This window comes from Scyliorhinus torazame, chromosome 8 (genome assembly GCF_047496885.1).
Source record: "Scyliorhinus torazame isolate Kashiwa2021f chromosome 8, sScyTor2.1, whole genome shotgun sequence".
NCBI classification, from domain to species: Eukaryota; Metazoa; Chordata; class Chondrichthyes; order Carcharhiniformes; family Scyliorhinidae; genus Scyliorhinus; species Scyliorhinus torazame.
Window position 1 is genome coordinate 50526312 of NC_092714.1, and position 71483 is coordinate 50597794.

Genomic DNA, 71483 nt, shown 5'->3' on the forward strand with positions numbered 1-71483 from the left:
ACCAACTGTCCTGGCTTGATACAATTCACACCTCTTTAACCTGGGGTTACCCCATCTCTGGATCTGTAAAGATTTAATCACCTGCTAATGGTCGCATTCCAAGCATTGTTTGGCATCTTTGAATCTGTCGATATATGTGTTTCTGGAACATACCCCTTCATTCACCTGAGGAAGGAGCAGCACTCCGAAAGCTAGTGACATCGAAACAAACCTGTTGGACTTTAACCTGGTGTTGTAAGACTTCTTACTGTGCTCACCCCAGTCCAACGCCGCCATCTCCACATCAAACATAATTAGGATTAAGGAAGGCGACCAGATTGACCGCATATTCAGAGCCAACCAGAGAGCAACAAACTTCATCTGGAATACTGTTTGCAGTTTTGGTCTCTTTGTTTCAGAAAATATATAAATACGTCAGCAGCCCAGAGAAGATTCACTTGACTGAAGATTCACTTGACTGAAGATTCACTTGATACCTGTGATGAGGTGGTTATCTGCAGCGATTCAAGAAGGCAGCTCACCACCACCATCCAATGGATAACGGGCGATGGGCAATAAATGCTAGCCTAGCCAGTGATGCCCACCTCCCATGAATAAATATATATTGTTTAAATCTTATGAGAAATGATTGGCTAAGCTGGGACTGTATCCGCTGGAGTTTAGAAGATAATCTGATTGAAACCTAAGATCCTGAGGGGACTGGACAGGATGGATGCTGAAAGAATGTCTCCACTTGTGGGAGGGACTAGAACTAGGGGATGCAGCTTAAAAATAAGGAGTCCCCCATTCAAGAAGATGAGAAGAAACATTTTCTCTGAGGGTCATGAGTCTTTGGAACCCTTCCCAAGACAGTGGCAGAAGCAGGGTTCTTGAATATTTTTAAGGCAGAGGAAGATGCATTCTTGATTAACAGGGGAGTTGAAGATTATCGGGGGTAGGGCAGCATGTGGAGTTGAGGCCTCAATCAGATCAGCCATGATCTTGAAAGGCTCGAGGGGCTGAATGGCCCACTCCTGCTCCTAATTCATCTGTTCATATGCATGATGGATAACTTGGACTTGACTGTGCTGCTCCACTCCCCCACAACGTACCAGAGCTGCAGTGTATACTGCCTAAAGGAGGCATCAACTCATAATGCTTCTTCAGAAAACCTGCCACCTCTACCACATTGAAGGACAAGGGTATCAGGTACATGGGAATACCACCTGCCTTGGCCATATATTGTCAGACCTTCATTGTTACTCCATCAAAATTACAATACATCCTGTGTAACGCATTGTGTCACCGCACTGGCTATGGCAGTTGATGAAGACTCACCAGCACATTCTGAAGGGGAAATTGGTGCTGGAAATTACTGATAAATGTCTGCCTTGTCAGCAATGCCCACATCCTGAGAATGAATCATAATTAAAAATGTGTTTCCCCTCATGTCTTGCCTTGCTAAGATTGGGCACTATGAAATGAAAATCGCTTATTGTCACAAGTAGGCTTCAAATGAAGTTACTGTGAAAAGCCCCTAGTCGCCACATTCCGGCGCCTGTTCGCTGGTACGGGAATTGAACCGTGCTGCTGGCCTGCCTTGGTCTGCTTTCAAAGCCAGCGATTTAGCCCTGTGCTAAACCAGGCCCTTGCACTAAGTTTTGTTCATTCAGTCAGTAAATACAGCATTTAAGTGAACAGTAGACAGTTCCATGTTCAGTTCCTGATCTGCACAAAGATAATTGCCTTGGATGGAGCAGCATGAATAATGCTTAAAGTGGAAAATCACACAACTGAAAGGTCTATTCACTTAGGTGAACATCATTTTCGAAACAACACAACAGCAGCTTTTATATCCAGCTCATACTTTTCCTGAACTGAAACTGTTTTATGCAAAGAATCTATCCTAGTCGCCCACAGATGAACAATAAATGGAAATAGTATGGTATGATTCTGACTGAAGGGGGAAAAAATACATGGATTGACTATTGCTTCCGTTTATAATTCTTAATTTAGGTTAAGAAAGATTAAAGAGATGCAAACAAAGTCATCTGATTCAAAACAATAAAAGTCCTAAAATTGTAGCTATTCCCTTCTGTACCTTGTACCATGGGTGTTGATGAGGTTTTAGTGAGAAAGAGTGCACTGTTGACAAAGTAGCAAAACACAGAAACAAGGGGGAGGGAGTCTGCTGCTCCAATTTTCGGGGGGCAGGATTGAAGGCGAGGGGGAGATACGTGGTGGGGGTACTCCGCGGGGGCAGCGGTTTATTTTTCCTCCCCGCTGTATCACTTTGCAAAAAGAAAGAGAAGATTCCCCCGAAAGAATATTTGGTTACATGTCTCACTTTCCTTCGACATTCAAGTTGAAATGAAAGATTTGGTTTGCATACATTCACAATTAAATAGTCAACAGTTATTAAAAGGCACAAGTACACATCCTCAGAGTCCAAACTAAAACTATTTGTTTGTTGTTGAGACCAAGCAAAACAATCACAATAGGAGCATTTTGGCTTGTAAGACTTCCTGTGACTGATGATTCTCCACTTTCCTCCCCCCGCCCCCCCCCCCCCCCAAAAAAAAACAAATGCCGAAGCACATCTCTGCTCGACAGTGCTGATATGCTAAAAATTAAAGTTACGATGATTGGAAATTGTGTGGATCTGCTGGGCTAATAAAATAGTCAAATAAAGTAAAGTGGCCCGACCATTGATGATGATGCCTGAAGTTGTCCAGCCCTTGAGCTCTAAAATTCCTTCTCTCAATCTCTCTACTCTTTAAAATCCACCTCTGACCAACGTTACGAACCCAGTTAATGTTGTAACTGAACAGGAAGAATAGAACCCTGGCTCAAAAGATTGCAACTTGTAAAAAATAAAATGTGGAGGAACAGTCGCCTGGAAGGGTAAAACCTATAGTTAGATCCTTGCTGAACAAAGGTGTTTGTATGTATGGGGATTGGTTAAGTTTGAACTGTGCTTAGAGGGGGCTGCGGCATGAAAAATAAATAAACCAGTGTCCTTGCTTAGCAAATGGAGCCTTGTAAAGTAGAGAAGCTTTTAAGTTCTAGTTTAGCTCATTTGTGAGCAGTTGAAAATAGGCAGCTCTCACAGTTCTGCTAGAAGTAGTTGGCTTAGAAGGCTAGAGTGGGTACATCTCTCTCAGCTTTGCGAGAAGAACCATGGAGTAATGGTTAATAAACAAGTGCAGAGATCTGAAGAGCAGGTAGTTAAGGAAACTAGAGAAATGAAGAGAAGTTTCCAAGACATCTGAGGTTAAAGTGCTAGAACAGAGCACTGTTCAGTAAAGACAGAGCTGAGAAGGCTGAGACAACAGAAAAATATCTGAAGTGATTTTCCAGTTTGTGAGTTTTTACTACAACCGGTAGAACATGAGTTGAAATAACTATGGAAATCGGTGGCTTGATCTTGGGAGTTTGTGCACAAGCAGTTGGAGCAAAGAAATACTCAAGGAGTTGGGGCAAAATCTTGGGCTGGATGTGCTAAAAGTGATGCTTTGTTTAAAAGTGTTAATTTGGAAAACCTGGTCTCGATTTCGGACTACAAACCACTAAGGGAAAGCATAATTATGAGAGAAGATTTTAAAGCATGATTTTGGGAGAGGAGTGTGGAAACTCTCACATAACAATCATCAGGCGGATTCTGAGGAGACATCCACAAATATTCACTTGGGGTCAGAGTGGAGTGTATTTAAAAAAAAAAATTCAGAGTACCCAATTATTTTTTTCCAATTAAGGGGCAATTTAGCGTGGCCAATCCACCTAACCTACACATCTTTGGGTTATGGGGGTGAAACCCACACAGTCATGGGAGAATGTGCAAACTCCACACGGACAGTGACCCAGGGTCAGGATTCAAACCCGGGTCTTCAGCGCCATAAGTTGCAGTGCTAACCAGTGCCATGTGCCACCCTTGAGTGGAGTGTATTTGACCACAGTCATCTTGTGCGTTTAAAAGAGACCATTTTAAATTAAGTTTAAATTTTAAATCCTTGTTAATCTTAAAACCTGTGTGTAATTGTTAAGATAAGGGAGGGGGGAATAAAGGTGCATTGTATTATAATCCAATTTTTAAAAGTTTAATAAAATGTCTTGCTGTTAAAACTATCCATGATGTGGAGATGCCGGCGTTGGACTGGGGTGAGCACAGTAAGAAATCTTACAACACCAGGTTAAAGTCCAACAGGTTTGTTTCAAATCACTAGCTTTCAGAGCACTGCTCCTTCCTCAGGTGAATTGACCTCATTTCCTCCTTCACCTGAGGAAGGAGCAGTGCTCCGAAAGCTAGTGATTTGAAACAAACCTGTTGGACTTTAACCTTGTGTTAAAACTATTTTTTTTAAAATATTTTTATTAGGGTATTTGCAAATTTTTATAATAACAGCAACATGGTACAATAAGCATTTCCACCCCCATCCCAATCTTCACCCCCCCCCCCCAACAATAAGAAAAAAAAAGTCTGCCTCCCCGCCGCCCCCCCCACTTTTGGAATTCTGCTTCAGCTGACATTTTTCCCCGAGAAAGTCGACGAACGGCTGCCACCTCCGGGTGAACCCTACCATTGATCCTTAAGGCGAACTTTACTTTCTCGAGATTGAGAAACCCAGCCATGTCACTAACCCAGGTCTATACACTCATGGGCTTCGAGTCCCTCCACATTAATAAGATCCGTCTCCGACTACCAGAGAGGCAAAGGCCAAGACGTCGGCTTCTTTCGCCCGCTGAACTCCCGGCTCTTCTGACACTCCAAAGACCGACACCTCCAGACTCGGCACCACCCGTGTTTTGAGTACCGTGGACATTGCCTTAGCGAAATCCTGCCAAAACTCTTTAAGCTTCGGGTATGCCCAAAACATGTGGACACGATTTGCTGGGCTTCCCGCGCACCTCACACACCTGTCCTCTACGCCATAAAACTTGCTAATCCGGGCCACTGTCACGTGTGCCCAGTGGACTACCTTGAATTTTATCAGGCTAAGCCTGGCACATGATGAGGATGTGTTAATCCTGCTTAGGGCATCCGCCCACAGACCCGCCTCTATCTCTCCCCCCAACTCATCTTCCCACTTGCCCTTGAGCTCCTCCACCGGAGTTTCCTCCAATTCCAAAAGTTCCTGGTAAATATCTGATACCTTCCCCTCCATCACCCAGGTACTGGCGACTACTCTGTCCTGTATCGCCCGTGGCGGCAGCAGTGGGAAGGCCGGAACCTGCCTTCTCAAGAAGTCTCGCATCTGCAGATACCTAAACCCATTCCCTGCTGCCAATTCAAATTTATCCTCCAAGGCTTTCAAGCTGGGGAAGCTCCCGTCTATACATAGATGCCCATCCTCCTAATTCCTGCCCTTTGCCATCTCCGGAACCCACCATCCAGCCTACCAGGTACAAAGCGATAATTATTATAAATCGGGGTCCAAACCGATGCTCCCTCCACTCTCTTATATCTCCTCCACTGCCCCCAGATTCTCAGAGCCGCCACCACCACCAGACTTGTGGAGTATCGGGCCGGCAAGAACGGAAGAGGTGCCGTTATCAGTGCTCCCAAACCTGTGTCTTTGCATGACGCCGCCTCCATCCGCTCCTACACTGACCCCCTCCCCCACTACCTAATCATGGCTATATTAGCTGCCCAGTAGTAATTGCAAATGATCAGCAGCCCCAACCCACTCTCCCCCCCCCCCCCCCCCCCCGACTGTGCTCCAGCAACACTTTCTTCACTCGCGGGGCTTTACCCGCACATACAAAGACCAAAATAACCTTATTCACCCGCTTGAAAAAGGCCCTTGGGATGAAGATGGGGAGCACTGAAAGATAAACAGAAATCTGGGGCGGACCGCCATTTTCACAATCTGTACCCTCCCCGCCAGTGATAGTGGGAGCATGTCCCATCTCTTAAAGTCCTCTTTCATTTGTTCTACGAGCCAGGATAGGTTTAACTTGTGCAGTGCCTCCCATTCCCGGCCCACCTGGTTTCCCAGAAATCGAAAGCTCCTTCCTACTATTCTAAACGGCAGCTCTCCCAGTCTCTTCTCCTGCCCTCCTGTCTGGATCACGAACATCTCGCTTTTCCCCCTGTTCAATTTTACCCCGAAAAGTTCCCCAATTCCCTGAGGATCTGTATAACTTCCCCCATCCCTTCCAATGGGTCTGAAATATACTAGAGCAGGTCATCTGCGTAAAGCGAGACCCGGTGCTCCACCGCCCCCCCCTCCCCCCGCCCGAACCAGCCCTTTCCAGTTCCTAAAGGCTCTTAATGTCATGGCCAATAGCTCTATGACCAGAGCAAACAGTAGCGGGGAGAGGGAGCACCCTTGCCTCGTCGTTCGGTGTAGTTTAAAATACCCCGACCTTCATCCACACACATGCTACTGGTGCCTGATAGGGCAACCACACCCAGTCAATAAAGCCCTCACCAAACCCAAACCTTCCCAGCGCTTCCCACAGGTAATTCCACTCCACCCGATCAAAAGCCTTATCCGCATCCATCGCTATCACCACCTCCACCTCCTCTCCTTCTGAGGGCATCATAATAACATTGAGCAGCCTTCGAACATTGGCCTTGAGTTGCCTGCCCTGAACAAATCCCATCTGGTCTTCCCCTATCACCCCCGAGACATAGTCCTCTATCCTTGTGGCCAGTATCTCAGCCAGCAGTTTGGCATCCACATTCAGTAGAGAAATTGGTCTGTATGACCCACATTGCTCCGAATCCGTCTCCCGTTTCAGGATCAATGAAATCGAGGCCCGTGATATTGTTGGGGGAGGACTCCCTTCTCTCGTTTCATTAAATGTCCTCACCAGCAGTGGGTTCAATATCTCTGAAAACTGCTGAGAGAATTCTACTGGGTAACCGTCTGGCCCCGGGGCCTTGCCCGACTGCATGCCCTCCAGCCCCTCAATTATTTCCTCAATTTCAATTGGGGTTCCCAGCCCTTCCACCAGATCCTCATCCACCCTCAAAACCTCAATTTACCCAAACACTGCCTCATCCCCTCCACTCCAGCCGGGGGTTCCGACTCATATAATTTGCTGTAAAAGTCTGTCAACACCTCATTCACCCCCACTGGGTCCAGAACCATAATCCCCACTCTACTCTTTACTCTCCCTATTTCCTGGCCACCTCCCTTTTTCTGAGCTGGTGCACTAACATTCTGCTTGCCTTTTCCCCATACTCATAAATCACCTCCTTGCCTTCCTCAGCTGTTCCACCGCTTTCCCTGTAGTCAACAGCCCAAACTCCACCTGTAACCTCCGCCGTTCCCTCAGGAGCCCCGCGTCCGGGGCCTCCGGGTATCTCCTGTCCACCTGGAGTATCTCCTCAACTAACCTATCCCTCAGCCCATTCCGCCTTCAATTAAATACAGATTGAAACTGCATTAATATTTTGTCAGTGGGGCAATGTTTTAAGAAATTATGCACCTACAAAATAACTTGTGGGTGCAAATGTTTGAATCCTTTATCAACACCCATTGGAAGCAGTCGGTTATTCAATCCTCCCACAAGTCTGCCTGACATGCGGGTAACGTTAGAAATATCAAAGCTTTATACAATGCTGCTTATAATTTTAAGTATCATTTTTGTACACGTCATTTAATAAAACTAGTACCCAGAAGAAACATAGTAGAAATTCCATCTTGCTCTACTTCTCGCATTATATCAATATGGAGCACCCACAAGTTAGCTGATTTTGACTTTTAAGTTCATTATCATTAAAATACAATGTTGCAGGGTAAAGTAAAATGCTCCACCAGCTACTAAACACTGACATTATAAGTTCTTACAGAGGTGTGGAGGCAAAATCACCAAACCTTGATACCTACTCCACTATTCTGTTAATACAACTCTGAGGAAAGGAAACATACTGTGGCGGAAAGTAAAATTGAGCATCTTTTATTGAAGTATTTGGGCACCGTGAGGTGATTATCAAGGTAGGATTCTGGTTATACTCTGAAGTACTTAATTTCCACAGGGTGGTTGACACTTTGAAAGCTCATCTGCGATACATCTTATTGTATCGAGCACTATTTTGGATATACAGGCAGCAATGGTCCCATTCAAAATAATTAGTGACTGACAGTGCAGGTTTAAAAAAGTTTATTGGACAAATAAAAACTTTAGATGACTTAGCTGCTGGGTAATGTCCAGCAAGCTGGCATCAACCTTCAAGATCCTCAATTGATTTCATTGCTGAAATGCTGCCCAAACCTCACAAAGCCTTATATATTTCAGAGCCAAAGTCAGCACATTAGCATTATAGACCCACTCACCAAAAACAATGAACTGCAGGGTAAATCATTTGAATGCATTGTTTTTATTTGTAAAACCCAATACGGAAGGGTTTTCATCAGCCAGGTGAAACGTGGAACATTGTAAATACTTCCCATCCCATTAAGCTACATCCCAGTCTTTACTAACGGGCTGTTTACATTGAAAATCCCAAATATGACATGTTATTTTAAATGTCTTGGTCAGAAAATTTATTTTGACTAAATACAAGTAACTTTATGTTGAATATTTGGTCTCTGCAGTGTGATCACTTTCCCGAACACATCCACTCTGCTCCAAAGTGCAACTCCGAGCTTTATGCTGTATGGCAATTAATTGGGACTCCATTCCACTCTGACCATTCATGCTCTTCCAAAGGAGTTCAACATGTTCTTGAGGAACAGCACCTCGTCTTTCAACTTGGCACTCTGGCCTCAATTTGACTTTTTACAATTCAAAGCTGAAATAAATTACTCTCTCGTGCTCTCAGTGTTTGCAATGTTGGACAGGCACACATGTGTTTTGGGGAATGAGAGGGGAATACTGTGCTGGTGGGATCGTCTGCACACTTGATGTTGACTTACCTTTTTGTTCCACCAGACTCCCTAATTGCTGAAGCCAGTTCACTTTGTCAGTTATAGTTATACAGAATAGATGTTTTTTAATCCAAATACAAAACCACAAAGACCTGGTTGCTATTATTGCAGGCCTGACAAACAGGAAGTCTCAGATCTGTGACAAGGTAAAGAATACCAGCCAGCACGGCGGTAACTGTATCTAGCATGAAGAAATCACTGACTTGCTGCTCACGATTCATGGGCAGTGAGCGGTACTTGAAAATCTGCACGTAAGTCGTACCAGACAGGAGTGGCCCTGTTTTCAATATGTTGCAATGCTACTGGCACCCCTTGAACCATACATCAGTCTGAGCTATGTTCTTAGGGACAGAAACATAGGTAGAAATCTACATTCAGCTGGGGCATCTGATGAGACATTGCATCTGTACACTTGAATTGTGCACGAATTACTCGGAGGTGGGTTCAAGCTCATGTCCACATGCAGGAAGTGAACAATTCCACTTTCAAAGCAAAACTTTAAGAGGTGGAAAAGGAAAATCACCTGCTGATGAGCTCAAAGGAGCATGAATTTGGAAGCAGGTTAGCTGCCGAATATCGTGGTAGGGCAATGTAGAAACAGCGTTTATTTCCAATTTTTAAGTCACCATTTCCAATGCTCTAACTTTCTAATACCCTTTTCATGCATAGAGCTTATAGGTTATAGCACAGTTATTTTAAAAGAAAGAACACAACCAGAAAGAGCTTCTGCAGGTGCCAGAATTCTCATAGAGTTCTACTCAGGAAAACACAATTGTCAATCAAATTAATAACTCCTCCAAAGTTAACCTTTAAGGCAAGCTTGTGGCAGCAGACTTGCCAAAGAGTTGAGGTGTGGAGTTTCAGGATACAGAAATCCTAAGCAATGGAGGATCTGAACTCTCCATATTGAATCTTTGATCATGATTCTTGAAAATCTCAAGTCAAGAAATTTCTCGTCTATTCACATTGTGGACTAAAGAACATTCAATCAAATCTCAATATTCTTCAACAGATGGACGAGTTCAAATTGCCTTGAGGTGATTGCAAACAACCAGTACATTTAGATGCCATGGTAGAGGAGGTCATACTTTGGGATATTTCTCGGATCAATGGGGCTGTGTACTATCAGCTTTCCACGCATTGCTCCACGGAATATTACTTCAATTAAATCTATGAAGTCTTGCTTTGTTTTGAAACACCCAATAAACTTTGTATGATCTGGAGACCTAAAAAAAAGAGAACATAAGCACTTAATTTTGCCAGTGTTCAAAATTTTACTTTCAAGAAATCCAATGTAGTTGAACAATTACATTTATATACAGTGACTTTATCTTAGAAAGCGTCCCAAAGCACTTCATAGTGGGATAATCAGGTAAAAATGAGCAAGAGATATTAAAACAAGTGATAAAAAAAATCAAAGAGCTAGGTTTTAAGAAGAGCAGGTGAAAAGATGGAGTGGTTTAGGGAGAGAATTCCTGGATAACTGAAGGCACGGCTGCCAACGTGTCTCAATGGTGAATGCATTAAGGCTATGGACAGAGAAATGAAAAATTGGGGGAAAAGGGGTTAGAGAGATAAGGAGCAGGAAGTTCATGAATTAATTTAAACACAAGAATGAGAAATTTAAATTTGCAGCATGAGTATGAATGATGGGGAGTAGAGTTTTGGATCAGCAAAAGTTTAAGGAGACTGGAGGGTGCAAAGCTATCCTACAGAGCATTAGAACAATCAAGGCTGGGATGGATGAAGGCTTCAACAATAGATGGGGTAAGGAAAGCAAACAATGTAACAAACATGCAATGCACAAACAATCTTAGTGTGGGGTAAGTTGGTGATGTTTATTGAAAAATAAATATTGACCAGGACACTAGGGATAACTCCCCTGCTCTTCTTCAAAATAGTGTCATGAGTTCTTTTACATTCCACCTGAGCAGGCAGATAGGGTCCCGGTTTAACTTTTCAACGGAAAGACAGCACCCCTTCAGTGCTGCATTAGAGCGCCAGCCTAGATTTTTGTGCTCGTGTATCTGGGGCAGAACTTCAACCACAACCTTTGGAGTCAGAGCCAAGAGTCACTGAGACCTGGCATTTTTCAAACATAGAGCTGCAGGAAATGTGGAATTGGATTCCAGAGAGGTAATACTTTCAAGAACTTGGAGGAGAAAATAAATTTGGAGATAGGATAGTTTACAAGATAGTGATATCATGAGAGCATTTTATTGGAAAGGCAAGTTTTGAAAAGAGCAGTACCTCAGGAGAAGAAACTATTTACAATGTCAGTTCACATGAGCACCAAGAAGAAGGTTGAGGGCTGAGCAGTGTAGTGGGCCTGGGGTCAAGATAGGAACTGGGTCAGTAGTAAGATGAGCTTATACAGGTGGTAGAGGAAATGGAAGAAAAACTTAAGAAAAGCATGGGATCAGGGTAGGGGTTCGAAGAGGTCTGACTTGGTGGGCAGCTAACATAAAGGGGAATTCCAAAGTCTTCTAGAGACACATAAATAGGAGTGGGATTGGGGCAGATTAGTGATTCGAAAGGGGATTTATACATGGAGACAGGGGAATAACTGAGGCATTAAATGAATATTTTGGATCTGTCTCTACCAAGAAAGATGCTGCACTGATCACAGTGAAAGATGAAGTAATCCAGATACTTGAAGGGTTTAAAATCGATTATTGAATAGGTTATCTGCACTTAAAGTTGATAAGGCACCAGGACCAAATCAGTTTCATCCAAGAGATACAGAGGAAGTGAGAGTGGAAATTGTGGAGGCACTGGACATAATTTTCCAAGCTCCTTTAGATTCAGGGGACTAGAGAATGTCACAGCATTGGTTTTAAAAAAGTGTAAAGAAAAGCCCAGCAACTAAAGGCCAGGCATATTAACTTTGGTGATGTGGAAGCTTCTAGAAGCAATAACATGGGACCAGATTATTAATAATAATAATAATCGCTTATTGTCACAAGTAGGCTTCAATGAAGTTACTGTAAAAGCCCCTAGTCGCCACATTACGGCGCCTGTTCAGGGAGGCCGGTACGGGAATTGAACCCGCGCTGCTGGCATTGTTCTGCATTACAAGCCAGCTGTTTAGCCCGCTGTGCTAAACCAGCCAAATTAATAATCACTGGGGCAAATGTGAGTTAAAAATGAAAGTCAGCATGGATTTGGTAGCTGGAAATCATATTTATCCAATATTCTGAAAATCTTTGATGAGGTGACAATGAGGGTTGATGAGGTTAATACTGTTGATGTGTACATGAGACTTCCAAAAGGCATTTGCTACAGTGCCGCACAACAGATTTGTGAGCAAATTTATAGCTCTTGGAACAAAACGGGCAGTAGCAACATTGCTACAAAATTGACTTTACTGACAGGAAAGTAGTGGTTAATGTGGGTTTCTTGGACTGGAGAAAGGTTTGTAGTAGAGGTCACCAGGGGTTGGTGTTGGGAACTTTGCTGTTCCTGATATATATTAATGACCGAGATGTTTTAGCATTGTTACCTGTGCTGCTGAGGACCCGGGTTCGCTCCCGGCCCCGGGTCACTGTCCATGTGGAGTTTGCATATTCTTCCCGTGTCTGCATGGGTTTCACCCCCACAATCCAAAGATGTGCAGGTTAGGTGGATTGGCCACGCTAAATTGCCTCTTAATTGTAAATAAATAAATAATTAAATACTCTAATTTTTTGTTTTAATTACCTAGATAATGCAGCATGGTGGTGCAGTGGTTAGCACCGCTGCCTCATGGCGCCGAGGTCCCAGGTTCGATCCCAGCCCTGGGTCACTGTCCGTGTGGAGTCTGTACATTCTCCACGTGTTTGCGTGGGTTTCATCCCCACAACCCAAAAGATGTGCAGGATAGGTGGATTGATTTGATTTGATTTGATTTATTATTGTCACATGTATTAGTATACAGCGAAAAGTATTGTTTCTTGCATGCTATACAAACAATGCATACCGTACATAGGGAAGGAAGGAGAATATAATGTTACAATTATAGCAAGGTGTAGAGAAAAGATCAACTTAATACGAGGTAGGTCCATTCAAAAGTCTGATAGTAGTAGAGAAGAAGCTGTTCTTGAGTCGGTTGGTACATGACCTCAAACTTTGGTATCTTTTTCCTGACAGAAGAAGGTGAAAGAGAGCATGTCCGGGGTGCATGGGGTCCTTAATTATGCTGGCTGCCTTTCTGAGACAGTGGGAATTATAGATAGAGTCAATGGATGGGAGGCTGGTTTGCGTGATGGACTGGGCGACATTCACAACCTTTTGTAGTTTCCTGCAGTCTTGGGCAGAGCAGGCTCCATACCAAGCTGTGATACAACCAGAAAGAATGCTTTCTATGGTGCATCTGTAGAAGTTGGTGAGGGTCGTAGCTGACATGCCAAATTTTCTTAGTCTTCTGAGAAAGTAGTCGTTGGTGGGCTTTCTTAACTATAGTGTTGGCATGGAGGGGGGGGGGGGGGGGGGGGGGGACACCAGGACAGGCTGTTAGTGATCTGTACACCTAAAAACTTGAAGCTCTTGACCCTTTCTACTTTGTTCCCATTGATGTAGACAAGACAGGGGCACGTTCTCCACTACGCTTCCTGAAGTTGGTGACAATCTCCTTCGTTTTGTTGACATTGAGGGAGAGATTATTGTCGTCGCACCAGTTCACCAGATTCTCTATCTCATTCCTATACTCTGTCTCGTCGTTTGAAATCCGACCCACTACTGTGGTGTCATCAGCAAATTTGAAAATCGAGTTGGAGGGGAATTTGGCCACAGTCATAGGTGTATAAGGAGTATAGTAGGGGGCTGAGGACACAGCCTTGTGGGGCACCGGTGTTGAGGCTGATCGTGGAGGTGTTGTTGCCTATCTTTACTGATTATGGCCTGTGGGTTAGAAAGCTCAGGATCCAGTCGCAGAGGGAGGAGCCGAGGCCAAGGCCACGGAGTTCGGAGATGAGTTTCGTAGGAATTATGGTGTTGAAGGCTGAGCTGTAATCGATAAATGAGTCTGAAATAGGTGTCTTTGTTATCTAGATGTTCCAGGGTAGAATGCAGGGCCGTGGAGATGGCGTCTGCTGTGGACCTGTTGCAGCGGTAGGTGAACTGTCGTGGATCAAGGCAATCCGGGAAGCTGGAGTTGATTTGTGCCATGACTAACCTTTCGAAGCACTTCATGACGATGGATGTCAGAGCCACTGGACGATAGTCATTAAGGCACGCTGCTTGACTTTTTTTTGTACAGGATGATGGTCGTCTTCTTGAAGCAGATAGGGACCTCAGATTGTTGTAAAGAGAGGTTGAAGATGGCGGCGAATACCCCCGCCAGCTGATCTGCGCAAGACCCGAGTGCTCGTCTGGGTACACCATCTGGGCCAGTGGCTTTCCGTGGGTTGACCTTCAAGAAGTGTGCTCTAAAGTCTGCAGTGGTGATCTTAGATACAAGTTCATCCGCGGCTTCTGGGGTGGAGGGCTCGCTCTCGCTGACCTCTTGCTCAAAGCGGGCATAGAATGTGTTGAGCTCATCAGGGAGTGGTGCGTGGAAGCGACGATTTTACATGCCTTCATCTTGTAGCCCGTTATGTCTTGCAGACCTTGCCATAGACGGCGGGGATTGGTGTGGCTAGCCTGGGACTCGAGCTTGGTCCGGTACTGTCTTTTGGCATCTTTGATGGATTTCTTTAAATCATATCTGGCTTTCTTGTATAGGGCAGGGTCGCCTGACTTGAACGCCTCAGACCTAGACTTCATCAAGCAGTGGATATCCCTGTTCATCCAGGGTTTCCGGTTGGGGAACACGCAAATTTGCTTCTTTGGCACACAGTCTTCTACACACTTATTAATGAAGTCAGTTACTGTAGTGGCGTACTCGTTCAGGCTGGTCGCAGAGTTTTAAAATACTGACCAGTCCACTGACTCTCAGCAGTCCCGTAGGAGATCATCCGATGGGATTGGCCATGCTAAATTGCCCCTTAATTGAAAAAAATGAATTGGGTACTCTAAATTTTAAAAAAAGAAAATGACCTAGATATTGGTGTGCAAGGCAGCAAGGTTAGTTGTCGATAAAAAGCTTGGAAGCAGTGTGAAATGAGGGGAGGATAGTGCAGGACCTCAAAAGGACAAGCTCAGGTTTGTGGAATGGGAAGACAAGTGGCAAATTAAATTAAATTTAGAGAAGTGTGAAGTGGTTAATTTTTGTTGGAAAAACACGAAGAGAAAATATAAAGGGTACAACGCTAAAGAGAGAGAGAGAGAAGGGGTAAAGGTTTTCCTGGGGACCACAACATCAAAGATGGAAGTGAAGAAGTGGTCAAAAGCTGCAGAAGTAGTGTGCCGATTTGAGGTGTAATTTAACAGATAATAAGCACAATTATGGATGGGAGAGCAACTAACAATGGAAAAAAGTAAAAGATTATAAGCCATCAGTTCAGTTGAAAAAACTATGCTTTGTTCGGTAATTTCAATTGATAAACTTGCATCCATCTGTTAGGGCTAGCAAAGATAAAAATGACTCCTTAATATTTTGCTTCTTCCACTTGTGATTAATGTAGGAAATTTTGAGAGTGTTATTAAAACTCTGGGTGGGGCAGCACGGTGGTGCAGTGGTTAGCACTGCTGCCTCACAGCACTGAGGTCCCAGGTTCGATCCTGGCCCTGGGTCACTGACCGTGTGGAGTTTGCACATTCTCCCCGTGTTTGTGTGGGTTTCATTCCCACAACCCAAAGATGTGCAAGATAGGTAGATTGGCCACAATAAATTGTCCCTTAATAGGAAAAAAATGAATTGGGTACTCTAAATTTATAATTTATAAAAAGTAAAAGTCTGGGTTATGGTATATATATATCTGTTGCAGTAATGTGTTAAAGTCCTGGTTTAACATAGACAGGTGGTGTGTATGCAAAAGGTTCAATTAAGATGTAAAAATGAGAATCATTCATTCCAACCATGTACTTGTTTACAAAGAGATGCCAATTGGAACTTTATCGTTGGTGGAGATTCCCTGGAGAGTAGATAATTTGAGACATAGTGTTTAGACTTAGGTAAGCAGGTCATGGGATCCGAGTGGGATAAAGGTGATGTAATTAATGGGAGGAGCCAGGTCTGTCAGTAGTTTTGCAATTTGATTTTTGGTTTGGCAGTCTACTGGGAGCTTTTGAGTTGAGCAGCAGTTTTGCTGAATGCTGTCAGGTTGAGCAGGAGTCTGACAAAGACAGAAGGATCTGCAGGCTGTCCCTGAAAGGCCCTCTCTCTCTCTCCAAGCAATCTTTCCAAGACATTTCCAGACAAGTGTACAAGTAGCCCTGTGTTTGCTAACTTTATTTAGAAGTGGATTTTGATCTGTAATGGGCCTTGCTTAATTGGAAATAGAGAAGGTATAAGGTAGAGGTTAATGTGTTTCTCTGTTTTTATTTAGAACTGTTTAACTGTTCATTGGAGAGCTATTTTTCTGTGACGTTAATGTGGTTGATATTGTGTTCATAATAAAGTTTGTTTTAATACAGAAGGTCCTTATTTGTCAGTGGAATCACCCCTGGACTGAAGTATCCTTTCCAGTTTCACAAATTGAAAAATTGCTAGGTTTTGTCTGGTTTCCTAACAGAAATTTAGATCTGGTCCTGTACCATAACACATTACGTATCAAACAAGATATTCAATACAAGGAATGAAATGAAATGAAATGAAAATCACTTATTGTCACAAGTAGGCTTCAAATGAAGTTACTGTGAAAAGCCCCTAGTCACCACTTTCCGGTGCCTGTTCGGGGAGGCTGGTTGGGGGAGGCTGGTATGGGAATTGAACCGTGCTGCTGGCCTGCCTTGGTCTGCTTTAAAAGCCAGCTCTTTAGTCCTGTGCTAAACCAGCCCCTAAATAACACAAAGATCAGTGTTTACCGGAACCCTCCACACATATCAGATGCAACTGTATTGCACCGCCGCATTTTAACTGAAGCAAAACATCTTACCCATAATCCACCTTCATATGTTGACCATTGAAGAAAAATACAGTGGAAGGAATGTAGCTGATGTCAAAGTAGCGAGTATATATAGGCACACTGTCAACATCCACAAGGTAAATAGCTGCCATTTTACTCAGGTCATGAGCTGTTTTTGAAAGCTAGTGAAACAAAGATGAAAAAAAAACTTGCCATTGAGACCTTACTTGACATGGATTGTTTTAGTTCAGAAGGAAAACTATTGTAAACAATTCACCTGAGGAAGGAGCAGCGCTCCGAAAGCTAGTGACATCGAAACAAACCTGTTGGACTTTAACCTGGTGTTGTAAGACTTCGTACTGTGCTCACCCCAGTCCAACGCCGGCATCTCCACATCATTGTAAACAAGTTTACAAAGGTTTAAATATTAGGAGAATACATCAGGTTGGGACAAATAATCTGTAGAAAAGCTCAAAGCATACCTTACCAGAAAAAAATCTTTTTTACAATAACAATAAACTTAAATATGGATGTTAGATCATGTTGAAATATTTAACCTGCAAAATGATCTAAATCTGGCCTGAAATCCAAATTTGAGGTGATAGTCACTTTGTACATTTTCTTGTCAGCAATTTACAGATCGCAGCCAAATCGCTTCAGCTTTTGAGTTAAGGTGACTTGCCGACTTAACAACAAGCAATAATAGGCATAACTCTTAGGTTGTATTTTATTTCAACAATTCTTTGTCGTATTGGCAAAGATCAAGAAGGTATCTGGAGCCAGGAATGCAAAGGACTGAAGTACAAAGTAGCTTCAAACGTTTTCAGAATTTTTCATTGAAAATTGCTTCAGAGAACATGGAGAATTGCCCAGAAAATGGAAGACACTTTTTTGAGAACATGCAATTCAAGAATTTCTGCAGATTGTACCTCGAGTGAATAATTTGACTTCTAGCCAAATGATATAGAAAGTATGATTTATAAATACGGACAAAATATTTATAAATATAGATTGAGGTTGTTGTACCTTGATATATAATTTGCCTAACGGAACCCCAGGACAGACTTACCGAGGAGTTTAGGAATTACAAGAACAAATCTTAAAAAGGTCAGTTACCCAATCAATTTTCAAATATTTTACACCATGTATAATGCTGTTCTCATGACATCAGCTTTATTTCTTATTCAGTATATTTTTATTTGTGTATGGTGGATATCTCAGCTGACAACAATAAACGATAACATGAACATTAATGTTTCTATCCCAAAAAGATTTTGGCTGCTCACTGAAGCACAGTTCCATCAGCATCCTTTGTGAAATGAAAATCGCTTATTGTCACAAGGAGGCTTCAAATGAAGTTACTGTGAAAAACCCCTAGTCGCCAGATTCCGGCGCCTGTTCGGGGAGGCTGGTACGGGAATTGAACCCGCGCTGCTGTCCTGCTCTGGTCTGCTTTCAAAGCCAGCGATTTAGCCCTGTGCTTTTGTGGGCATTTATGTGTCTTTACAAAAGATTTACAAAACCTAAATCTGGTGTAGTGTGTGCAGTTTTGGTCTCCTCACCCAAGAGGGAACATACTTGCCATAAAGGAAGTGCATCAAATGTTCTTCAGACTGATTCCTGGGACTGCGGAATTGTCATATGAGGAGCAATTGGGTTGACAAGGCCTCTATTCGCCGGAGTTTAGGAGAGTGGATGTCGCTGAAGTGTACAGAATTCGGACAGGGCTGGACAGACTGAATGCAGGGAGGTTGTTTCCTCTGGATGAAGAGGGTCTAGAACAAGGGGTCACAGTCTCAGCATATGGGATAGGCCATTTAGGACTGAGATGAACCTGTGGAATTCTCAACCACAGAAGGCTGTGAAGGTCAAGTCGCTGAATACATTTAAGGAAGAAATAGATTTCTAGACTCGAAAGGTGCCAAGGCGTGTGGGGAGAGTGCAGACGTATGGCATTGAGATGGGAGGATCAGCAGCAGCACAGTGGCACAGTGGCTAGCACTGCTGTCTCACGGCGCTGAGGAAATGGGTTCGATCCTGACGCCGGGTCACTGTCCGTGTGGAGTTTGCATATTCTCCCCATGTCTGCATGGATCTCACCCCCACAACCCAAAGATATGGAGGGTAGGTGGATTGGCCACGCTAAAATTGCCACTTAATTGGACAAAAAGAGATAGAGAATCAGATGAAATGGTGGAGAAGGGCCGAATGAACTACTCCTGATCATATTTCCTATGTTAAAAGTGCAAGTCAAAATACCATTAGGTGGCCTTTTGCAGCAAATTATGGCTCAATGTTTGTATTAACAACTTGCATTTATAAGCATTTTTATGTAGTGAAATACCCAAGGCTCTTCATTGAGTATTGTCAAACAAAATTTGAAATCAAGTAATTTGGGCGATATTAGGGAGATGGCCCAAAGTTTGGTCAAAGAGGTAGGTTTTAAGAAGCATCTTACAGGAGGGCAGAGGGGTTTAGGGTGAGAATGCTAGCACATAGGATTTAGGCAACTGAAGACACACAGTTGCTAATGGTGAAGAGATTAAAGTCATGGATGCATAAAAGTGGCAGAAGTGGAGGACCACATGGACCTCAAGGAATTGTAGAACTGGAAGAGGTCTCAGAAATTGGGAGTTGCAAAGTCATGGAAGGACTTGAAATTAAAAGTAAGAATTTAAATTTGAGGCTTTGCTGTACTGGGAACCAATACAGGTCAGGAAGCACCAGGGTGATAGGTGAACATGGCATTTTGGGCAAGTTTGTGTCACAAGTAGGCTTTCATTAACACTGCAATGAAGTTACTCTGAAAATCCCCTAGTCGTCACAGTCCGATGCCTGTCCGGGTACACTGATTTGAGAATTCAGAATGTCCAATTCACCTAACAAGCACGTCTTTTGGACTTGTGGGTGGAAACCGCAGCACCCAGAGCAAACCCACACAGACACGGGGAGAACGTGCAGACTCCGCACAGTGACCCAAGCCGGGGATCGAACTCGGGTCCCTGGCGCTGTGAAGCAACAGTGCTAACCACTGTTAGGGTACAGGTGGCAGAGTTCCGGATGAGTTCGCACATTTAATCACACCAAAACACCCCAAAGCTTCACAAATAACAAGTTTGAGATGCAGTGTCAGCTGTAAATAAACACTAACCGCCTACAAAAAGCAGCACAATACAAAATGACCACAAGATAGTGTTATCCTGCTTTCCCCGTTTTCAGGAATGGGGTCAATTTTCGTCAAACCGATCTCACTCGACAAGGTCTGCAGCACTCTCCCAGCCAGAACATCACGGAATCATCATCCACCGGTACATTCACCACGCCCGATTCTATGGCCAGGCAGCGAGATGCTGGCGTTAGACTGGGTTGGGCACAGCAAGAAGTCTTACAACACCAAGTTAAAGTCCAACAGGTTTGTTTCGAATCACTGGCTTTCAGAGCGCTGCTCCTTCCTCAGGTGAGTGAAGGGGCTGCGCTCCTGATTCTAGGGCCGGCAGCGAGCCTCCAACCTTTTGCTAGGGAATCCCGCGGACAGTGAAACCTGGTTGTTTTCAGAAGAATAACCCCCCCCCCCCCCCCCCCCCGGGATGCCGGGCTGTGAAGGGTGGTCCAGTGACAGTGCTTACAATTTCATCCAGCTGCAAACACACGGCGTCCTGGTCCCGCCCAAAGCGCAGGACCAGCACCCGCTCCGCCACCGTCTTGATAACCTGGTCAACCTCCCTCTTGGTTTGCAGCTTGGGCAGGAAGAAGCTCATTTTCTCCACTCCAGGCGAGCTCAACGGGAGATGGAGGGAGGCGAGGCAGCGCGGAACCGGATGTGAACCGTCCCTATTCCGACCTCCAAACAATTCCCCACAAACACGGGGCAAAACAAATAGAAATAAATGTTCCACGGAAATCCTCCTGTTTTAATTCAGGATGAAATGATCCCTCGACGGTTGCCAGGTCAAAGGGGGGGACTAATGGGCGTTAAACGCCGCGTTTATTGCCCGCGTCTAAAACATTGAGGGGGCGGGATTGGGTCACTTGGCCAAACCCCATCACTCGGACTGGGAGGTTCAGGCCGGACACAGGCCGGCGCTGGTGGGAATTGGCGCGCGGGGCTGAGCGGTTATTCCGGGACACTGGCTGAGGGCACGGATTTATATCTGTCCAATTCTGCCCGGCTTGATGTGGGTGCGTGTTGGCAATTGCTGCCGGTGAGGAGGGGAAGCGGTGAGCGGCGGACAGGCGCCGCGCTGACCTCGTCTCCCCCCCCCCCCCCGGGGAATGAGAGTGAGATCCGGCTCCGAGCTTGGGCCACCTGCCGACACACTCCAATCCTTCTCCCCACCCAGGACTTCACTCATCTCTTTCACAGGTTCGCCCCGTTCTTTTTGTTCCTAATGGGGGAGGTTGAAACGTATAAACCTCTGGGGGAAGGGGGAGGGGGGAGAGGGGAAAGGGGGGGGAGGGGGGGGAGGGAGACAGTAAAATGGATAAATAAGTACTCCTCCGAAATGTGCCCCTTCTGGGTAGGGATGGACAGACTGGATTTGGGATGGACAGACTGGATTTGGGATAGACTGGATTTGGGATGCTGTTTCCTCTGACTGGTGGTTTCTACACCAACTGGCTCACAGTCTCAAGATTTGGGGTAGGCCATTTCGGACTGTGATGGAGGAAGAGGCTTCTTCGCTCAGAGGGTGCTGTGGACTTGTGGAGTTCTCTACCACAGGAGGCTGTGGAAGCCAAGTCACTGAATGCATTTGAGAAGAAAACGGATAGGGTGGCACCGTGGTTAGCCCTGCTGCCTACCGCACTGAGGACCCGGGTTCGATCCCGGTCCTGGGTCACTGTCCATGTGGAGTTTGCACATTCTCACCGTGTCTGTGGGTTTCACCCCCACAACCCAAAGATGTGCAGGTTAGGTGGATTGACCTTGCTAAATTGCCCCTTAATTGGGAAAAAGCAATTGGGTACTCTTCAATGTTTTTAAAAATAAGCCATGATGTGGAGATGCTGGCGTTGGACTGGGATGAACACAGTAAGAGGTCTTACAACACCAGGTTAAAGTCCAACAGGTTTGTTTCGAATCATTAGCTTTCGGAGCACTGCTCCTGAAGGAGTATTGGGAGAGCATGTTCAAGAACGATGGCACAGATTTAAAGTGAGTTGCAAAAAGAAGCAAATGCGAGGTGAGGAAAACTTTTTCACACAGAGTGGTTGAAGTTTGGAATGCATTGTCTGAAACTGGTGGAAGCAGGTTCGATCGAGGCATTCGAGAGGGTATAAGATAATTACTTAATGTGCAGGGGTATGGGGAAAAGGCAGGGGAATGGCAGTAAGCCATGATGCTCGTTTGGAGAGCTGTTGCAGATGTGATGGGCCAAATGATGACCTTCTGTGCCAATACAATTCTGTGATATGGCATTGAGATCGAGGATCAGCCACAATTATACTGAATGGCAGAGCAGGATCAAAGGGTCAAATGACCTACTCCTATTTTCTATGTTTCTACAGTTTTCTTAATTTTTTTTGTGTTAATTTAATTAAAATTCAAATGCCATGAGTAATGAGATAAACCATGTGCAGAGCATTTCACGGCAATATTAAGAATATGCAAAAATTCTTCCAAGCATTTTTCTGGACACATCATCACTGCCAGAATCCAGTTGCTCGCTGTGTTCTCATCTCAGCAGGGCCTGAGCGAAGCTTCAGTCTTGTGACCGCCCCACCTCCCATTAACTTTCAAAAATGAATATTGTACCTTGGTATGAATAAAAATTCTGTGCTTATAATTCCAGATTTATTTTACAGGAGATAAGGGGAATATTGTGGTACTGATTTTACATTCTCATTGTTCTGCACTTTTCACAGGATATGTACTAGAAGAAATGCACATTAGTACGTGTCATATGGCTCACAATGTAATACTATGATTTGCTGGATGATTTACAGGATAAATAATCATACATTAGAGTTTTGGAATGATCATGCAAATGTATAAGTTTGTAAACAGAATGAGGAACATAATGTGAAAGACGGTAATGTGAATAGATGTAAATCTCTCTCTCTCTCTCTCTCTCTCTATATAATATATATATATATATATTTATATGTCAGGAAATGTGGGTGTATATCAAGTAAATCCAGACCTTTCATTCTCAAACCACTTCAAACCACTCAGTGTCTAGTTTATTCATACATAGCCTTGACCACAGGCAAAAGTAAGCCAATACGGTGGAGCAGTTAGAAAGTGATGAAGAACCATTAACTTGAGAAAGAATTAGGTAACATTAATCCAAATTAGACTGCAATATAAATAAATTGTGATTCTCGCTGAAGGCTTATTAAGTGTTTTCAAATTATTCAGAAAACCTTTCAGGTTAACAGAAATCTCAGTGGGCAGGGGCTGCAGGAAATGGAAATTTCTATTTGATTTGTAACCATTCGGACTAAAATCTGCCTCAATTATAAACAACAAAACCCAGGAGTAGGAAGACCCTGTTGTGTCTGCGGGCACACCGCCAGTTAATCATTTGTCACTCTTCAGGGTTTTGATTAAGCAGCTTTGTAACAAGCCTGCAAATCGGCAGCGAACCAATTGGGTATAAAATTGTAGCAAAGTATAGCAAACTACCTCGCTTGCAGATTTGGTGAGATCCTCCACAGTCTCCCGTCCCCAGAAGGTGGTGTTAATTGTTTTTCTATAAATAGGTCTATATCGAATAGCTGCTCACGCAAGCTGTATTTTCCAGGAAGCAAGAGATAAATTTATATTTTCCTCTCCTACTAACAATCCGCACTCCTCACTGAGATGCAATTCCATAAAAAAATTAACACCTCAGTTAAACTAGCAGGTAAGACAAGTTTTAGATCACAACTTTTTACGTTAATATTTCAATCCCTTGGTCTGCGGAGAAAAAAAATCAATCAAAGGTTCTTGAAGCTCACTGAAGTCCAGTGACTCCCATTGGAAAGTATCTGGTTTGACATTGGGTGAAAAAATGATCAGGCACAGTGATGTATCTTCAGTGAAAAATGTCCATTTCCATGAGTTATCATGCAGCACCCTTTAAACAATATTCCAGCATAAATTAGGGTCTCCCAGCGAGGAGTGGAGAAAATTGGGAGGGTGAAAAAGTGTGCTAGGTAGAAATGATTCCTGTGTTCAACCATTTAACACATCTATGGTTTTGAGAAAATGGAGGATTCTGTGTTTTAATCCAAATAGATTTAGCAAGGACATTTAATTTGGAAACATCCTTTCAGAATTTTTTAATACTTTCTTAAAAATCTAATTACAGGTTCTAATATTACCTTGGATTTATTGGACCATTGTTGGAGATTATTTGAATTTCATCAATTTTTTATTTGAGTATAATATGTGGCTCCGCGTTACCCATCTTTTGCAAAGTACTGGTCGGCAGTACATACGACAGTTGAAGACTCGGGTGAAGAATAAAGTGCCTTTGACCAGCTGCCAATTGATGCCACACCACAGAAGACTAGTTTTGACACCATGTGTAAAGAATGAAGAGAAAAAAGTCAACCCTGAACAACTAGATTTGGATATTTGGAAGACTATCATGAGAAAAAATGCAGCCGAAGCTCCCAAACCAGTCCCCTCTGAAGATCTTGAGGACTCATTCCTTGCTGCTACTAGAGAAATGGTTCAAATGTGGCGATTAGCTGGGAAAACTGTGCCAGAGGACATAACTGAGGAACAACTGAGCACAGTTCAAGAACTACCTTCCAAATCAGCAAAGAAAAAATATCTTAAGTACCTGGCAATCAAAGAAGGCAAAAAGAAAGCTACAAAGGAAAAACAAAAATTAAAACAAGAAGGAGCAAAGGATCTTCAAAAGGAAAAGGAAAATGAGGAAGGAATTGCATTAAAGAACACTTATCTTTTACAATTCTGGCAACGGTCTTTTGACTCATTGTACAATTGGAGAACTGTACAATCTATGATGTTTGGTCAGCCACTGGTATTTGATATGAGCTATGAAAGCTACATGGCCCGTCGAGAGATGGAGAACACTGTCTCTCAGCTGCTGGAGTGCGAAGGGTACAACAGAAGATCTTTGGATCCATTCCACTTACATTTCTGTAACCTCAACCCAGAGGGATCATACCAGAAGGAACTTTTGAAACGTTACGGTGATGCCTGGAATAGACTCTTGATAACCATAACAGAAAAGTCATATGTTGACATTTTTCCCAAAGACAAGCTTGTGTATTTAACTGCAGATTCACCTTATGTATTAAAGACTTTTCAGCATGATAAAATCTACATCATTGGATCAATAGTTGATAAATCAATTCAGACCGGATTGTCCCATGCAAATGCAAAGCGTTTAAAGTTGGCAACTGCACGCCTTCCTTTGGATGAGTATTTGAGATGGGATAGCGGAGCAAAAAACCTTACATTAAACCAAATGATCAGCATTTTGTTGACTGTGAAAGAAACCGGTAGCTGGCTAGAAGCTCTCAAGTTTGTTCCAAAAAGGAAACATGAAGGATTTTTCCCTCTTCCAGTGGAGCAGAGATACTACAGTCGAACCAGAAATGACCAGAACAAGAAGACAATTATCAATAAACCAGAAACTAAAGCCAGATGGCAAAAATCATCCTTACGTTTAAATCAACCTTCAAGATCTTCAGATAGTCATAAAAAAAGATGGTGGATGGAGGAACATTGAAGTCGCTTCAACTATTTTAAGCACTGATTTGGCTAGAAGAAATTTCTTTATTAGTACACTGATTTACATTTTGCATTGATTATGTCAAAAGATGTATGTCCGACTACTCTGTACATCCCCCCCTCCCCGGTCCAATGACTGCCATTATTGTGTGAAAACCATAACAAAGTAATAAAAAATCCACATTTACATTCCGAGTGGATCAGCATGTTATTCATTGAATAACTAAACTATTAATACACAAAAGGTTCCAGGTTTGATCCCTAGCCAGTCCGAGGGGCCAGGGCTGTGCCTTAGATACTGCAATGGGCATTGCTACTTCAGGACTTTGAGAAAATCATCCAGCATCTAGCTAATTGGTGACCATTAACTCATGCTGACCTTGAGAATATGATAACTGTGATTTTCCACACACCCACTCCTCCAGAAGAACCCTGGTAAGAATATCACTTGAATAATAATGAGACATAACTTCTAGGCTCCCCTGTGTCGGAGTTTGGGGGGTACCCCAAAGATGTGCTAAGGAATCCCTCTTAGAGATTCCCAGGTACGTGTTTGCACTGCAATTGCCCAGCAGTGCTAACTCCCTCTGGGCAATTGCACTGCGCTGGGAACCAATTGATACTTCATGTGAATAGTTATTCTGAAAGCGTAAGAAATAAAACCACTTCTGTGTAACTAACTTTTTTAAGTACTCAATTCATTTTTTCTTCCAATTAAGGGGCAATTTAGTGTGGCCTATCCACCTACCCTGCACATCTTTGGGTTGTGGGAGTGAGACCCACGCAGACACTGGGAAAATGTGCAAATTCCACATGGCAGTGACCCGGGGCCGGGATCAAACCCAGGTCATCGGCGCCTTGAGGCAGCAGTGCTAACCACTGTGCCACCGTGCCGCCCCTGTGTAACTAACTTAAACGACCCAGACCGATCCCCACACAGGACTCCCAACCTCCCAGGGGATTCCCCAAAGCACCACCTGCACAGAGCAATGCTTCCCCACCCTGACAATATGCAGGCCTGACTCTCATCTCTGATCTGATTCCCAGTCCCCCTCCTGCTGTTCGACCACTCCAACAACCTCTGTCCCCCACCTGACCACCCAAATCCTATCCATTTACCTTGGCTACTTACCTTCTTCCTGGATTGTCAATTTCAGCAGGTCCTTTAAACCTTTACAGCAACTAGTGCAGTAAAAAATGAAGCATATCCTTGAATCTGATGGTGCTGGATTGCACTGGGGCCTGTGGGGACTCTTTTGATGCAGGCTCCAAGCAGCTCTGGCGATTGGAAGTTGCAGTAGAATTTTAAAAAACAGGTAAGTGTGCTTCAAAGTCTTGTATTTCCAGTGGGCCATCACTTTCTGACGCTGGTCAGAAGTTATGGCTCAATTTTGTTCAGAGACTTGCCTGTGCTTGGACAAGGAACACAGAAGTTTAGCAGGCAGGTGTAGCAAGCAATTAGGAAGGCAAATGGCATGTTGACCTTTATTGGAATACAAGAATAAACAAGTCTTTTTTATTATTTTATTTTTAAAATAAATTTAGAGTACCCAATTTTTTTTTTTTCAAATTAAGGGCCAATTTTAGAGTGGCCAATCGACCTACCTTGCACTTATTTAGGTTGTGGGGGTGAGTCCTATGCAGACACGGGAGAATGTGCAAAGTCCACACACACACTGACTCGAGGCCAGGATCGAACTGGGGCCTTCAGCGCTGTGAGGCAGCAGTGCTAACCAGCCGCCTATAGGAATAAAGAAGCCTTTGCAATTGTACAGATATATGGTGAGACCTCATCTGGCATACTATGTGCAGTTTTGGTAAGGAAGGATATGCTTCCATTTGTTGCTCTCTTTGGTTGGCTCTCAATATGGTCGCCTTCTGTAATTCTAATTACGTTTGCTCTAGAGTCGCCAGGTATCTTTCGATACCGCCACAGAAGGGGCTGGTTTAGCACAGGGCTAAATCACTGGCTTTGATAGTAGACCAAGGCAGGCCAGCAGTACGGTTCAATTCCCGTACCACCCTCCCCGAATAGGTGCCGGAATGTGGCGACTAGGGGCTTTTCACAGTAACTTCATTTGAAGCTTACTTGTGACAATAAGCGATTTTCTTATTCTATGAACACAGGCGGCAGATGTGGTGACTAGGGGCTTATCAGAGTAACTTCATTCCAGTGTTGGGGCTGGTTTAGCACAGTGAGCTAAACATCTGGCTTGTAATGCAGAACAACGCTAGCAGCGCGGGTTCAATTTTTAAAAAGAAAAAAATGGGCAGCACGGTAGCATTGTGGATAGCACAATTGCTTCACAGCTCCAGGGTCCCAGGTTCGATTCCGGCTTCGGTCACTGTCTGTGCGGAGTCTGCACATCCTCCCCGTGTGTGCGTGGGTTTCCTCCGGGTGCTCCGGTTTCCTCCCACAGTCCAAAGATGTGCAGGTTAGGTGGATTGGCCATGAAAAATTGCCCTTCGTATCCAAATTTGCCCTTAGTGTTGGGTGGGGTTACTGGGTTATGGGGATAAGGTGGAGGTGTTGACCTTGGGTAGGGTGCTCTTTCCAAGAGCTGGTGCAGACTCGATGGGCCGAATGGCCTCCTTCTGCACTGTAAATCCTATGAACAAGGTTCAAACCGAATACTGATCAAAGACTCGATACATCAGTTAGTTCAAAGTCAATGCTTATTTATTTACACTCACAGTTAAATATACTCATGCACGAAACTCTACAGACTAAACTATCACTACTGCTAAAGCCTATACTTTGCTTCGGGTGCCCACTCAGTCAGAGGAACAATGGGCGATGTTTGGTTCTGAGGCTGCTGGGGCCGAACAGGTAACGGGGGACAGCTAAGGTCGTCTGTCTGTTAGCGTGCGTTGACCTTGGACTTACTTGCTTCTGGTGCAGCTGGTGGACATGTCTCTCCTTGGTGAGAGCTGGGTCCAAGAGAACAATTCTCTCTTGGGGGCTCCTTCTTATACCTAAAGGGGCTTCACGCTCTTTTGGGTGTTCCTTGAACTTGGCTCCAGTTAATTGGGCAGTTTCTTGATCATTCATATTGATCTCGTCCAATAAAGGGGTGGGTGCCCTGATGGCTGGGCGTGTCCCAGGTGGCTGTTGGCCTGCTTTGTTTCGGTCTCCTCTGGCACCAGGGTGTCTGCCTTAGTATCGGTTACTCAAATGTTACTCTTTTGTTCCCGGAGATGGGCCATTAGTGTGCTAATGGGCCTACAGTTTTGGTCTTGTCTGGGAGCTGCGGCTCCAATATGCAGACAAACTCTGAACCTGCTTGTTTTCTCAGTATTGTCCATTTTCCCTGCAATCTTTGCAAAGTGTCCATTTTATAATCGGGACGTGGCCATTCCAGGTGGCAACACGCCCTCCTTCTGATCCTCAACGCGAAGCGTGAAGGATCACATTAACGCGCTGTCTTCGTTCTCTGACCAAGCGGGGCATCCATAAGTACTTCATGGGCTCAACACTGCCCTATCCTATGAATCGCAATTTTTACCTAAAATCATTTTACATACATCATTATAAAATTCTACGGGGCGCTATGACATTCAGGCATGCATTACAAAATAAAAAACTGGAACCTCTAACTATCCTCAATAAACTATCATCACTCAAACAATCAACAGTAATCTACAACACTTTAAACTGTACAAATAGCAGCAACACAAATTTCTCTGGCTTGGCAGTCAAGCACAGAGGTTTACATTTCTTTATTGAACGAACAAAACACACACAAAGAAAAACGGATGCACTTTAATTCACTTAAAGGGGTGGGGGGGTATTTTGGAGTCCGAAAATAGGGGACCTAAACGTGTATACCGGGGTGCGAGAGCGGGAGGCTCTCCCTCGCCATTTTCTGAGTCTTAAGTGTCTGCACGATACTGCAGAGTATCGCCTGTACTAAGAGTGCTTCTACTATGTAAAATAGTGAATACCAGGTGACAAACCTGTCACACCAGGTTGGGGTATCGGTAACTGTCTCTGGGTACAGTGTATGGCAGGGATGGGAATCATTCACGGCCTGTGTGGTAGGGGTCAGGGGGGTAGCGTCCACGCACAACTGAAGGGATCCGGCTAAGATCCAGGTGAAAAGCATGAAGGTTGTTTTTGTAAGGGCCACGAATAATTCAGCACGAGTTTTAAGGATACAAAGTAATAACATTTATTTACAATAACATATATATATAACAGCAGCAGCAACTTCCCTTGCTGCACACTCCTTCCTCCTGGTTCCAAACTGGCCAGCTTTATTTATACATGGAGTTTACTAATGGTTTCTCCGCCCCCCTCATTGGGGAAGCTCATACTCCCACAGGATTGTGGGATTGTCATTAGTCCCCAGCCAATGGTAAGCAGGCAGGTTATAAACATCCCTCCCCCCCCAAAGTCCAAGGAATCCACCGAAGACCCTGGCGAAGGAGGGCGCGGACTTGTTTTGCCGCAGGCCGGACACCATTTGCACACGGCGCTGGATCAGGCGGCGTGTAACGAGACGGAGACCGGCGCTTCAGTGATGAATGGTGTAACGGTTGTACATCCACGGCCAGTGGACCCGAGGATTCCCCCTCTGATGCGTCCTGTGTCTCCATCTTGGAGTCAGAGTCTGCTGCCTCCATCATGTCAGCGTCTCTATCTCCATTCGGTTCTGTAACGACCTGCGCAGGCTTTGAGTGAGGCACCAGAGGAAGATTGTGAGGACTACCTTCCATTGTCTCTGGTCTCTGCGGCTGTAGAAATGAGCTCCGGGGGCGGGGAATCTTTGATGGGGATAGTCCTCTGGACCGAACGTGGTCTACATGTTTGCACTGGAGACGACCCTGGGCTTGCACCTGGTAAGATATAGTGCTCGTTTGGCGAAAGATTACGCCAGGAACCCACTGGGCACCACCAGCAAAATTCTGAACGAACACTGGGTCACCGGGCGCAAACTGCCGAATCGGCCGATGCCGAGAAAATCCCTGTCCCTGCCGTTCTTGTGTGTGGCGTACGTTTGCGTCAATGTCCGGGAAAACCATACTAAGGCGGGTGCGAAGTCTCCGGCCCATTACGAGTTCTGCGGGAGCTACCCCAGTCACCGCATGGGGGGTGATCCTATACGTAAACAAAAAGCGAGCCAGTCTCGTGTCCATTGATCCGGAAGACTGCTTCTTTAGGCCTCTTTTGAATGTCTGCACTGCGCGCTCTGCCAACCCATTTGAAGCCGGGTGGTAAGGGGCAGTGTGGATATGGCATATGCTGTTCATCTTTATGAACCTCGCAAACTCCTCACTCGTGAATGGAGTGCCGTTATCCGTGACCAGCACCTCGGGGAGGCCATGCGTACTAAAAGACAAACGCATCTTTTCAATTGTTGCACAGGATGTTGTCCCCTGCATCTTATGCACCTCTAGCCATTTAGACTGGGCGTCGATTAATAGAAGGAACATGGATCCTTGAAAAGGGCCTGCAAAATCTGCATGCAAGCGCGCCCAAGGCCGCCCTGGCCATTCCCAGTGATGTAGGGGCGCAGCCGGCGGAAGCTTCTGATGCTCCTGGCAAATGGAGCAGTTTTGGGCCACCTTCTCAATGTCGGTGTCGAGGCCTGGCCACCAGACATAACTCCGGGCCAACATTTTCATTTTGGTCACACCTGGATGCCCATTGTGCAAGTCTCTTAGTATCAGCTCCTGGCCTTTTTCCAGGACAATCACACGCGTCCCCCACAAGAGGATGCCGTCTTCCACGCTGAATTCTGACAGCTTGAAGGAAAATGCCCGCATCTCGCCTGGGAGCTGTCTATGCTGCCCACCATACAGGACTATGTGCCGAACCTTTGACAGGACTGGCTCCGCCTGGGTCCACTCACGGATCTGTGATGCCGTGACAGGCAAGGTGTCCATAAAATTTAGGGTTGCAACCACCTCACCGGTCGTGGGGATCGACATGGGGCCGGTCGATAAAGGCAACCGGCTCAGTGCGTCAGCATTTGCTATCTGCGTTCCTGGTTTGTACTCCAGAGAATACTCGTATGCAGCGAGTAACAAAGCCCAGTGCTGGATCCGTGCGGAAGCAATGGGCGGTATTGGCTTATCCTCTCTGAAAAGTCCCAACAGAGTCTTATGATCAGTCACGATAGTGAAATGGCGGCCATACACGTACTGGTGGAAGCGTTTCACCGCAAAAACCACTGCCAGGCCCTCCTTCTCGATCTGCGCGTACTTTTTCTCCGCTGCAGTCAATGTGCGGGAGGCGAAAGCTATCGGTCGCTCAGCCCCGTTCTCCATCTTGTGGGACAGGACGGCCCCAATACCATACGGGGATGCATCACATGTGACGAGCAAAGGCTTTCCAGGATCATAGTGGGATAGTAACCCAGACGACGACAATTGTTGCTTTACCCGCCGGAAAGCGGTTTCTTGCGGCTGACCCCCAAACCCAGGTGTGATTTTTCTTTAGCAGAAGGTGCAACGGGGCCAGCGTAGTTGCCAGATTGGGGAGGAACTTCCCGTAATAGTTTACGAGACCGAGAAAAGAACGAAGATGCGAAGTGTCAGTCGGGGCGGGGGCCTGTTCAATCGCATGCACCTTCTCTGCGGCGGGGTGCAAACCTTTGCGGTCCACCCGATAACCTAGGTAGACTACTTCCTTTGCGTGAAATACGCACTTTGTGCGACGTCAACGGACTCCAGCCTCCGAAAAGCGTCGAAGGACAGCCTCCAGATTTTCCAAATGTTCCTGCTCCAACGTCCCTGTAATCAAAACGTCATCTAAGTAGACAGCGACACGTGGTAAACCTCTCACGATGCCCTCCAGAACACGTTGAAAAATAGCGCAGGCAGAGGATACTCCAAAGGGCAACCGTGTATATTCATACAGGCCCCGGTGTGTACTAATTGTTACATATGGTCGGGAGGCAAGGTCCAGATCCAACTGTAGGTAGGCGTGACTCATATCTAATTTTGTGAACGAGAGTCCGCCTGCAAGCTTCGCGTAGAGATCCTCTGTGCGAGGCATTGGATATCGGTCGAGTCGGGAAGCCGTATTCACTGTAAGTTTATAGTCGCCACACCAGTGAACTGTGGCATCTGGCTTCATTACAGGTACAATTGGTGCTGCCCAGTCAGCAAAACGGACGTGCCTGATAATACCCAAACTCTCCAAACGAATGAGCTTTCCTTCTACCTTCTCGAGCAAGGCGTAAGGCACCGGGCGCGCCCGGAAATAGCGCGGCGTGGCTCCTGGTTCGACTTGGATACGGGCTACGGCCCCTTTTATTTTCCCCAAACCAGGCTGGAATACATCTGGGTATCGTCCTAGCACCTCAGTCAACCCTCCAGAAACTGTTTGGAGGATGTGCTGCCATTGCAACCGCAAATGGCGCAACCAGTCCCGACCCAACAGGCTGGGCCCCTGGCCGCGCACCACGATAAGTGGGAAACGCCCCTCCTGGCGTCCATAAACAACAGGGGTCCTTGTAGTTCCTGCAATGTCCAGTGGTTCCCCCGTGTAGGTGGCCAACCTGGCCTGTGAGTCGGTTAATGTAAGGGTCTGTATACCCTGCTTGATGTGGTCGAATGTCCTCTGGGAGATCACGGAGACCGCTGCGCCAGTGTCCAACTCCATCTCAAGCGGGTGACCATTGACCCGTACTGTCACCTTAATGGGGGCCACACGGGGAGCTGCCACACAATGCAGCTGCAGGCAGTCGTCCTCCGTCTCCACATCCTCAGGCGTAGTCGCCGCAGGTTCATCCACATGGAAGGTACGGCCCCTGGGCTGGTCCCAGTTACGGCCCCTGGGCTGGTCCCAGTTTCGGTCAGAACGACGGCGCCTCTGGCGCCCCCAGAACTGGCGTCCGCGACGGGGTCGGCGCCTACTAGTCTGACACGGACATGGCTCCTCATCCATTGGTTCTGGAGAAGGCTCCCTGCGGGGAGGAATGTCCGACGGCCACTGACGTCGGTCCGGACGTCGCCTCGCCCAAGGTACCGTAGGAGCGCGGGTGGACGTTTTCGGATGGAAGGGGTTGCGCCCCAAGGCATGCACTTCCATTCCCTGTAGCTCCTGCACTCCTCGTGCTGCGCTGTCTCGGGACAATACTATTTGAATGGCCTGTTGAAAAGTCAATGTTGGCTCAGCTAACAACTTTCTCTGGGTGGCCGCATTGTTAATACCGCAAACCAAACGGTCGAGTAACATTTCTGACAAGGTCTCACCATAGTCACAGTACTCCGCAATCCTGCGTAGCCTGGATAGAAAGTTGGCAAGGGATTCTCCAGGGGTCCTCTCAGCGGTAGTAAACCAGTAACGCTGGACTATCGTGGACGGGGTTGGGTTAAAATGTTGCCCCACTATATTCACAAGTTCATCGAACGTTTGTTTTGGTGTCCGGCGCAGCTGGGTATGCAATACTCCTAATCACCCAAACGTATGCGGGCTGCAGGCGGTGAGCAATATGACCACCTGGCGCTCGTTTTCGGTGATATTGTTTGCCCAGAAATAGTAACCCATCCGTTGTGCGTACTGGTTCCAGCTTTCCAGCGCAGCATCAAAAACATCCAAACGTCCGTACAGAGGCATGGTATGATAGAAAACAACTTCCAACCTGTATCCAACAAAAATCCAGGGAGGTGGCTTCAGCAGTGTAGACAGCTATTCACTTTAACCCTCGTCGCCAGTTTTGTAAGGGCCACGAAGAATCCAGCACGAGTTTTAAGGATACAAAGTAATAACATTTATTTACAATAACATATATATATATATAACAGCAGCAGCAACTTCCCTTGTTGCACACTCCTTCCTCCTGGTTCCAAACTGGCCAGCTTTATTTATACATGGAGTTTACTAATGGTTTCTCCGCCCCCCTCACTGAGGAAGCTCATACTCCCACAGGATTGTGGGATTGTCATTAGTCCCCAGCCAATGGTAAGCAGGCAGGTTATAACAGTTGAATTCATCTTTCCTTTTGTCGGTCTTCTTTTTCTTCCTCTGGGGCTCCTGAGGGTCCGGAGTTCTATGGATACAAGCGTAATATCTGTTATTATCTTGCTTAAGAACTCGTATGTCTGTCTGTCTGTCCTTTGTTGCCAATTACCCATTATAATTGGTCACTATCTGTGACTCCCTCATTTAAAAAAAAAACCTAATATATGGACAAGACATCCGAGAAAAATACTGACACAGTGCGAGCCGTCTCGCAGCCTGCGTGATCTACCATCCTAGTGTTTGAGGATGTAAATGGCATACGGAAGTAACCTAACGGTCGCCAGAAACAAACAAAAGAATTTTGAACTGAAAGTGCCAAAATGGGGTGCGTATGGGCCGCGGCGGGTAAGAAATGGGTGGAATGCCCAGGTAGGACGGTGAGCAGTGCCGTTTCTCCACTGCCTGAGCGACCGGCAAGAATGGGTAAGAATGTGGTCACCATGGGGGCTGCCTCTCGTGATTACCTTCAAATCAGGAGAGTAGTTATGATTGGTTGTCTGCCCACAAACTTGTTCCATTAACTGCCAGTGGGCATTAAAAGAGTGGTGGCGTGAGGCCGTAAAAACTTTTAAATTCACAAACAACATTTAACATGTACATTAAACGAACAAACATACGACAAACATGGTGCAGGTTCTATCAGAAAGGACACCATATCATTCCATTGGTTCCTTTTTACCATCATGTGGACACCTCATTGCTCAGTAGCGAACAGGATCGCAAAGGGATTCATTTGGTGGGAGTCAGACTCTATGTCATCATCTTCTCCCAGGTGCCACACTCTTGATTGGAGTAGTTTGGCTAAAGCTGCTTGGGGCGAATTGGGGGTCCATCTTATCATTCCGGATGAGCCTGAACGAATTGTCTCGGTGCCAGAATCATGTGTCGAGGTTGGAGATACTAGGTTTTAATCCGTAATCGTCGCGCGGTGGGTCTGGGTCAGGTGCTTTGATGCACATGATTTCGAAGGGGTCACTGGAATCATGCTCGGATTCACTGGGAGTGGGGCATGGTGCAGGGGTATAATCATAATGTGGTGTGCTGTGGCTGTCGTCATTGCTATCGCTATCACTGTCGCTGTCGCTGCTGGTTGAAGGAAGGGAGCGGCAGAGTGTGCCTCTGGGGGTGGAGTTGAAGATGTGTCTGAGGACGGGCTGGACTGGCTGGGGGAGGGTAGGAATGTGTCATCTGTGGGCGGAGCGTGCTCGGCTGCTGCTGCGAGCAAGATGTGGTGTGCATGGTTGTTCTGCGAGCCATAAGCCTTAAGCTGGTTTATGTGAAACCACGCAGACTTGCCGTTGGGATATGTGATCTTGTATACCGAGGGCCTGACTTTGTCCGAAATGGAGTACGGTCCAGAAAATATGGGGGAAAGGAATGAACTGGGGTTGTATAGGGAAAGCATCACTTGCTGCCCTACTACAAACTCGGTGGCGTGTACCGTTTTATCAAAACAAGCCTTGCTTTGTTTCCTCCTGGTCCCAAGTCTCACAGCTGCTGCGAGTTGGGCTGCCTTTATGTTCTCAATAAGCCGCTGTACAGCATTTTCATGTGTGAGGGTGGTGACTGCGGGGCTGGCCAAATCCAGTCCTAATAAATACTCTGTCCCTTTCATGGGGCGTCCGGTCATGAGGGTGTGGGGGGTGTATCCTGTGTATGTGGATACCGTGTTTCGTAGGAACATTAAAGCAAATAGGAGAACTGAATCCCAGGTGCTGTTGTTCTGTTGCACCATTTTCCTGAGAGTGGCTTTTAGAGTTCTGTTCATCCTCTCTAAAATGCCGCTTGACTGGGGGTGGTACGCTATGTGGAATTTCTTCCTAATTCCGAAAATTGTGAGGACATTCTTCATTACTCGTCCTGTAAAATGGGAGCCTTGATCAGACTCTATACTGCGTGGGAGGCCCCATCTTGTGAAGATGTGCTGTGTTAGGATTTTAGCTGTTGTTTTGGCCGTATTTGTTCTGGATGGAAAAGCTTCCACCCATTTTGTGAAGGTGTCGATGACCACCAATGCATACTTAAAACAATTTCTGCAGGGGGGTAGGGGTCCTATGTAATCTATCTGCAAATTCGTCCACGGGCCATTAACGGGGCGGGTGTGACTAAGCTACACCCAACTACACACAACCCACGCCTCCTACATGGGCCGGCTTTTATGTCCCAAGTCCAATATCCTGCTGATGGGTCTCCCCACTTCAGGGGGGAGCTCGTACTCCATGAGGCTCAGGGGGAGATTAATTGGTTCATCCTTGTGGGTCTCGAGGGGTTATAACACTAACTAAAGCAAAAATAGAAAATGCTGCACATTCTCAGGTCAAGTAGCATCTGTGGAGAGAAAAAAACACCAGTTATTGCAGTCAAAATTTAATTAATATCTGTCGGGCCGAGACATTCTGTTCACAACAATTTAGAGCACACTATCTAATACATGGACGAAAATTAATCCTGTAGCTAGCAGGTGGACAAACTGTCTCTGAACAGTTATTTTAAATGTCAACAAAGCAAGTCGAATCATTTGAGCCTCATGTGCCAAAGCCTTTGCTTACAAACCTAATAGGACAAAATGTTTGCCTTAGTAACAATTTTAAGCATTTCAATGACTATTTACGTAGAACGATTGGGCCTGAAGCCACATTTGGAACAATGTGTGACCCAATTATAAGAGAAGAGTTTCCAATATTAGAGGAAAAGGGCTGTTTGTTTTCGAATGCATGTTAGGTCCAAAAGTGATTGAAAGCATAAGTATAGCCATGAACCACATGATCAACCAATTTATATATATTTTCCAAAGTATTTTAATTGAAGTTTTTCATTATAATAAACAACGCAACAAAACCACTGGCATGGTGCAGCTCTCAGCACCGAGGACCACAGATCGATCCTGGCCCCGGGTCACTGTCCGTGGGTCTTGCCCCAACCCACAGATGTGCAGGATAGGTAGGTTGGCCACGCTAAATTGTCCCTTAATTGGGAAAAAAAAGAATTGGGTACTTTAAATTTATTTTAAAGAAAGGAATGGTACAGCTCTGCACATAAAACGTCTCAATAAATGTGGATACAGAGGGGAACAAAACAGCAATATAATCGGTTTGAGTTCAATCACTGGACTCCACTTGGTGCTGCCAAATGCACCACCAGAGGACAAGAGAGAGAAGGATAAAGTCATGTAAAATGGTGCACACCTTTCCACGCGGTGATTGCTCACAACGACCACCGAGGGTAAAAGTTTTGTACCATGGTCGGGCGCGCACCAGAACATATCCCCCTCAACTCCAGCAATATGAGATGCACTAATGACATAGTGTAACCCCCCTCCCTCTGGATGTCAGACTTTTCTGTGCCCCTGCAGGAGCCAATAACGGATTCTTAAAACCCATCATAACAATAGAAGGATGTTTTACATATACCACACAATGCCACTGTAATAGATTGCACACTACTGACTTCGTCAGGAACACAAAGAGTATCTTTCATGGCAGAGAGCACAGCAGATCCAGCTCACTGCAAATACAGACACACCCAAGCTCTTTTCCTCAAAACTGAAACTAAAAACTGCAAAATGGCTGAGCTAAAAACCCAGCTCCACCCACACTCTGACATCACTGCATTTCTTAAAGGTACATTGCGTAAACATCCATTTCTTAAAGGCGCTCTCCCATGACAGTTCCTTCACCTTAAGTTCCCTAATCAAGTCTGCCTCATTACACATCACTAAATCCAGAACTGCCTGTTCCCTAGTAGGCTCCAAAAAACATCTCTTGTGCACTCCAGAAATTCCTTTTCTTGGAACTTGATTTTCCCAGTCCACTTCTATATTGAAGTCCCCCACGATTATTGTAACATTGCCTTTCTTATATGCCTTTTCTATCTTCTGATTAATTTTTTGTCCCACATCCTGACTACTGCTGGGGGGCCTGTGCATAACTCCCATTCGGATCTTTTTTACCTTTGCAATTCCTCAACTCTACCCACACAGATTCTATGCCTTCTGATCGTATATCGCATCTTGCTATCGATTTAACTTAATTCCTTACTAACAATGCAACGTCGCCCCCTTTGCCTGTCTGCCTATCCTTTCAATAAGACTTGGGTATTTAGATCCCAGCCCTGTTCCCCTGCAGCCACATCGCTGTGCTGCCCATAACATTGTACCGGCCATTTTTGATGTGCACAACAAGCTCATTTACCTTGTTCCGTATACTGCATGAATTTAGGTACAACACCCTCAGTCCTGCATTGATGAGTGTGTGTGAGGCTGAGTGTGTGTGAGGCTGAGTGTGTGTGAGGCTGAGTGTGTGTGAGGCTGAGTGTGTGTGAGGCTGAGTGTGTGTGAGGCTGAGTGTGTGTGAGGCTGAGTGTGTGTGAGGCTGAGTGTGTGTGAGGCTGAGTGTGTGTGAGGCTGAGTGTGTGTGAGGCTGAGTGTGTGTGAGGCTGAGTGTGTGTGAGGCTGAGTGTGTGTGAGGCTGAGTGTGTGTGAGGCTGAGTGTGTGTGAGGCTGAGTGTGTGTGAGGCTGAGTGTGTGAGGCTGAGTGTGTGTGAGGCTGAGTGTGTGTGAGGCTGAGTGTGTGTGAGGCTGAGTGTGTGTGAGGCTGAGTGTGTGTGAGGCTGAGTGTGTGTGAGGCTGAGTGTGTGTGAGGCTGAGTGTGTGTGAGGCTGAGTGTGTGTGAGGCTGAGTGTGTGTGAGGCTGAGTGTGTGTGAGGCTGAGTGTGTGTGAGGCTGAGTGTGTGTGAGGCTGAGTGTGTGTGAGGCTGAGTGTGTGTGAGGCTGAGTGTGTGTGAGGCTGAGTGTGTGTGAGGCTGAGTGTGTGTGAGGCTGAGTGTGTGTCAGGCTGAGTGTGTGTCAGGCTGAGTGTGTGTCAGGCTGAGTGTGTGTCAGGCTGAGTGTGTGTCAGGCTGAGTGTGTGTCAGGCTGAGTGTGTGTCAGGCTGAGTGTGTGTAAGGGCAGTGGCGGACCTACATTTTTGGGGCCCTGAAGCTTGAACTGTTATGGGGGCACCTTCGCAACCAGCAACGAGATCTGGGTAACCACTGTTATCTTCTTCAATGGGGTTGTTTCACGACAGATCAGCACAATTTTTTTTTTCATTTAACCACTACATCTCAGATTTTGCTGTACTGGATTATCTCACATGTCAAACTCACTGGTGTGAATAAAAATGTCCTATGCCTTATAGTTTTCGAGTTATGGGGGGATACAAATTAGGGAAATGTTATATAAATGCATGATGCATCATAGAATGATGAAATAAAACATAGAAAAGACCACAGTCAATATAATCTTTTATTTTAGGCACTGTGAAAATACATACGACATGAAGCACATTTTACAAAATATTGTTTTTTTCTAGCAACATATTCACGTACAGTTTTGTCATATGAGAGCTTCCTTGCAATGTCATTTTCTCGAGACAATATGCATAAAGAATTTAAGCGCTCTTCAGTCGTGGTAGACCGAAATTTGTTCTTTATAAAGGATAGCTTTGAAAAATTCCTTTCTGCTTCACAGCTCGTGATAGGCATTGTCAAGTACAGCTTAAGCGCAATAGTAATATTGGGGAACACTTCAATTAGGTGTTGCTCACAAATAAGCTGAAGAACTTCTGCGCATTGCATTTTAGATGGCGTGTTTTCTTCTGTGTTCTGGGATTTCCTAAGCTGCAAGTATTCTTTGAACTGATAACACTCGTTTACTAATTTGTGGTCAATATCATCTTTGTAATACGATATTATAAGTTTAATACTGTCCTCATCAATTTCAGAATTGTTCACCAATTCTGAGAGAAACTTAAACCTTTTTGCAATCTGCTCATATGGGTCAATCCTCTTGAGCAAACAGGATTATCAAGCAGTCATAGAGTTGATATAGAACTTCTATCCTAAATTTGTCAGCTCCTCTCAAAGAAGCAATATCACTTGTTCCATCTGAAAATTTCCTTGTAACAATGCGTTTGGAAGCATCAGAATAATTTGAGGTGATATCTTCACACAAACCTTTTGCTTCTGATTCATAGTGTGCAAACCTATCGGCTGAATTATCTCTGAGTTCTTTAACAAACGAAAGTAAAGATGATAGCAGAAGATAACCTTCAAATACATCAAAACCAGGGGTTGGAGTTTCTTACTTGTTTTGTTGAAACGCTCCAGCACTTCTTCCCAAACGACTGTTAAAATAGCATATTCCAGCTTTACCAACTTGTGGTATAAATTCTTTGCATCTCGTTTACATTCCGGCTTCTCTTCTGAGTCTTCAAAAATATGTTTGAGCGTTTGTAAAATACCAATTATATCCATTTTTAATTGCCCGGAATGCTTCATAGTGTGCAGACCATCTAGTTACACTTAAGCTCTTTAGAGAAAAATGTAGATGGCCCTGTGTGTTTAAAATCCCCCATCTTCGTGAAGATCCAGAAAAGAAAACATACAGCTCCTGCAAAATGCCAAAATAGTCAACAACTTCAGGTACAGTAGACACTGCCTTTTCTCCAAACAGGTTAAATGAATGGGCTGCACATGGTACATAGTCTGTGTACCTGTTAATGTTTTTAAAGTGTGCTTGCAGCCCTTTCTCTGAGCCCTTCATGTTAGATGCATTATCATAGGACTGACCACGGATATTTTCAAGTGAAAGCTTATGTTCACCCAGGACTTGTTGTATTTTGTTAAACAAGGTCACACAGGGTTTTTCATTAGAGCAGTATCGAACCACAATTACCAGCTGGTCAACATGTGTCAGGTCAGGCATAGAGTCAATAATAATAGAGTAGTATTTGGTGTCTAGGTTGTTGATTTGATTCACAATTTCATTTTGCACATGTTTTCCCATGATTTGTATCAATTCTTCATACACGGGTTTGGATAGGTAAGTAGCATTTACTTTTTCATTTTTACATTTCTCGAGATGTTCATGTAAAAATGGGTCAAATTCTGCAATAAGTTCAATGGCCCCCATGAAGTTTCCATTATTTGGTGAGCCCCACTTCTCCTCGTGACCTCTAAATGCCAAACCTTTTTCACTTAAAAACTTTATAACAGCTACAAATCTTTTCAGTACTTCAAAATAGTACTGTATGTTTTTTTTCATCTGCTCTTCAAGTTGCTGATCCACAGTGTTTTTATTTGACTTTCTTGTTATCCAACACAACATTGCCCTCTTATGTTCCATGCTGTCTTCATGATTCTCCAGAGTTCTGAGTACATTCATCCAGTCAGAAAACCCACCTGTTGTAAGTGATGTTTGGCATTTAGAAAAGAGTTTGCAAACAAAACAGTATAGACAGCCTTTGCTCTTTGAGTAAACTAACCAGGATCTCATCACAGTCTGGCCATTTTTCAATCTTTTTTCAAAATATTTGATTGAGAAACTTCTGTTTTGCTCCTTGTAAACCCTGCTTGATTCGGTATATACATCATCTGGTTTTTTATTTTGAAAAATACCTATCTCTTGTGTAGCCACTTAAAATGGCTAACTCCCGATTTAAAATGGCGAACGGCAAAGGCTGATGGGAAAGTCAGCCAACAGGACACTGCAGCTGCAGGTTGAGTGTGTATTTACCTCTGGAAAGGCCGGACAAGATCAATACCAGCAACCATCAGCATAACAAAACACCAGCCATCTGCATACTAATGAGCAATCGCCGGGAACAACGAGCAACATTTAGTAATTACATAAAGCAAAACCAGACTCTTCGGCGCCAGCAGAAGCCTACACAATGGGAGGTGAACGACCACCTCAGGACCGCCCATCGATCAGGGAACCGCTCCAGCATTGGAGAAAATCGAACCAAGTGATTGGGACAAAGTCCAATCACTTGGAACCAGGTACAGGGTCCGCCCCGAAAGGCGGGAAGCCCCTGGGGACTATAAGAATTAAGCCCAAGTTCAAATCGTTCTTCTTGACCGGGTCACTCAGCAACGCGAACCAACCCTTGACAATGACCGGTTCAGCCGCCGCCGATATCCAGTAAGTCTTACTTCAACGCTCGCTCCGAGATATGTGCTCCTAGCTACCAATCTGTACCAACTTCGAATCCCGCAGGCTCAGAACCCAAACGAAAGGCCATTCGTTTCCCTGACCTGGTGGGCCAGTTCCAAGTTAAATATTGGCCTGTTAGCTGTAGAAGTAGCTTAGACATAGAATTTGTGCATGAGTAGCAATTACTGTGTATAATAAATGTGCTTTGATTTAAATCTTACTAAGCGGTGTATTGGATTATTGATCATTACTCGGACTTGAACCACGTGGCGGTATCATAAAGATACCTGGCGACTCAAGAGCAAAGGTGATAAAACAGAGCAATTAAACTAAGGCAAAAGTTAGCAACACTTGCATTAAACAATTCTGTATGAAATCATTATCAACTGTTATGGGCCAGTTTTCGAGGTCACTGTATTCTTTGAAATCACTGAATTTGCTTCCTGTTTCATGTTTCTGCTCAGTCTCTGCTTGTTCCGCGGTACTTTCATGTTGACCACTGTGATCGTCATCTGTATCAAAAGCGTCAACAGTGGGTTGAATATTGCTAGAAAGAGCTCCCACGGTTTGTGCACTATCACTGGCATCAATGGTGTTTGCTTGGCTTGTTTCAACTGTCGGTGTTGACAAACTTGACATTGCAAAATAGTTTGCTGGTTTTTGACATTTAGAAACTTCGTCAGATCGCTTTTCATTGAGTTTGCGTTTTTGGTATCCACTTAAGTACTTTCGTGAACTCATTGTTATTCCTCTAGGGTCTTGACCTCTGTTAAAAAGGGAAAAAAGTTACATTTGCCACAACAGAACAGCCAACTTACCGCGACACTCCACCTTTACCTACCAACTGTCCTGGCTTGAGACAATTCACACCTCTTTAACCTGGGGTTACCCCATCTCTGGATCTGTAAAGATTTAATCACCTGCTAATGCTCACATTCCTAGCATTGTTTGGCATCTTTGAATTTGTCTATATATGTGTTTCTGGAACAGACCTCTTCATTCACCTGAGGAAGGAGCAGCGCTCCGAAAGCTAGTGACATCGAAACAAACCTGTTGGACTTTAACCTGGTGTTGTAAGACTTCGTACTGTCATAAATACTTGTAATATAGTATTAGCCTAGGCTATGCAGTAGTAGCTAGCCTACCTTCCATTCACCTCTTCATAAAAACAATAGGCTTAGGCTAATCTAACACTATTTCACCTTTATTAGTTACCTTACTTTTCTAAATATAATATTTATTTTTGAGTAGGGGTAATTAAAATATTGTATCCTTATGAACACTTTATTGAAAAAAATTCTTGTCTAGATCGTTATCACGAGTGCTATCACGTTGAAAATTCACGTTAGCATTGTGATTGCCTTTTCAACGGCTCCCCTATTTGTTACGATACGTCATCTACTGTTTGTATTTCTGTCATAAATGTTAATAGTGTTTTAAATTATTTATAATTATTTGATATTAAATATATTTAGAATGAAAAATCCTTAATTTGAGCGTTTTTTTGTTTACGGCGAGCCTACATGATACTTTAATAACCTTTTAATTTTTATTTGAACTATTATTTTGTATTGAATTACACGATATTATTAATATTATTATTTTTTTTAAACCCCTTCTCATAAAGTAGACTCAAAGTGTTTAAGCAATGTGGACTAAAGTCGCTTCTGGGGCCCCTCTGGGATTAGGGGCCCTGAAGCTTAAGCTTCATTAGTTTCATAGTAGATCCGTGTGAGGGTGAGTGTGAGGGTGAGTGTGTGTGTGAGGGTGATTGTGAGGGTGTGTGTGTGTGTGTGTGAGGGTGAGTGTGTGTGAGAGTGAGTGTGTGTGTGAGGGTGAGTGTGTGTATGAGGGTGAGTGTATCTGTGAGGGTGTGTGGGTGAGTGTGTGAGGGTGAGTGTGTGTGTGTGAGGGTGTGTGTGTGTGTGTGAGGATGTGTGTGTGTGAGGGTGAGTGTGTGTGTGAGGGTGACTGTATGTGTGAGGGTGAGTGTGTGTGTGAGGGTGAGTGTGTCTGAGGGTGAGGGTGTGTGTGTGTGAGGGTGAGTGTGTGAGGGCGAGTGTGTGTGAGGATGAGTGTATGTGTGTGAGGCTGAGTGTGTATGTGTATATGAGGATGAGTGTGTATGTGTGTGTGTGAGGAAGTGTGGGTGTGGGTGAGTGTGTTGGCGAGAGTGGTGAGTGTGTGTGAGAGAGGGATATATGTGAGGACTCGTTTCACTGTGCACATCATTGTCATTTTCTGATTTGGGAATCACCTTGTGTATGCATGCGTGCTTTTTCAAAGTTCTGCCCACGAACGGGTTGTGGTGGGAACGTACCATGGAGTGTTGCCTTTTTTTACCTACTGTAAATATGGCAGTTGATAAGGTTGCCCTTCTTTTATCTAGATATTGATATGATATGCTTTCAGAGTCGCCAGGTATCAAATGATACCGCCACAAGGTTCAACCTGGTATCGATCAAAGAGCCAAACAACCAGTTAGTTAGTTCAAGATCAATGGTACTTTATTTACACACAAGACTAACTTACACATGCAACATAAACATATTTGTTAAACTACACCTAACAACTATGACAACCTGTACTTAACTTCAGGCACCCGGCTTAGGTCAGAGGAACTTTTGTTCGAATCTGGATCTACTGGGTCTGGAGACGTAACTGCTGCTCAGCTGGGCTCATCCGTCTGGTAGCGGACATTGAACTTGAACTTGCTTCTGGTGGTGCTACAATTGGAGGTGGATGTTGCCGGAGGGCCAGGTCCAAAAGAGATCGAACACATGGCAGTGTCTCTCTTTATAATGGGGAGTTTAGCGCTCTTTTGGGCGGCCCTGAGGTTTGGACCGCACTAATTGGGCAGTTCTCCAGCACTGCCTTCGATCTGAGCCAATAAAGGGGCGGGTGCCTTGATGGATGGGCATGTCCTAAGTGGTCATTGACCCTGTTGTTTACGCTTCCTGAGTACAGGGAGTGGCGCCAAAATGTCTGGCTTGTATCGGTTACCTGCGTACCAATCCTTTGTTTTACGGAGATGGGCCATTAAATGCTAATCGGTTGGGGATTTCAATGCTGTCTGGATTCTGTGCTCACAAATATACATTCAGGCTCTGAGCCTGCCTGAATCTTACATTGTCCATTTTTCCCGTTGGGCTTTGCGAGCGTCCATGTTTCTTGTTGTAAGTGGCCATCCCAGATGGCTACAGTCCGTCCTCTTGATCCTCAACGCGAAGCGTGAAGGATCACAACTGAATCTTCTCCTGTTCTCTGACATGCCGGGTACCCTCAATCAAGGACAGGCTCTACCGTACTCTGTCCTATGGGTCGGAACATTTACCTAAGTTTTTCTTAATACAACACACATCTATAAAAATTCTAAGGGGGCACTATAACATCCAATCATACATTTCAGTTTCTTTACACAAAAGGGGAACCTCTAACTGTCCTTACCTAAGCTACACTCATGCTGCTATCTAATAACCAAAGGAACTTGTATTACAGTACAAAATAAACAATAGCAGCATCACATTCCTACTTAACACTGATGTACAGAGAAAGTAATTTTATTAAAACCGCGGAATTTATTAGGGAGAAAAAGAGTTCAAAAAGAGTGTGGGGTCTGTTGAAGTACGAGAAAAGGGGCTGTGAGTGTGTGTACTGGAGGGCGGGAGGCTCTCCTTCACCATTTCCGAAGTCTGATCGTCTGAATGACACTGCAAAGTATACCTATAATCAATAGGGCTTCTACTGTGTACGAAAGGGAATACCACTTTATGATATTATCGCACCATGTGGGGGTATCAGTGGCTGTGTCAATGTGTGGTGTAGTGTCCGGCCTAGGGGTATCATGTTGGGTGGTTATGTTTAGGGCCTGTGTGATGAGGGGTATAGGGGTTGATAACGCGCGCAACTGTAGTGATCCAACGACGATCATGATGTAGATCATCAGGTCCGTCTTCATTTTGTCTTTGTCTTCCTCTGTCCCCTGGTATATTTGTATCTTCCTGGGGGTACAAGCATAATATCTGTTATTGTCTTGTTGTTTAATATCTCGTTTGTCTGTCTGTTTCCCCATAACATCAATTTCCCGTTTAGAATCGTCACCATATGTGACTCCCTCATTTTCTTTTTTAAAAGCCAACCATTTGGGAGACAAGACATCCGAAAAATAAATTCTGTCACAATGCGAGCACTCTCGTAGCCTGTGTTCGATGGGCTGAGTGGATGGACAATTCCTCCTTCCAGTGGTGAGGTAGTTTTTTCTAGCAGCAAATTTGTTTCAACCAAGTGTTTTAACATGTAAATAGCAGGCGGGGGTTAGCAACCGAAGGGTCGCCAGAAAGCAAACAAAAATTGTGGCAAAGTGCATTCTTTAAACCACATTTTTAAAAGAACAGCAAAAGAGTTTTGAAAAGAATTATCCGAATGGGGTGCGTATGAGCCGCGGCAGGGCAAGAATGGGTGGAATCCCCGGGTAGGGCGGTGATCAGTGCCGTTGCTCCACTACCCGAGCTTGGCTGACCAAATACATAGGGGGTCCTCAGGCAGGGCGGGGATCAGTGCCGTTACTCCACTGCCTGAGTGACCTTACAAGAACGGTAAGAATTTGAATTGCTATGGACTTCCGACAAACTTGTGCCTTTAACTACCATGTGGCGTCAAATGAGTAGTCATAACTGTATCAAGAAATTTTGCACGAGATCGACACACAAAGTCGTACAAGAGAGAAACATTCAACATTAAAAAAAAACTAAGAAAGAAAGCGGGCAGGCTCCATCAGGGAATGGGACACTGTAAATCTCACTCGGTTCCTTTCTCTCATCATCTGGACACCTCCGGGTTCCATTCCAAAAAGGGTCTCAAAGGGGTTAGCATGGTGGGAGTCAGATTCTGAGTCATCACCATCTCCCGGGTGCCAAACTCGTGACTGGCGTTTCTGTGCCAAGGCGGCGTGGGCCGATGTGGGATTCAGCTCGTCGTTTCTTATCAGTCGATAAGAATTGTCTCGCTCTCATTGATTCGTTTCTTGTAGGGCGGTAGGGGCAAGGGGGGATCGCTATCGTAGGGCGGTGGGTCCGGTTCTGGTAGTGGCAAATAAATGGTCTGGAAGGGACCGAATATATCGTCGGTGTCACTGGGGCTGTAGTGACTGGACCTGATTTGTTTTTCCATTGATCAGAAATATCAAGTACGTCCGTGGTGCTTTCGCTGTGGCTATCGCTATTGCTAGCGGCCGAATCAAGTGTGAGTTTGAATTCGTCTCTGGGGGCGGAGTCAAGGTAGTGTCTGTGGACGTGTTGTCCTAGCTGGGGGTGGGTTGGATTGGGTTGCTAGTGGGCGGGCCTTCGTTGTCTGCCATTGCCAGTGAAATGTGGTGTGATTGGCTGCACTGAGTTCCATAAACCTTAAGATGGTTTATATGAAACCATCCTGACTTTCCGGTAGGATATGTAATCTTATAAACCGAGGGGCTTACTTTATCGGAAATTGAGGAGGGTCTTACAAATTTGGGGGCGAGGAATGAACTAGGATTGTACAGGGAGACCATGACTTGCTGTCCGATTGTATACTCTACCTGGTGTACTGTTTTATCAAAGCAGGCCCGACTCTGCTTTTTCCTGGCACCTTGTCAAACAGCTGCAGCGAGCTGTGCTGCTTTAATATTCTCCATTATGTTTTGGAACGCTTTTTCTTGGGTAAGGGCGGTAACTGTGGGGCAGGCCAAATCAAGTCCAAATAAATACTCGGTACCCTTTATGGGTCGTCTGGTCATGAGGGTGTGGGGGGTGTATCCTGTCGAACTTGACACCGTGTCTCTGATAAACATCAGTGCAAATGGGAGCACTGTGTCCCATGTCGTATTGTGCTGCTGCACCATTGATATGCTATCAATGAACACACGGCGAGTGGTGAACGTAACTGAGGCTTTAATAAACTAAACAGAAAGCCTCCTGGCCTCTGATCCCGAACTGGGGCAGCGGCGGAGACCAGCCACCTTTATACCGAGCCCGGGGAGGCGGAGCCAGCAGGCAGTAGTTTACCACATTACATATAATACAGTGGCAGTTTACCACAATACACAGATTGTATACTACAGTGGTTCGGACCCAGCAGGGACAAGCCCAGGCATGTAACAGTACAATACAATACAGTGGTTTACCACATTCACCCCCTGTTAAAAAAAGAGTGCAGCAGGGGTGAAGTGGGATTAAAGATCAAGTCTGTCGGGGGCCTTGACCTTCCGACGTGATCGCCTCAGTGCCGGCTGTGGTGTGGGCACCGGTGTCGAGACATGCGTTCCGGGATCGTGTCGTCCTCTTCTTCACCTCTTCTTCTTCCTCTCCGATGCGGTCCACTCCATCCGTTCGCTCCTGTGCACTGCCACGGCGGCCATCACCACCACAATAGTTAAACATGAAGGCAACCGACCGTTGGTCAGTAAGGAGAGTGAATTGCCTGCCGGCCAGGTAATGCCTCCAATGTCGCACAGCTTCTACAATGGCTTGGGCTTCCTTTTCGACATAGGCATGGAGGGTATGGGAAAAGAAAGCCACGGGCCTGCCCGCCTGGTTGAGGGTAGCGGCCAGAGCAAAGCCCAACGCATCGCTTTCCACCTGGAACGGAATGAACTCGTCCAGAGCGTGCATCGCGGCTTTGGTAATGTCTGCCTTGATGCGGTTGAAGGCCAGGCAGGCCTCAGCCGTCAGGGGAAAAACGGTGGATTTAATGAGTGGATGGGCCTTGTCCGAATAATTGGGGACCCACTGGGCATAATAAGAGAAGAACCCCAGGCATCTCTTCAGGGCCTTGGGGCAGTGGGGGAGGGGGAGTTCCAGGAGGGGGCGCATGCGATCGGGGTCGGGCCTAGGACTCCGTTTTCCACAACGTAGCCAAGGATGGCTAGACGGGTTGTGCGGAAAACGCATTTTTCCTTATTATAGGTGAGGTTCAGGAGTTTAGCGGTGTGGAGGAGGTTGTGGCTGGAGGTTTTTGTCATGGGCCTGCTGGTCATGGCCGCAAATGGTGACATTTCCTAAGTACGGGAACATGGCCCGCAGCCCGTACTGGTCAACCATTCGGTCCGTTTCTCGTTGGAAGACCGAGACCCCATTGGTGATGCCGAAGGAAACCCTGAGGAAGTGGTAGAGGCAGCCATCTGCCTCGAAGGCAGTGTATTGGCAGTCCTCCGGGCGGATAGGGAGCTGGTGGTACGCGGACTTCAAGTCAACTGTGGCGAAGACTCGATACTGCGCAATCTGATTGACCATGCCAGATATCGGGGAGGGAATACGCATCGAGCTGCGTGTACCGGTTGATGGTCTGACTGTAGTCGATGACCATCTGGTGCTTCACCCCAGTGATGACCACCACTTGGGCTCTCCAGGGGCTGGTACTAGCCTTAATGATCCCCTCTCGTAGGAGTCGCTGGACCTACGACCTGATAAAGGCCCTGTCCCGGGCACTGTATCGTCTGCTCCTAGTAGCGATGGGCTTACAGTCCGGGGTGAGGCGACCTTAAGGGTCACAAGGCTACAGACGGTGAGGGGGGGGGGGGGGGGGGCAGGGGTCCATCGGACTTTAAAGTAAGGCTTTGGAGGTGGCACTGAAAGTCGAGCCCAGTAATAGGGCAGCGCAGAGATGGGGAAGGACGTAGAGCTTAAAGTTAGTGTACTCTACACCTTGTACAGTAAGGGTCGCGACACAGTACCCCGGATTGCTACTGAATGTGATACGGAAGCCAGGAAGATTTTCTGGGTCACTGGTAAAATTGGGAGGGAGCAGTGCCTTACCGTATCTGGGTGTATGAAGCTGTCTGTGCTCTCGGAGTCAAAAAGGCAGGCTGTCTCATGCCCGTTGATCCGGACAGTCATCGTAGATTTTGTGAGGTGATGAGGCCGAGACTGGTCGAGCGTGATGGAGGCGAGCTTCGGAAGGTGATGGGTAGGCCAGTCGGAGGTTGCGGCGGCCACGTACGACCAGGTGAGCAGGGCTCCTGGGAGGCTGCGGAGTGGTCCCAAGATGGCAGCCCCCATGGGTCGCGCGTGGCGGGTGGCATCGGGGATGGCGGCCCCCATGGGTCGCGCATGGCGGGTGGAGTGCAAGATGGTGTCAAAGATGGCAGTCCCCATGGGTTGCATGTGGTGGGTGAAATCGAAGATGGTGGCGCCCACGGGTCGCACATGGCGGGTGGTGTGGCAGCTGGGGGTGCCCCCAATGGGCAGCAGACAGCGCTGTTGGCCCAAGGAGTTTTCGGGAGAGATCGGACCTGGCACGCTTTCGCAAAGTGGCCCTTCCACCCACACCCGCTGCAAGTCGCATTCCGTGCAGGGCAGCGTTGTCTGGGATGCTTACCCTGGCCGCAAAAGTAGTACTTCGGGCTTACGGTATTGGCGGGCTGCTGTGCGGCACAGGCTTGCGCCACACTCGAGTCGAGTGATGGCGGGGTCCACGAGGGTGCCGCACGGTCAGTGGTGTAGGCCTCCATGTTCTGGAAGGCCACCTCCAGTGAGTTGGAGAGTTGCACTGTCTCTGGGAGGCCGAGTGGACCCCCTTCTAGCAATCGCTGGCGGATGTAGTTTGATTTCATGCCTGCGACATAAGCGTCCCTGATCAACAGCTCCGCGTATTGGGTAGCCGATACCGTCTGGCAGTCACAGTACCGGCAGAGTACCCGCAAGGCACGCAGGAATTCTGCTAGTGATTCCCCAGGGCGTTATCGTCTTGTGGCAAGAAGGTGCCTAGCATGCACTTCGTTTAAAGACTTTACATAGTGTCCGTTCAGCGGTATTATCGCCTCCGTGTACGAGGGGGCGTCCCTGATGAGAAGAAAGACTTGAGGGCTCACCTGTGCATGGAGGATCTGCTTCTTTTGGAGGTCGGTGAAGTCTTCGGTGAAGGATCCGAGGTACGCTTTGAAGCAGCTTAGCCAGTGCTCAAATGTTGCAGTGGCGTCGGCTGCCTGTGGGTCCAGCTTAAGGCGATCAGGCTTGAGTGATGAATTCATCTTAGGTGTTTAGTGTTTCGTTTATTAAATTGATATGCCATCAATGAACACACGGCGAGTGGTGAACGTAACTGAGACTTTAATAAACTAAACGGAAAGCCTCCTGGCCTCGGATCCCGAACTGGGGCAGCGGCGGAGATCAGCCACCTTTATACCGAGCCTAAGGGAGGCGGAGCCAGCAGGCAGTAGTTTACCACATTACATATAATACAGTGGCATTTACCACAATACACAGATTATCTACTACAGTGGTTCGGACCCAGCATGGACAAGCCCAGGCATGTAACAGTACAACAGGAGAATACAATACAGTGGTTTACCACGATCATTTTCCTGTTATGTACGAGAAGTATTGAACAGCCCAAAAAACTGCGAGCAAGTCCCTTTCGCAGGCTGAAAATCCTAGCTCTACTGGATCTAAAACTCGTGAGGCATAGGCTACGGGTCCTAAGCGATCATGCCTTTCCTGGAGGAGTACAGCCGAAAGGGTTCGGTCGGTGGTCGCCACCTCTATTGCGTATGCGGAGTGTGGGTCTGGTGCCTGCAAAGCTGGGGCTGTACTTAGGGCGCATTTCAATGCATCTACGGCATCCGTGTACTCTGGAAGCTATTTCCATGGGGCCCGTTTCTTAAGGAGCTCGGAAAAGGGGGCTGCTTTTGTGGCGAAACCTGCAGTTGGTTCCTGCAGTAACCAACTAGACCTAAAAACGACCGGAGTGCTGTAACATTCTGGGGCAAGGGCAATTTTACATTGAATTGATCCATTTCTGTTCTATCTCACGCTTACCATGCGCTATGACTGTACCTAAATAAGTGACTTTTCTTGGAGAATTTGGGCTTTTTGGGGGTTGATTTTACATCCAATTTCTTTTAGGAGACCTAATAGTTCAGAAATAAGCGAAATGTGCTCTTCCTTGGTGTCAGTCTGTAGGAGCAAGTCGCCCACATACTGAATGAGGCATTTGGGTCGGGTACATTTTACTAATCCGTTCGCCAATTGTCTGGGAAAAATGGAGGGGGAGTTGTGGAAGCCTTGTGGAAGGCATGTCCATGTGTACTGCTGTCCCTGGAAGGTGAAGGCTAATTTGTACTGGCACTTTTTATCCAGTGGAATGGACCAAAAGCCATTGCTAATGTCCAAAACCGTGAAAATGTTTGACTGAAGTCCCAGCTTTAACATGGTCTCGGGGCTCGTGGCAACGGTGAGGGCTGCTAATGGAGTTACTTTGTCTAATTCCCTATAATCGATGGTCAGTCGCCATGAACCATCTGGTTTTCTTATGGGCCAAATCGTGGCATTGTTTGTTGAGGCTATGGGCCGAATTACACCTTGATCCAATAAACTTTGAATTACTTTAGCTATCTCTCCCTCGGCTTGCTGTGGAAAACCATATTGTTTCTGGGGCTTAGGATCGGGACCTGTAATGGTGACCATTTCTGGAATATTACCGCAATCGTGCTTGTGCTGGGCAAAAGATGCTTTGTGTCTCTTCAAGACTTTCCTAACTGTCTTGTCTGTGGTAATGGTTTGTGGATCAAACCAGTACTCTCCCACTGAGCTAATCCTGTGTGCGTAGTCTCCTACTGTGAGCGTGGCGGGGGCTCGGCTGCTCTAGCCATTTTACACACACACTTATTTACGGGGTCGAAAGAAAGGTTGTGTGAGCTCATGAAATCTATCCCCAAGATGTGTTCTGCTGTCCAGTAGGACCAATACAGTACCAGTTTTGATTGATCAGTAACCATTGAATTAGAGCATCCTTATCACTGCTTTGTAAGACAACTGGCTATAAGAGTATAACTAAATTCTATGATCTACTTAGGTGAGCGAGACAAGATTGGTGTGCCCGTTTGACATCAGCCATCTCCTTGTCCTCCGCTGCTAGCTGCTCTCAGAGTTGCTCATTTACTTTCTCACACTCACTAACATTTCCCTCACTACTCTTCTCCTTCTCCTCAAGCTGTCTGCGGATCATCCTCACGACCTCCTCTGTGCCTCGCAATTGTGCCAAGCAGGACACGATTGCCAACGGCTTACAAACTCTACTCAAATTCTTCTTATGGATCTCGGTCAGGTTATCCCACCAGTCTGTCCTATACTACCAGGACCTGTTTCCTCATTTTGCACAAAACTCAGACCATAGGGGCCATCTTTCCCCTTTAGGTACTTCCTAATTTCCTCTTCCCATATGGGACTCTGTTCTGCTCTGTTGGTCGCTGCGACCTCGGGTTCTTGTGGGTGCATAAGGCGTTCCATTGCCTTCATAGCCATCTCTACCGTAATTTCTTTATCTCTACCGGGAATTTGGGACCGGGGGGAATAAAACGGTGGTGCAAACAGCAGGTACGGCTTAAGCTATTTTCCAGTTTACACAACTCCCGAAAGTTTCACGCAACAAAATCTATTGAGGTTATCTTATATCCCTTGTTAGTACGCATGCAAATTACACACTTCCGAATCGTGGAGGTTTGATCGATAACTGGTCTTATGCTTGTGGTTTCTTTTACTTTTCCAATTTGGATTTCCAATTCAAATGTTTTGTGGGTTCTCTCAGTGTGACACTGTCACTTCTGGGTTGAGTCCCGTCAGATGTCGGCAATAACTGTTGCCTTTTTTTACCTACTGTAAATATGGCAGTTGATAAGGTTGCCCTTCTTTTATCTAGATACTGATATGATATGCTCTCAGAGCCGCCAGGTATCAAATGATACCGCTACAATGTTCAACAGGGTATCGATCAAAGAGCCAAACAACCAGATAGTTAGTTCAAGATCAGTGGTACCTTATTTACACACAAGATTAACTTACACATGCAACATAAACACTACTAGTTAAACTACACCTAACAACTATGACAACCTGTACTTAACTTCAGGCACCCGGCTTGGGTCAGAGGAACTTTTGTTCGAATCTGGATCTACTGGGTCTGGAGAAGTAACTGCTGCTCAGCTGGGCTCATCCGTCTGGTAGCGGGCGTTGAACTTGAACTTGCTTCTGGTGGTGCTGCAATTGGAGGTGGACATTGCCGGAGAGCCAGGTCCAAAAGAGATTGAACACATGGCAGTGTCTCTCTTTATAATGGGGAGTTTTGCGCTCTTTTGGGCGGTCCTTAGGTTTGGACCGCACTAATTGGGCAGTTCTCGATCACTGCCTTCGATCTGAGCCAATAAAGGGGCGGGTGCCTTGATGGCTGGCGTGTCCTAAGCGGTCATTGACCCTGTTGTTGATGTTTCCTGAGTAAAGGGAGTGGCGCCGAAATGTCTGGGATTGTATCGGTTACTCAAGTATCAGTCCTTTGTATTACGGGGATGGGCCATTAAAATGCTAATCGGTTGGGGGTTTCGATGCTGTCTGGATTCTGTTCTCACAAATATACATTCAGGCCCTGTGCCTGCCTGAATCTTACATTGTCCATATTTCCCGTTGGGCTTTGCGAACGTCCGTGTTTCTTGTTGTCAGAGGTCATCCTAGATGGCTACAGGAGTAATGCCATCTTTGATTTTTATTCAATTTACTGTTCAGCATCTCCCTGTTAGAATCAAAACCTTCTCTACCCTGATTTTTATGACTTTTTTATCCGAGTTTTACTTTCTCACGATCGATCCAGCCCACACCCTGGTCACCTGCTTTTCTCAATTAAGCTAACCAGTCTGGTCCTCTTTTGCTCTGTCCCACTCACAGAACTGACAGACTATATGCTGCAATCTTACCATGAGTGCTATGTCTACTTACAAGCCTGAAAGATAAACAAGAACCTCAGCAGAATATTAATTTTCACCACTTGGACCCTCCCCACCAATGATAAGTGCAGTGTATCCCATCTCCTAAGATCCTCCACCAGCTTCGTTAAGTTCCACTTATGGAGCCCCGTCCATTCCCTCGCTACCTGAATCCCCAAATACCTAAACCTATCCCTCACTACCGTAAATGTCAACCCCCCTAAATTAGCCCGCTGTCCCAGCTCATTCACCGGGAATACCTTACTTTTCCTTACATTCAGTTTGCACCCCGAGAACCCTCCAAACCTCCCCAGCAGGCCCATAATCCTTACCATAGTCTCCAACGGATCAGAAACATACAGCAAAGGATCATCGGCACAGAGCGACACCCGTGCTCCCTCTGTCCCCCCATAATCCCCTGCCACTCCGCCGATCCCCTAAGAGCCATCGCCGACTGCCCTATGGCCAGCGCAAACAGCAACGGCGACAGCAGGCATTCCTGTCTCGTACCCCTGTGTAATTCAAAGCTTTGTGAGCTCACATCATTTGTCTTCACCCTCGCTCTTGGTGCCACATACAGCAACCGCACCCATGCCACAAATATCTGCCCAAATCCAAACCTTCCCAAAATCTCGAACAAGTACAGCCACTCCACCCGATCAAATGCCTTCTCTGCGTCCATGGACGCAGTCCATTCTTGCCGCAGTCGCTACAGGTCGCGTTCCGAGCCGGGCAGCGCTGCCTGATGTGCTGGTTCTGGCTGCAGAAATACCAGGGCAGCGCCCCGTGTTGGGCGGGCAGCCGCGCTGCACAGGCCTGGGACCACCCTCTGGTCGGGTGTCCACAAGGGAATCGCATGGTCGGAGGGAAAAGCATTGAGGCTCTGGAAAGCTACTTCTAAGGAGGTGGATAGTTTTACCATCTCTTCTAGGTCGAGGGCACCCTTTTCGAGCAGGCGCTGTCTGACATAGTTGGACCGGACTCCAGCCACATAGGTGTCCCGGATGGGGAGTTCCATATGCTGCGAGGCCGTGACGTCCTTGCGATTGCAGTTTCGAGCGAGTACCCTCAGGTCGCGTAGGTATTCCTCCAGCGATTCCCCGGGGCGTTGACGATGAGTGGTGAGGAGATGCCACGCAAACACTTTGTTCTCTGGCCTCACATAGTGTCTTTTCAGGTTCGCGACCGAGTCTGCGTACGTGGTCGCTTCCTCGATAAATACGGACATTCGGTGGCTCACCCGGGCGTGGAAATGAAAATCGCTTATTGTCACAAGTAGGCTTCAAATAAAGTTACTGTGAAAAGCCCCTAGTCGCCACATTCCGGCGCCTGTTCGGGGAGGCTGGTACGGGAATTGAACCGTGCTGTTGGCTTGCCTTGGTTTGCTTTCAAAGCCAGCTCTTTAGCCCTGAGCTAAACAGCCCCTCCGGGAGGAGACTCAGTTTCTGTGCCTCTGTGATGGCGGGCGTGGAGGAGGCGGTGAGGTAGACCTCAAAACAGCGGAACCAGTGCGAAAAGATTCCTTTGGCTTCAGCTGCCTGTGGGTCGAGTTCCAGTCGATTAGGTTTGAGGGCGGCTTCCATAGCAATATCTTAGCTGATTAAATTGATGCGACCATCAATTCACACGAGACGAAGAGTTGAAGTGAACAGTGGTTTTAATCAGCTAGATCTGTGCCTGTCTACGACTGCTCTGTACTGAGTGCCGCCTACAGGCTGCAGATCTATATACCTCCCCTGAGGGGGCGGAGCCATAGGTGGAGGCTACAAGGGCATCAACATAATACAATACAATGTAATGCAATACAATGGGGAATGGTAGCAGTAATAAATTCACCATACCCCCATAACCCAAAGATGTGCAGGTTAGGTGGATTGGCCACACTAAATTGACCCTTAATTGGAAAAAAAAATAATTGGGTACTCTAAATTTAAAAAAAAAATCTCCCATGATCAACTGGTACGTGGCCAAATCCGGGATTGTTGCCAGAAACCCCCTCATAAAACCCACATCATCCCAATTTGGGGTGTACACATTTCCCAACACCACCGGTGCCCCTTCCAATACCCCACTCACAATCACATATCACCCACCCGGATCCCTCACCTCCTTCGCACTCACAAATCCCTTTTTTTGCTCATTAAAATTGCCACTCCCCTCGATTTTGAATCAACCTCCGAGTGAAAAACCTGCCCGACCCACCCCCTTCCTTAACCTAACCTGGTCCTTCAAACGGAGGTGTGTCTCCTGCAGAAAGACCACCCCCACTTTCAAGCTTCTGAGGTGCGCGAACATGCGTGATCTTTCAAGCGGCCCATTCAGTCCCTGGACATCCCACAATGCCAGCCTTACCGGAGGTTTACACCTCCAATCCCCTCTACTGTCCATCATCTTCCCTACTTAACTCCCGCCCCCTTAATTCCATCTTATACCTAGCCCATCCCAGATGGCCCCTTCCTCTGCCCCTGACCATGTCATCTCTCACCCCCGTCACGTCGCAGCAACCTCCCCCTCCCTCCACCCCCTTCCCCCACCCCCTTCCCCCGACCACTCCTCTCAGCCATCTCCCCACCACCTCACTTCCATTCACCAGCATAACCTGCTAGCGTGACCGCCCTGCCCAAAGGCACCTTCCAATGACCTGCCCTTCCTTCCCACTCACTTCTCAGCTCAAGGAGAAGGCTCCCTGCTGACCATGCCCTACCCCACCCAAACAAGGACTTCTCCTGAACTCCAGACAGCCTTCTCCAAAAGCAAACAAACAAATGTTAAACACAAACAGTCCCATAAAATAGAAGGAGGGCGATGGGAACACCCATTCCCACTTAAACTCTTCACCCCTACAACCCCCTACAATCTCAACATTAAATAGCAACCCCCCCCAAAAAGACAAAAATCCCCCAATCCCTACTCCCACTTCAAACATGCTCCCAACCATTACAAAGTGCCAGCACCCCAGTTCCCAAGCATTGTCCGCTCAGTTCTCCCCCAGCTTATGCTCCTTAATGAAGTCCTCGGCCGCATACTCCCGGCCTCCGAACGTCACCCATAATTTTGCCGGGTAGAGCACCCCAAACCTGATCTGCCGCCGGTACAGCACCGCCTTGGCCTTGTTGAAGCCTGCCAGCTGCTTTGCCAACCCGGCTCCGATGTCCTGATAAATTTGGACGTTATTCCTCTCCCTATCGCAGGTACACTTCTCCCTGGCCCATCGCAGAATCTCCTCTTTTTCCACAAATTTGTGGAGTCTCACAATCATGGCCCATGGTGGTTCCTCAGCTCTCTCAGCTTCTGAAACCAAAAAGAAAATGCTGTAAAATCTCAGCAGTCTGACAGCATCTGTAGGGAAAGAAAAGAGCTAATGTTTCGAGTCCAGATGACCCTTTGTCAAAGCTAAAGACAGGGAAAGTGGGAAATATTTGTACTGAGGAGTGCCTCAGGGACCTATGCGCTCGGTCCACTTCAGGCGCCTTACCTAGTACCCCTTCTGCCACCAGCCTCACCAGCATCTTTGAGACGTACCTCGTGGCACTCACAGCTTTCACTCCTTCAGACAGATCCACTATTCGCAGGTTCTGCCTTCTCGAGGCATTCTCCTGCTCCTCCACCTTTGCCCTCAACATTTTACACAGGTCCCCCATCGCCGCCTCCAGAGCCACCACACGATCGCTGTGGTCCAAGATCACTCCTTCGATCTCCCGAATCTGCGATCCCTGCACCTCCAAACACTTCTCCATCCGTTCCAGAGAACTCTTCAGGGGTGCCACAGCTCCTTCGATGGCCTTTGAGTGCTCCTCATTTTCCTTCCTCTGCCGGCAAAATTCGTCTTTAATAAACGCCATCAGCTCCTCCATCTGGGCCCTTCCAGCTTGCATCAGCCCTTCCCCCACCTGCATGTGTACAGTGGCTGCTGCAGCAAAGGCTCCCTCCAACTTTTCAGCCAACTCTCTCACTGTTTTCTGCCGGGTCTGATAGCCAGCAGACATACCACTCCCGGGGGAAACTGTTCCTCCAACATTCACCTACGCCTTTTGATCAAAATTCCACCCATTATCGGGTAAAAAGAGCTCTTTTCTGTGCCTTTAAGCAGGAGCTGCCCTGTGTGGGACCACTCACTCCATGGTCACACCAGAAGTGGCTGAGGCAGCAGTGTTAACCACTGAGCCACCGTGCCACCCAGAGCACCCTACTTAAGCCCACACCTCCATCCTATCCCTGTAACCCAATCTAACCTTTTGGAGACGAAGGGGCAATTTAGCATGGCCAATCCACCTAACCTACATATCTTTGGACTGTGGGAGGAAACCGGAGCACCCAGAGGAAACCCACGCAGACACAGGGAGAACGTGCAGACTCCACACAACCAGTCACCGAGGCTGGAGTTGAACCCGGGTCCTCAACTGTTCCTCATACGATAAGCTCTTTATTCCGGGGATCAGTCTTGTGAACCTCCTCTGGACCCTTTCCAAGGCCAGCACATCCTCCCTTCGATATGGGGCCCAGAACTGCTCACAATACTCCAAATGGGGTCTGACAAAAGCCTTCTACAGCCTCAGAAGTACATCCCTGGTCTTGTATTTTAGCCCTCTCGACATGAGTGCTAACATTGCATTTGCCTTCTTAACTGTCGACTGAACCTGCACGTTAACCTTAAGAGAATCGTGAACAAGGACTCCCACGTCCTTTTGTGCTTCTGATTTCCTAAACATCTTCTCATTTAGAAAATAGTCTATGCCTCAATTTCTCCTTCCAAAGTGCATACCCTCACACTTTTCCACATTGTATTCCATCTGCCACTTCTTTGCCCACTCTCCTAGCCTGTCCAAGTCCTTCTGCAGCCCGTCTTCTTCCTCAATACTACCTCTACAGATCTTTGTATCATCTGCAAACTTAGCAACAGTGCGTTCAGTTTATTCTTCCAGGTCATTAATGTATATTGTGAAAAGTTGTGATCCCAGCACCGACCTGAGGCACACCACTAGTCATCAGATGCCATCCTGGAAAAGACCCCTTTATCCCCACTCTCTGCCTTCTGCGAGTCAGCCAATCCCCTATCCATGCCAGGATCTTACCCTTAACACCAGGGCTCTTAACTTATTTAACAGTCTCCTTTGCGGCACTTGTCAAAGGCCTTCTGAAAATCTAAATAAATCACGTCCACTGGTTCTCCTTTGTCTAACTTCCTTGTTACTTCCTCAAAGAACTCTAACAGATTTCATAGAATTTACAGTGCAGAAGGCCATTGGGCCCATCGAGTCTGCACCGTCAGGCATGACCTCCCCTTGATGAACCGTGCTGACTCAATCCTATTTTATCATGCACTTCCAAGTCCCCTGTGATCTCATCTTTAATAATGGACTCCAAAGTCTTACCAATGACCAAAGTCAGGCTAATCGGCCTATAATTTCCCGTCTTCTGTCTCCCTCCCTTCTTAAACAGCGGTGTTCCATTAGCCACTTTCCAGACCTCTGGGACCCTTCCTGCCTCCAGTGATTCCTGAAAGATCATCACCAATGCCTCCACAATCTTCTCAGCTATCTCTTTTAGAATCCTGGGGTGTAGTACATCCGGTCCAGGTGATTTATCCACCTTCAGACCTTTCAGTTTCTCCAGAACCTTCTCCTTAGTGATGGTCGCTGCATTCACCTCTGCCCCGATTCTCTTAGAGCTCTGGCATCCCACTGGTGTCTTCCGCCATGAAGACTGATGTAAAGTAACTCGTCAGTTCGCCTGCCATTTCTTTGTTTCCTATTATTACTTGGTCATGAGTAAGGTTTTAAAGTTGCAGGCAGGAAGGTGGTAAGAGCAGGGACAGGAATGGTTGTTGCAGGTGCTGGGGTTTAGATATTTTAGTAAGCTCAGGGAAGGTGGTATAAGATAGGGGAGGCGTGGCATTGTTAGTCAAGGACAGTATTACGGTGGCAGAAAGAACGTTTGATGAGGACTCGTCAATTGAGGTAGTATGGGCTGAGGTTAGAAACAGGAAAGGAGAGGTCACCCTGTTGGGGGTTTTCTATAGGCCTCCAAAAAGTTCCAGAGATGTAGAGGAAAGGATTGCAAAGATGATTCTGGATAGGAGCGAAAGCAACAGGGTAGTTGTTATGGGGGACTTTAACTTTCCAAATATTGACTGGAAACGCTATAGTTCGAGTACTTTAGATGGGTCCGTTTTTGTCCAATGTGTGCAGGAGGGTTTCCTGACACAGTATGCAGATAGGCCAATGAGAGGCGAGGCTGTATTGGATTTGGTACTGGGTAATGAACCAGGACAGGTGTTAGATTTGGAGGTAGGTGAGCACTTTAGTGATAGTGACCACAATTCGATTACGTTTACTTTAGTGATGGAAAGGGATAGGTATATACCGCAGGGCAAGAGTTATATCTGGGGGAAAGGCAATTATGATGCGATAAGGCAAGACTTAGGATGCATCGGATGGAGAGGAAAACTGCAGGGGATGGGCACAATGGAAATGTGGAGCTTGTTCAAGGAACAGCTACTGCGTGTCCTTGATAAGTATGTGCCTGTCAGGCAGGGAGGAAGTGGTCGAGCAAGGGAACCGTGATTTACTAAGGCAGTCAAAACACTTGTCAAGAGGAAGAAGGAGGCTTATGTAAAGATGAGACATGAAGGTACAGTAAGGGCATTCGAGAGTTACAAGTTAGCTAGGAAGGACCTAAAGAGAGAGCTAAGAAGAGCCAGGAGGGGACATGAGAAGTCTTTGGCAGGTAGGGTCAAGGAAAACCCGAAAGCTTTCTATAGATATGTCAGGAATAAAAGAATGACTAGGGTAAGAGTAGGGCCAGTCAAGGACAGTAGTGGGAAGTTGTGCTTGGAGTCCGAGGAGATAGGAGAGGAGCTAAATGAATATTTTTTGTCAGTATTCACACAGGAAAAAGACAATGTTGTCGAGGAGAATACTGAGATTCAGGCTACTAGACTAGAAGAGCTTGAGGTTTATAAGGAGGAGGTGTTAACAATTCTGGAAAGGGTGAAAATAGATAAGTCCCCTGGGCCGGATGGGATTTATCCTAGGATTCTTTGGGAAGCTAGGGAGGAGATTGCTGAGCCTTTGGCTTTGATCTTTAAGTCATCTTTGTCAACAGGAATAGTGCCAGAAGACTGGAGGATAGCAAATGTTGTCCCCTTGTTCAAGAAGGGGAGTAGAGACAACCCCGGTAACTATAGATCAGTGAGCCTTACTTCTGTTGTGGGCAAAATCTTGGAAAGGTTTATAAGAGATAGGATGTATAATCATCTGGAAAGGAATAATTTGATTAGACATAGTCAACACGGTTTCGTGAAGGGTAGGTCGTGCCTCACAAACCTTATTGAGTTCTTTGAGAAGGTGACCAAACAGGTGGATGAGGGTAAAGCAGTTGATGTGGTGTATATGGATTTCAGTAAAGCGTTTGATAAGGTTCCCCACGGTAGGCTACTGCAGAAATTACGGAAGCATGGGATTCAGGGAGATTTAGCAGTTTGGATCAGAAATTGGCTAGCTGGAAGAAGACAAAGGGTGGTGGTTGATGGGACGTGTTCAGACTGGAGTCCAGTTACGAGTGGTGTACCACAAGGATCTGTTTTGGGGCCACTGCTGTTTGTCATTTTTATAAATGACCTGGACGAGGGCGTAGAAGGATGGGTGAGTAAATTTGCAGGTGACACTAAAGTCGGTGGAGTTGTGGACAGTGCGGAAGGATGTTACAAGTTACAGAGGGACATAGATAAGCTGCAGCGCTGGGCTGAGAGGTGGCAAATGAAGTTTAATGCAGAAAAGTGTGAGGTGATTCATTTTGGAAGGAATAACAGGAAAACAGAGTACTGGGCTAATGGTAAGATTAGCAGTGGTAAGATCTTGGCAGTGTGGATGAGCAGAGAGATCTCGGTGTCCATGTACATAGATCCCTGAAAGTTGCCACTCAGGTTGAGAGGGTTGTTAAGAAGGCGTACGGTGTGTTAGCTTTTATTGGTAGAGGGATTGAGTTTCGGAGCCATGAGGTCATGTTGCAGCTGTACAAATCTCTGGTGCGGCCGCATTTAGAGTATTGCGTGCAATTCTGGTCACCGCATTATAGGAAGGATGTGGAAGCATTGGAAAGGGTGCAGAGGAGATTTACCAGAATGTTGCCTGGTATGGAGGGAAGATCTTATGAGGAAAGGCTGAGGGACTTGAGGCTGCTTTTGTTAGAGAGAAGAAGGTTAAGAGGTGACTTAATTGAGGCATACAAGATGATCAGAGGATTGGATAGGGTGGACAGTGAGAGCCTTTTTCCTCGGATGGTGATGTCTAGCACGAGGGGGCATAGCTTTAAATTGAGGGGAGATAGATATAAGACAGACATCAGAGGTAGGTTCTTTACTCAGAGAGTAGTAAGGGTGTGGAATGCCCTGCCTGCAACAGTAGTGGACTCGCCAACACTAAGGGCATTCAAATGGTAATTGGATAGACATATGGACGATAAGGGAATAGTGTAGATGGGCTTTAGAGTGGTTTCACAGGTCGGCGCAACATCGAGGGCTGAAGGGCCTGTACTGCGCTGTAATGTTCTATGTTCTATTACTTCTCCAACCACATTTTCCAATGGTCCAATGTCTATTTTTGCTTCTCTCTTACCTTTTACATATTGAAACCTTCCTTCTAAAGGCACATTTACCTCCTGATTACTACAATGACAATCACAGCAACTTTCTATGACAAAGTTCTGGACATAACAACCCATTCTCAGGCTTATCCTCAGTTGCTGTTAAGAAACCTGCGAGGGCTGATACCCTGTGGGTTTTTCTGTGTGAAAATGAACTGATATAGCTTTGAATCGGTACCAATATGGAACGGTGACGTTTCCTTGTTGATTAATAGTTAGTGTGGTATGTGGAATACTACGTAGATGATTTTCAAATCTTTGTTACTGTTGACTGATAAACAAAATATTCCCAGCCTTCATGATGGGTTTGTGTGTGTGTGTTTGTAGAAGGAGGGGCCAGGCAGTGGCTTGGCTCCGGAAGTGACGACCCTCCCCTCCCAGAGTGCTGTTGGCGGTTTGAAGTTGGTTCAAAATGGCGGAGGAAACGCGCTCAGAGCTGGAGAAACTGCAAGACGAAGGTGCTGCTTCATAATCTTTTAAGTACCCACGGCGCGGCAGGAATTGAGAATCCCGATATTGTCAATTCTAGCGAAGGGACGAAACTATTAACAAAGCAGAAAGTTGAGATTACGCCCGACTCCTCGAAGGAGGTTGTGCAGCCAGTGCGGGATCAGTTGGCAGGCGAGCGGGCCTCGAGTCTCATTCCTCCCACCCCCTCCCCGCTGTACACAGGATCCGAGCTATGGTGCATTTCTGTTAGAATAGGTTAATCCAATTTACTGCATTACCTTTAGGCACTTTAAAGCTCAAATTTCATTTTTAAGCGATCGACTTACTAGGGTAATTTTTTCGCACATTTTGTGTGAACCTGAAATTTAATACAGTAATTTAGACTTTGTAAACCATTCAACCGGATACTTGGGATAATTCATGTTGCAAGTATGACTACATATCTGGTTTACCCTTTTCTTTATTTAAATTTTTTTTCTTAAATTACTGTGAAATGTGGGAACTAGCTCCTTATATTTCGTCGGATAATGTGAAATACAGCCCATTGCCAATCTGATTTTTGCCCGGTGTATATTTGTAGTTTCGGTTAAAATCTAGTGAAGCCTAAATGTGGAGTAGGATTTAGGACAAATAAGTTTTGTTGCCAATTATGTTTTTTTTTGATAATTGACGTAATTTTGCCAGCAAATACCTTTCATTGAAATGAGATTTTTATTGATTCATGATTTTTTTAACAGTATCTGATATTTAAACCAAGTTACTGAATGGAAGCAATCAAGAATAATGCATGGCAGTTATAACAAAAGTACACTTTGTGATACCTGTAACAATCTGTAATCTTAACTGTTGTACTTGACATATTTTTAGGAATGTTTAGTTATTTCATAATGTACATAATGACTGGTAACTTATCACAATACCATGTGAAAACAGTGTTGGATACATTCAGTGATTCAGAGTTTTGGCAACACAAAATCCAGTAGGACCAATACAGTACCAGTTTTGATTGCTCAGTAACCATTGAATTAGAGCATCCTTATCACTGCTTTGTAAGACAACTGGCTATAAGAGTATAACTAAATTACAATAGTTCACCTGATGGATGTAAATCACATTAGCAGACCGCTTTGGAATTTAGAGGATCTACTTAATTTGAGTAATAAATTCTCAAATGTTAGTTGTAGGATTATTCTCTAAATAGTGTTTTTTTTATGTGTGTGTGTGTGTAGTCATATAAATAATACAGTCTCTTCTGTTGTATTAATTTCTGACTGGCTAGCTATTAGGCTAACAGAAATATATTTGGCTCTTTGGCTGATTCCTTGTCAGGAATGCAGAGGCTGTTTAATAATAGGTATACGCTTTTGGAACAAAAGCTGATAGCTAGTGAAGGTGTTAAAAAATTGGACTTGAAAAGTGTTTCCTCAAATTATCTGTTCAAAACCAGGAGGAACTTATTTTTTGAAAACTAGCAAGTCTGAGTTTAACTAAAGTAATGATTTATCTTAGAACAAAATGTTATCCTATGCTAAATTATCTATACATGTAAAACAATTTAATTTTTTAACAAGTTTTTGGCCCATTATTTGTCATTCAGAATTTTGGCTTCAGAATTAGCGTTAGTTGAATCAGATTTCAAACTGACTATCCAAGATTGAAGAATTTATCTCCAATTTATTTACTCACTGGAACTATGTGTATTCTGTTGGATGTTACTACTCATTAGCAAGACATGAAAATAAAGGATCAAATCTCAGAGTAGAGACTGAAATTACTGGAACTGTAGCACTTAAGAGTAATTGATTATAACTATAACAGAATCACTCTGAAATGATGTGATGGTGGCACCCCGTTTGGTCATCAGTTATTTTAGGATATTGCCATTTTGGTGCTGTGTAATCCCCCAACCTGGTTTATAATGTAACACCTGAAAGTCTACAATTTGTACAGTCATTGGTGAATGTTTCCTCAGTGTGGACCTTTAGTCAATCAAAATCTGTACTGTTTTGGTCCTGTGAATTTTCTTTGGGGGTCCAAGAAACAGGAGCATTGGATCAATCCTACCCTAATACTGAAATATAGAGTCTATCCATCTATGAAATGGTTTCTCAGTGCCTGCAACTACTGTATCTGACAAACCGTGGAAGAGACTACTGGTTCAGTCAGTGCACACCCACAGAAGCTCCCTAATACTTAATGAAGTTGCTGCATCCATCAAAGTGCTCGATTAAAAGTATCTCATCTTGGTAAGTTGTTTCGACTCCACCAGGACCAGAAGAGAAGGAAGAGAAAACTGTGAAAACTAAGACTGTTTCTTCCAGTAATGAAGGAGAAAGTTCAACTCGAAGTGCAGAGAAAAGGGCTGCTGATGAGAAAAATCAAGATGACTCTGCTTCCGGGGATGCAAACAACAAACCCACCCCTGCAAAACTTTCCAAAATTGGATTTTCAATAGGAAGTATGACCATAAAGAAACCAGCCCCAATATCCATCAAATTAGGAGCAAATGTGAGTAATTATTTTTGCTTTTTAATAATAAATAATAATCGCTTATTGTCACAAGTAGGCTTCAATGAAGTTACTGTGAAAAGCCCCTAGTCGCCACGTTCCGGCGCCTGTTCGGGGAGGCCGGTGCAGGAATTGAACCCGTGCTGCATGCGTTGTCCTGCATTATAAGCCAGCTGTTTAGCCCACTGTGCTAAACCGGCCCCTGTTGTCTGTCAAACAGTATTTGTAGTTTATCATAATGAACATTTCTAATTGCAGAATCGTTGTTTACATGCTAATGGGGCAGAACTTTTGAAGACATTTGAAATCTTATATGCATTTCTAATCAAATTACTTCAATGAAACAAGAAGTTGCTCAGTAGTGGAAAATTTATTTTGGTGTAATTCCCGATTTAAAATGTCGACCACTTTAAAGTTTTTGTACCTGCCTCAGTGGCACCTTGGGAAGAGTAATATGGAAAGACAGTATACTGTAAATGGCCCAATTTTCTGATGAGTGATTAATGTGTCCATATACACAAATTCTTAAAGGTGACAGTGCAAGTTAATGAAAAGCATATGGGTTACTCGAAGGAATAAGATAAATAGAAGAATAGAATATAAAAGCAAAGAAGCCATGCTAGAACAATTCTGAGCACTGCACTTTAGGAAAGTTGTAACGGCATTAGAAAGGATACAGAGGAGGATTACCTGTATGTTACCAAGGACAAAGAAATTATGAAGAGAGGTTGGAAAAGTCAATACTGTTTTCTTTGGAACAGAGACGGTTAAGAGGTAATCTAATAGAAATCTTTAAGGTGATTTGATAGAGGAGATAGAAAAAAAGCTGTTCTCTCTGGCGAATGGGGCATTCATAGATTATCATAGAATTTACAGTGCAGAAGGAGGCCATTCGGCCCATCGAGTCTGCACCGGCTCTTGGAAAGAGCACCCTACCCAAGGTCAACACCTCCACCCTATCCCCATAACCCAGTAACCCCACCCAACACTAAGGGCAATTTTGGACACTAAGGGCAATTTATCATGGCCAATCCACCTAACCTGCACATCTTTGGACTGTGGGAGGAAACCGGAGGAAACCCACGCACACACGGGGAGGATGTGCAGACTCCGCACAGACAGTGACCCAAGCCGGAATCGAACCTGGGACACTGGAGCTGTGCTATCCACAATGCTACCGTGCTGCCCTTAACTCATAGACTCAAAATCATTGTCAAAACATCAAGAAGTGGGATGAACGCGTCGTATTTTTTTGTTTTATATTGGATCACCCTAACGATGCATTTGATGTAGCTTCACAGCATGAACGCTTAGGGACTCTTTCTGTGACACTCCCTTGACCATCCAGTTCCGACTCCTGCATGGAATACTTATAGTTTGGCATTCATGATACACATGAACATAACATCTCATTCATCTATATTCAACAATATCTGCTAGACACTGGCCCATTTTTCCCTTTATACCTTGATCTGATTGTGCTTTTTTGTCATTAAGATTGACAGAAATCCTTGTATCACCTGCAGACTTTCACACAACTTCCTCTGATGCTTTCATCCAAATCATTAATATTTTTGTGGTGTGCAGTGTGTGTTAGAGGCACATCGACCGGGGGATAGATGTGCACAGGTCCTTGAAGTTAGCAGGATAAGTTGAGAATGCTGTTAAGAAAACGCATGCAAATCTAGGTTTTATGGAAGAACAAATACAGAAGCAAGAATCTATGATGCATTTTTATATAATATAAAGCTGGAATATTGCGTTCAATTCTGGGCATCACTTTTTAGGAAGTATATCATAACGTTGGAGAGGGTGCAGCAGGACATTACTTAGATGGTACCAATGATGAGAGACTTCAGTTATGCGGAGAGACTCGATAAGTTAGTTGTTTCTCTGAGAGCCAAGAAGGTTAAGAGGAGATTGGATAGAAATGTTCAAAATCAGGAATGAGTAAATCAGGAGAAACTGCTTCCAGTGCCAGAAGGGTCAGTAACCAGAAAGATGATTGGCAAATGAGCATGAAAAATCTTTTTTACATGTGATCTAGAATGCACTGCCTGAAAGGGCATTGGAAGCAGATTCATTAGTAACATTGGAAAGGAATTGGGGTAAAAATTTATGGGGAAAGAATGGGCAAGAGGGATTAATCTATCTAATAGCTTTGCAGTGCTCGTATAATTATGAAGAACAATTGTTTTAACATCAATCCTGTTGAGGCAACATAAATCCTGTTGAGGTTAATATGTTTGGATAATAACTAAGGTCTAAAACACAAACCTGTTGCACTTTGTTGGGAAATTAGTTTAAGACAGTCATGTTTGTTTTGTTTATCAGAACTGAAATTTTATCATTTATTTCTATTCCCAGAAACCAAAAGAAATTCCACCTGTTTTAGCTCCAAAGAAACCTTCAGTTGCAGCAGTCTTCAATGAAGATGACGATGTAAGTTTTTTAAAATAAATATTCTTGTATTGAGAGGTTGGAGCATCATTTCTGTACAATTACAATTGATGGTAGTTGGTACTGCTGTCTCCGAGAGAAGTCAAGAGAAAAGTATGTTTAGAATGGAGCTTATTCAATGTTGCATAAATAAAAAGGTCATAGATCAAGCTAATAGTCCAACAACAGCAACTTGTGTTTATTTGTAACAAAACATCCCAAGATACTCCACAGGAATACTGTAAAACACATTATATCAAGCCTCACATGGGGATATTATTATAATCTTTATTTATAATCTTTATTATCTTCACCAGTAGAACATTTGTTAATGCAAATGTTCATTGCATTAACACTGCAATGAAGTTGCTGTGAAAATCCCCATGTCGCCATACTAGGTTAGATGAGAAAACGCTTGTAACAGTGAGAGGTTTTAAGGAGTGTCTTAAAGGAGGAAAGTGAGGTAGAGTGCTGAAGAGGTGTAGGGAGGGAATTTTAGTGCTTCGTGCCTGGACAACTGATAATGCAGCAAGAGAGCTCACCTCGGATAGCAAATTTATTGGTTTGGATCCCATGCCCTCCAGCTAGACACTGCTGCATGGTGCAACTGACAGAATCTTGCTGATCAGTGCGGAATTCCTAACGTTTCATGAAAATCCATTTGGTGTAAACCTCTTATTACACGATCTGAAGCATCAGTGTAGACCTTAGCACTGGCGCAAACATCCCATGAACAGATCGGTGAGCAACGGTCAAGCAACTAAAATCTAAAATGCTCAAGAGGCCAGAATTGGATGAACATAGTTAACCCAGAGGTTTGTGAGGGTGATATGGAGATAGTGGGGAAAGACCTGGAAGAATTTAAAAACAAGGATGAGAATTTGGTAATCAAGACTTTGCTTGACCAGCCGCCAATATAAACCAACGAACACGGTGGTAATAGATGAGCGAGACTTGTTGCGAGTTAAGGCACAGGCAGCAGAGTTTGGATGGCCAAAGTGTATGGAGGGTAGAGTGTGGGAGACCAGCCAGGAGTGCATTGGAATAGTCAAGATGAATGAGGGTTTCTGTAGCAGATGAGCTGAGCCGGGGAAAAGTTAGGAGTTGTAGCAAAAGTGGAAATAACCGGTTTTAGAGATGATGTGAATATGTTTGTTTTTTTAAATATAAATTTAGAGTACCCAATTCATTTTTTCCAATTAAGGGGCAATTTAGCGTGGCCAATCCACCTAGCCTGCACATCTTTGGGTTGTGGGGGCGAAACCCACGAAACACTGGGAGAATGTACAAACTCCACACAGATAGTGACCCAGAGCCGGGATCGAACCTGGGACCTCGGTGCTGTGAGGCTGCAGGGCTAACCCACTGTGCCACCGTGCTGCCCTGTGAATATGTGTTCTGAAGCACACCTCTGGGTCAACTGTCACAAGTGTCCGAACAAATTAATTTAGTACCAAGCTGTTGCCAGGGAGAGGGATGTAGTCAGTAGCTAGGAAATAGAGTTTGCAACATGGTCAGAAAACAAGGGCTTCAGTTTTCATATTTAATTGAAGGAAAATTTTATTTTATTCGTTCACAAGAAATGGGCTTTGCTGACGAGGCCAGCATTTATTGTTCATCCCTAATTGCCCTTGAGGAGGTGATGTGAGCTGCCTCCTTGAACCAAAGCAGTCCAGGTGGTGTAGGTACACCCACCGTGTTGTTAGGGAGGGTTGGACTCCAACAGTGAAGGAAAGGCAACATAGTTCCAAGTCAGAATTATGTATGGCTTGTAGGGAAACTTGCAGGTGGTAGTGTTCCCATGCATTTACTGCCCTTGTCTTTCAAGGTGGGAAGCGGTCTTGTGTTTGGAAGGTACCGTCGAAGGAGCCTTGATGAGTTGCTGCAGTGCATCTTATAGATGGTACACACTCCTGTCACTGTGTGTCAGTTATGGAGGAAGTGACTGTTGAAAGTGGTGTCAATCAAATGGGCTGCTTTGTTCTGAATGGTGTCAAGCTTCCTGCCTCATCCAGGCAAGTGTAGAGTATTTTTTAACACACCTGACATGTGCTTTGTAGATGATGGACAGGCTTTGGGAGTCGGGGGTGTTATTCACTGCAGAATTCCCAGCCTCTGACCTGCTCTTGTAGCATACTGCATATGTAGCTGGCCCAGTTCAGTTTCTGGCCAGTGGTAATCTCCAGTAGGGTGATATTGGGCATTCAGCAATAGTAATGCCAGTGAATGTCATTGGGAGGTGGTTAGATTCTCTCTCTTGTTGTAAATGGTCATTGTCTGGCACTTGTGTGGGGCCAA

General features: G+C 45.5%; 3 protein-coding genes across 5 annotated transcripts in view; 2 read left to right on the top strand and 1 right to left on the bottom strand.

Moving 5' to 3' along the window:
• Positions 1–8076: 8076 nt before the first annotated feature.
• Positions 8077–20630, bottom strand: txnl4b (thioredoxin-like 4B). The gene is made up of 3 exons (XM_072513587.1): positions 20410–20630; positions 16814–16965; positions 8077–10084 (listed from the first exon to the last, which is right to left on the bottom strand). Exons 1-3 carry the CDS (start codon positions 20539–20541, stop codon positions 9919–9921), a joined length of 450 nt encoding a protein of 149 aa, XP_072369688.1. The 5' UTR covers positions 20542–20630; the 3' UTR covers positions 8077–9918.
• Positions 20631–20755: 125 nt separating this feature from the next.
• trmt10c (tRNA methyltransferase 10C, mitochondrial RNase P subunit) lies at positions 20756–25667 on the top strand. Of its 3 annotated transcripts, none has more exons than XM_072513582.1 (2): positions 20756–21146; positions 24076–25667. In XM_072513582.1, the coding sequence occupies exon 2, from the start codon at positions 24154–24156 to the stop codon at positions 25471–25473; it is 1320 nt and encodes a 439-aa protein (XP_072369683.1). In that variant the 5' UTR covers positions 20756–21146; positions 24076–24153; the 3' UTR covers positions 25474–25667. The 3 variants fall into 3 exon arrangements, with proteins under 3 accessions (XP_072369683.1, XP_072369686.1, XP_072369685.1); XM_072513585.1 differs by lacking the exon at positions 20756–21146 and adding an exon at positions 21250–21935; XM_072513584.1 differs by lacking the exon at positions 20756–21146 and adding an exon at positions 21861–21963.
• A 38448-nt stretch (positions 25668–64115) lies between these two features.
• Positions 64116–71483, top strand: part of LOC140427833 (PEST proteolytic signal-containing nuclear protein-like) — a 20556-nt gene continuing 13188 nt past the window's right edge. Inside the window, exons 1-3 of the mRNA XM_072513586.1 lie at positions 64116–64246; positions 66508–66746; positions 69114–69188. Coding sequence (XP_072369687.1) covers positions 64201–64246; positions 66508–66746; positions 69114–69188 — 360 coding nt within the window. The 5' untranslated portion in view covers positions 64116–64200. The remainder of the gene's footprint in view (positions 64247–66507; positions 66747–69113; positions 69189–71483) is intronic.

Excerpts from the sequence above, each read along its gene's own strand:
- trmt10c (XM_072513582.1), top strand. The coding sequence starts at position 24,154 with ATGTGGCTCCGCGTTACCCATCTTTTGCAAAGTACTGGTCGGCAGTAC.
- txnl4b (XM_072513587.1), bottom strand. The coding sequence starts at position 20,541 with ATGAGCTTCTTCCTGCCCAAGCTGCAAACCAAGAGGGAGGTTGACCAG. Across the intron at positions 16,966-20,409 it reads GTTTGCAGCTGGATGAAATT|CTTTCAAAAACAGCTCATGA; the intron begins GTAAGCACTGTC and ends TTGTTTCACTAG. Across the intron at positions 10,085-16,813 it reads CATATGAAGGTGGATTATGG|GTCTCCAGATCATACAAAGT; the intron begins GTAAGATGTTTT and ends TCTTTTTTTTAG.